Source organism: Opisthocomus hoazin, chromosome 8, assembly GCF_030867145.1.
Source record: "Opisthocomus hoazin isolate bOpiHoa1 chromosome 8, bOpiHoa1.hap1, whole genome shotgun sequence".
Classification (NCBI taxonomy): Eukaryota; Metazoa; Chordata; class Aves; order Opisthocomiformes; family Opisthocomidae; genus Opisthocomus; species Opisthocomus hoazin.
The window spans coordinates 26,188,383-26,260,471 of NC_134421.1; the positions used below are offsets into that span (position 1 = coordinate 26,188,383).

General features: G+C 37.7%; 1 protein-coding gene across 2 annotated transcripts; it reads left to right on the forward strand.

Annotated features, from left to right (window-relative positions):
* Nucleotides 1–544: 544 nt before the first annotated feature.
* On the forward strand, nucleotides 545–28,629 carry RASSF9 (Ras association domain family member 9). Of its 2 annotated transcripts, none has more exons than XM_075428348.1 (2): nucleotides 545–775; nucleotides 25,047–28,629. In XM_075428348.1, exons 1-2 carry the CDS (start codon nucleotides 729–731, stop codon nucleotides 26,320–26,322), a joined length of 1,323 nt encoding a protein of 440 aa, XP_075284463.1. In that variant the 5' UTR covers nucleotides 545–728; the 3' UTR covers nucleotides 26,323–28,629. The 2 variants fall into 2 exon arrangements, with proteins under 2 accessions (XP_075284463.1, XP_075284465.1); XM_075428350.1 differs by lacking the exon at nucleotides 545–775 and adding an exon at nucleotides 1,043–1,105.
* Nucleotides 28,630–72,089: the final 43,460 nt, after the last annotated feature.

Here is a 72,089-nt window from a genome sequence, read left to right on the forward strand (position 1 = left end):
GTACGAACCAAACCCTTCGTGTGGCCGCCTCGCTTGTTCTCCACTAGCCCACGCTCAAGAGGTTTGCGGAGGTGCTTTTGGTCTGCGGAGGCTTGCATCCAAACAGGTAGTTTACTCAAAAACCCGGGGAGGGCAGAGGGGCCGCAGGGCTCTTACTTTCCCCCTTCATCTTCCCATTACTTGTCCAACACCTCGTAAAGGGGTACTGAAAAAGCAGGTTGTTACGTACTGAGAAGTGGTGTGGCAACTGTTGCTTGCCCTTCTTTAACGCTGATGTTCAGCTGAACGGCTTGACCTGAAGTGGCTGCAGCCTCCCGGGGAAAGTTTTCAGTCCTTTTGTTGTGTGTTTTTACAGAGTTCCCCACCACCGGAGCAAAACCCCTTCGCTCCCATTTGCTGGCTGGTGCCCTGAGGGTGACGAGGCTGAAAGTTTAGCAAGTTCTGTGCATAGCTTCACATCACAAGAGCAAGTGCGTGTTTCCCCCCCCTTCTTTTTCCTGCTCCTAAACGCCTCCTTCAAGTTTGCAGCTGGGCAGGACTCCAAAGGTGCAGCAGCAGCAGCAGCAAGCCGGAGTTCAAAGTTAGCAGTAAATTACACAACTTCCAGCTCATCGCTATGCTCAGTGACTCTTAACAAGCTGGAAGGCGCTCAGGGGAAAAATCGGGGAGAAGGGAACACCCTCGAATCGCTTGAGGATCGCTGATGTTATGCTTCTGCCGCTGGGATCATGGCTCCCTTTGGAAGGAATTTATTAAAAGCCCGGCACAAAAACAGGTAAAGTGCGTGGTGGGTACGGGGAGGAAAAGGGAGGGCGATATGGGACGGGTTTCTTTTACACTTTTTTTTTGTTCTGGGGGCAGGATGCGTTGCTCCGGACCCGCGCGGCTCCCGGGAGCTGCAAGTGCGGGGCTCACCTGCGGGCGGGAGCGGGGGGAGGGGGCGCTCCCACCCCCCACCCCACCCCGGACCTGTCTCTCCCCTCTTCGCTCTGTCTCGTTTGGCTCCTGGACAGTATTTTCAGAGAGGGGAAGACAGCCCTTCCCGACTTGGAACCTCTCCCGCCTAAACCAAGGGGAACATTGGAAGTCCCCCCGTGTTAGCAAGGTGAGACTCGGCCGGGGCTGGGGGAACGGGCGGGGGGGACCCGGAGCCCCTCACCGCGCGGGGGAAAAAACTCCCCGGGCTCCTCAGGGGAGGCCTGCGGCGGGCCGGGCTCCGGGCCCCTCCGCCCTCCGCTTCCCCGGTGGGGAAAGCCGCAGCCGGCAACCCCTCGGAGGCGACCCCGTCCCGCAGCTCGGCCGCTGGCTGCAAGCCGGGGAGGTAGGAGAGCATCCAGCTTCCAGCGTGGGCGGGAGGGGGGGACACGCTTTCTTTTAGGTTTAGCTGTAGTTGACTGCCTGTGAGGTTTTTTTTGCCTAGAGACGTGTTCAGGGTGACAGCTGTGGTGCCTGGCTTGGCTTCCGCGAAGTTTCTTTGCGGGGACTTTGCCCCTCACGCTGCGCGTGCTTCCACATGCCCCCGCACACCGACTGCAGAAAGGTGGAAAAGGAGTTATGTAATAATTTTAAGCGCTAGGATGGTGCTAGATTTTTTTTTTTTAAGAGTAAATGTGCTTGGAGTGAGTGAATTTACTGGGACCCTATGGAAATTACAGCGGCCGAACCCGCCTAGCTAAGATTGAAGAGAAGCAGATCGCTGAAATTTTGGCTCAGCGAAAAACTCAAAAATCACTTGTAATCCCTTCTCTGCTTTGACTGGTGCTCTCCACTGAAATTTATCTCATATTTAAGGGTACGCAAGGGAAAATATTTTTCAGAGGGAATGTAACTGGACCCTAAAAAGTCGTGTAAAAACGTCCTGATTTTTTTCCAAATTTGGCTTTCGGTTTACCTATACGATACACTGAAAGTTATTCTGGAGGGATTGTATGTGTTGGGATTATGTGAAAATACTAATTTAGCATATTATATGGAATATAAATCAGAAAGACAGTAACAGTCAAGGCTTAAGAAATAACATACTATTTTAAAATTATTAATGCTGTTGGTTACTGATTAAACTGTATTTTGCTAATGTGTCTGGAAACAGAAAAACTTTGATGTACGTCTCGTGGCCATTTTATGTTCAGAAGATCTGGAAAGGTGAACATGAACTTTTAAATGAAACCGCTTTTAGATAGACCTGCGAATTTATTACTGTTAAAATAGAAGTTTTGCTTCTGCCATCAATTATGTGAAGAACTGTGTTAAGTCACAAAGCACAGTTCCATTCTATTCAATGGTGAAACTGTTTCTCTTTTGGACATTTAAAATATCTTCATATTAATTGCATCAATCTCACTGTGTTTGCTGATGTGACGTTTTACTCCTTAGGAAAACAAAGTCATAATCCAAAGCTTTGAATAGGCAATAAAAAATAAAATACCAAAGGAACCATTACTGTGAACATCTAACACTTTCTTTTCATTTCACCTTCCCTCACCCCTGCATCCCCCCCCTTGAAAAAAATGAATGCCTTTAATGGCAGAGAGGTGTTGTGGTAATAAGAAGGGGCTGGAAGTTGTTATGAGTACAGAAAGGGGCAGGAAGGGGTGTGATCAAGAACAAAGCAAGGACATAATTCTTAAGATGTGTTATTATCTATTCAAATATTTAAATTTCTGTGTGTTTAGCTTTTGCTACTGGATTTTGAGAATTAAACTTTGCTTATGCAATTAGTAAAAGGGTCTTGTAGTATGATTGAAGAGCTATGTAATAACACTTTTTTCATTGTAATTGTATCTTTGTGAACTCATTTGAAACCTTGAAAAAGAAGTCGAGTGAGCTTAAAATCCTTGGCTGTGTTTAGAGCTGAAGTTGAGGAGTTCGGACTTGTGGCTCATTACCTTAGTTTGCCTGCCTTTAAAGAAGGACCAAAAAGGGACATACATATATGTATATATTTAATCTGCTGCTCTTTTTATTAGGTCTAGTGCTCGTCCATCTCTTTGAGAAACTCAGTTTTTGTAATAGAAAAATTATAAAGTAAAAGTGGAGTGAAGGAGGAGCAAGTACTCTCTTCCTGTCTTTCAAAGCTCCACTTTGCTTTTTTCACTGAAAGTATTTAATGACCATTAGCTACATGCAAATATAACTGTTTAGAGTTACAAGATAAGCAAATGAGGAATAAAATGTGTGCACGCAGGAGAACGTAAAGCTAAGTCAAGGCAACAAAGGTAGTTGGAAGAAAAGCCAGAAGGAAAATAAAGGCGTTGCAGTCATTTGCTCGGATAACAAGATGACACCTCTGTAATTAGTGCTTATCTTGCAGCGTTGCCCAGAGGTCCCAGGTCAGGGCCCTGCTTCATAGTAGACTCTTCACATCCAGATCATAAAATGTCAGTCTCTACCCCTAAGACGTCAGAGTTTAGACAAAAAGGTTACTCTGTCTCTGTGTATGAGGCATTTGAGCAAGAGGCGAGGGATGTTGGCTGCGATGCCACAAGACTTCAGAGAATGAAACTGAGATTAAACCTTGGGAAGACAAAACCTGTGCTAAACTGCTTCTGGTATTTGAAAGATCTTAAGTCGATCTTACTCTCTTGCACCGCTGAAATCTCACTCTTGCAGAGAGACAGCACAAGGCCAGGGTAACCGTTGGTGCATTGTAAGCCCCAATTTGATTTCAGAGGAGCAGCCACTAGGAAAGTGGACTAAACATGTTTTTCTTGGCCAGAAAGAGAAGCAGTGGTATCTTGATATCTTTTTGAAAAAGAGTTATGAGGAGTTTTTCTACTGTTCTTTGACCTCCTATGTCATCCAGAAATAATTGTATTCCCCAGAGCGTGTATGTGCTTGTCAGTGTGTCCCCTGGAGAACAATACATCCCACAGGCAGCAAGGCCATGCCCCACCCACCTACAAATCCAAATACGCTCAACAGGGACAGGCTGTGCCCTCTGAGGCAATAAAGGAAAACAGTTTCCTCCAGGACTAAGCCTCCGTAACATGACTAAACTCAAGAGGATTTATTTTTATGCAAATTTCTTAAAGATGCTATTCTCTGGAAGTGTGAGGAATGCTCAGCTAGCATCGCACTTTGGAAGCACGGTGATGTGAGCAAATGCTCAGCCAAAGAGTTGTTTGCAGATAAGCTTTAATATTGGTCTAATACATTGCACCGCACAGAGACACAACAGCTCCCTATCCAAATACGAGCAACAAATACAAAGCGTATATACTTGCAGTGTTTATGCACTAGGGTTTCACATTGTATACGATTTCTTGATTGCTAGGTAGAACAGTAATCTATGTGCCATTGATTTTCTGTAAGATTAGGGCTTCTCTGCTCTTGGGTGCTAGATTTGGTCAATTCTGAGAATGGGTCTTTAGGTTCATTTAAATATTTCAGATGTTACCCATCATCGCAAGGATATCTGGATCTCTCATTGTCTCATCTGCTCAGTGATCTCACACCAAGAAAGCTGACTCCATTGCTACTTTTCTTTCATTGAGGCCAATTCCTTGGGTGTTTTTACATAAACCTTACCCAAACTTGTCAATGCTCTACTGTTCCATGCAAGCTGTAGCCAGCCAAGTAGCAGTCTGCAACGGAGAGGGTACAGAGAATCTGTCTTCTTCACGTGGTTGTCCTTGATGTTGTAGGGCTGTCTGTTAGGCACAAATAGCTTGAGAAATATTTTTTTGCTAGTGTAATTCATACTGGTCCTAAGTTTACCACAACCATTTTTATGTTCTGTTGACATACAACACATCCGAACCCACAGTACTGTTTGATGATGAAACAGTTGTCTTACAATTCTGTTATTATTTAAATGTATTTATTGATTTTGCTCTTCCTTCCTGTTTTTTGTCCATGTTTTACTGTCATTGTCTTGGTGCCACAGCAGTTAGCATAGTGTTTCTGTACAGGACGCAAAGACCTACTTTGCCTACTCTTTATGTCTGCCTCTCTCTAATCAGCTCATCTCTGGCTTGCAGGTAGAAAGGAAGACCATATGTATCTAATAATTCATATGGATATAGAGGGAGTTCTTCCTGTCCTGACAGTCAGAGGTCCCTCCCCAGTGAGAGAAACATTCAATTATTCTCTCAGGCTTTATATTACAAGCACAGGTTAATGAATTAGATTAGAGACTTCATCTGTCTGATACTGACCTAGCATTACCATGTTCCCGCCCTTCCTCCCTCCCTCCAGTAGTTTCTCATCGTACCTAGTTAGCACAGTGATTTGAGTATTACTCTGAACATCTCTACTGTTCTACGGTTGAGTACACTGCTGTACATTATAAGCCTCGGTGAAGCAAAACTGAAAATACTCAGTATTTAGGTTTGGACTGGAAAAGCTCTCAGAGATCAGCTGCTTATCTGAATGAACTGTGTATGACCTCCACTGTAAGTCTCATGGAATCATGAGAGATGTCTAATACTCCTCCTTTTGGATGAGCATATCTGGAGAAAAGTCTATGTGAAGCTATAAAGGTGCTTCTTGATTCAAGACTACCAGGCATTTGGTATGTATGTTGGAGGGAGTGGATAAAAGCTTGTTTAGGGTCAGTGGTGCTATCTGTGTTATATTTTTAGATTGAAAAGATGGTGCTTGTTTGGTAATGGTAGAACATATTCTCCGTATTTTTACTTTTACTTGAATGTGAGACATGTTAGTGAACTATCAAAGAAGTTGTTCCATTTTGAACCAGAGTTCATACATTATCATTTATTTTCTGGTCTGGCTTGTCAGCTTTGTCTCAGAGGTCGTAATGGTTGCATACATTTTCTAATAATCTTTGTACATATTTGTTCACTTCACTTTCAGGAAGAGCTTTTCGTCTAGCAAAACACTAACCTTATTTCTAAAGAGTTAATTATCGACTATTCCAGGAGGGCAGACAGCAGTTTCATTCCAGAGGAGTAAATAAAATGAGTAATAGATGTGTGTAATACTACACCATCTAAGGAAAGAGTATTACTTAGGTTAAGTTGAAGCTTATCTGAAACACTAGTATAATGTAGAGTCTGGCTGAGACAATACACTTCAGACAAAGAAACACAGTTTTAGTAATACGGAAGAAAAATCGTGCTGGTCAGTATTGATTTACTATTTTACTGATGAAAAACTAGAATTTTACATGCAGAGAAAAGACTCAGACACTTTGCTAAATGTGTAATGATTTCAGTAGAGAGACATAAGTTTTCAGAAATTGGGATTTTTTAAAAAATCTAGTAACTTTAATAAAAGTCTGCGGTAATCACAGAGGAGTGCCTCTTGATTGACCTGCAAAGGTATACACTTATGCTGAGAAAAATCTGTTTTTTTAATTTTGTTTGTTTTATATGATGAATAATAACAACTTAAAATTAAGATCTTAAACATTATTATTTGCAAGCATTAACATCACACATGGTCTAAAGCTTTAATTAGTCTGTCCAACTTCTATATTTAGTATGTAGATAAAACCTTATTATGGTGACAGAAGGGATGATGCAAGATAAAGATTTTGTTTAAGACCACACGCTAAGTGAAGCCTAGAACTGAATGCTGGACATGTTGCTACCCAGTCATGTCCATAAGTAACTGAGCAATTATTGTCACTTCTATTGTTTCTTTTATATGTCGTGATACTGTCAAGATGGTGACTTTCTGTCTTCTGCTGCGTTACTGTGCTAGCAATTCCCCAAGTATCGCACAAGACACAACAGGTAAGAGTCACATGGTTTCAGGATGAACAGAAAGAAGTGACCAACCAAATGGAATTAGAGGGGAAAACAGATGACTAAATTTATTTGTGTAACTAAGGCCAGAACCATCCTCTACAGAATACAGGTACTACAAAAATACAGATCAGTGTCATTTTCAGCTGGGTGAGATTCTTTGTGACAGACAAATGTCATGCAGAGCTCTCTGGAAATTTCTATCAGATCAGTTTGTGCCTGGTCTTCTTTTAAATCAACAATTCCATCCCTGTGTCTCCCATTACAAAAAAATTATTTAGAATTGCTGAATGCAGTATAGTTGTTAGGCAAATTTTGGCAATGGCATTTTACCTTCCAGGGTTGTAAATTTCCTATGGACCTGCCAAATTCTTGCAATAAAAATGAAAATTTTTCATAAATTATTTCTCATGCATGTGTGTTACACATAAATATAAAAGCCAAGAGCTAATTCGTGATTTTGGAAGTTGCATTTTTTGGGGAACCTTGCCCAAAAGAAAACTTTTTTGGGCACCTTTCTGGAACTTGCCTCGAATAGGCACCAGAATGACCCACCAGTCTCCTTTTCCTGTCTCGACCTATCCAGAAATGCACTTACAGCGCACGTGTTGTAGCAGTGATAACAATACCGACTTGTTTGTGACCTCGGACAGCTGATAAGCATACTTAATTTTCCTTAGCTATAATTTGAGTGATAATATTTACACGTCTCAGGAAAATAAGTAGGGCATGACTAGACAGTGTAAAATTTGTAAAAGTGCTGAAAGTGAAAGCCAGTTAGTGGGAGAGGTATGAATAAAATCTGGGAGTTCCTTGATTCTAATTCTTATACAGTCGCTAGAGCTGGCTGTCACACAGAGAAATGAGAATACAGTGTGGCTTATTTAGGTTTGATATCATATGATTCACTGATGAATTTTCAATGGTCTAAAATTTTTCATGTTAGAAATGGCTTGTGAGAAAGGTTGTAATGCCACAGAAATTGAAATAAATAAAGAAATGCCCTGTGTATCTTAGCAGATTCTGAGGTGATTTTGAGAGGTGAACATAAGGAAAGTTAACTTTTGAAACCAAGAATTAGAAAGGAAGGTTTTCACTGGTAATGATAATAAAGTTGTCATGTATTTGTATTTTCAATGCTATAAAACCTAAGTCCTGGTAACATGTGGAGGTGCGTAAAAGACACTAAACTTGAAAGAAAATTTTCCAGTGCAAGTTTGGCACATCTCTCAAATGCACTTTATTTAAAGATGTGTTTCTCTTTCACTGCCTTTTTCCTATTTCACACTTGTTTGCTTCTGTCAGTTTGAACCATTTCCTTTGTAGTTTAGATGGTTGCTAGACATACATATTTTGAGCATTAGCATTAGAAGAAGCCAGGCTACCAATTTATTTCATATGTTGTAATCTTGGAGGTGATGTCAACTTCTGTTTTCCTGGATTGGGGTTGGTTGTTCTTGGCTTTTTTTCACATTCATTAGTCAGATGCAGAGTAATGATAGGAGGAAGATATATTTACACAGAGGGTAGGTATTTGCTGTGAATGAAACACATGAATATAATTTGTCTATTTTGAGGCCCAAAACTGTCAATCTGGTTAATTTGTTTTCTTTATTATCCACTGCTATCTGTTCTCGTTCATTGATGTAAAGAATTCTGAGTTATGACTTACCCAGCATAATGGAGAATATAATAATATCTCTTGAAAAGCACAAGATATTTATTTTGTCCACCTTTAATAATACAAAACTAACAAAGCTTAAAATAAATATTCAAAAGCATAAGATTCTCTTGTTTGGGGACAAAATCAGGTTTATAAAAAAGGTAATAATCTATTAGACCAAGTTTTGTTTTGGTCAGGTATAAGTATGTTTACCTTACTTTAACGTGTAAGGCTGTATCATCTCAGTGGAATAATGCAGTTGAGTGAAGACTACTAATTTTTAAGAGAGTCTGCCCTTGGGTCTTGAACCTGCAATTTGCTTTGTGTTAATAGATTCCTTCATCCATGTGGAACACCGTACTTTGCTTTCCCCAACCTCCTCTAAATTCAAAAGGACCATTTCTACAGAGGGTGGTTTCCACTGCCAAAGCACTTTTAAACTACAGAATTTTTCAGAGCAACAGTTGGAGCACTGCTTTGACAACATGAAGTGTGCCTCATTTGTCATAGGAAGTTAACAGATTCTACTCACTAATCTTTGATGAGTGATATTTATAAATGAGGGATCATAATGCCGATTTTCAGCTGTTCTTGTTTCTGTTGCTTCATAATCGGTACATTGGTGTTTGGAACTGTTGTTTCACTTGGCTATTACCTGTTGACAGACTTTCTTTGTGCAGATTGCTAAGGCACAAAGTGTCTTTGTTTAACTTGATTATTGCCTGTATCTCTCGGACCCATTTTGTTGTCAGTTTTCTGATTTACTGAAGATGTCTGTACAAATCCAGTTTACTAACAAAAATTTAGGGTTAGTATTGACTTTGCTGCACTTTCCCAAACTTTTACTTCTGGTACTTGAAGATCTATGCAGATAACTAATCATGCTTACCCATGAAGGTCACCACAGGTGTCAGACAAAGATCTGAGTTATTTTTGGAACTGCAGTTATGGATGATCACAGTATTAACTTTCACTGGACTCATACTGTTCGTAAGATTCAAATACACAGCAAAGCACAAACATCGAGCTTCATCTCACTGAACTTGAGCCATTGAAAATTTAGGTATCTCGTCATCTAGTTACTCTTTGTAGTTAATGGATACATCTAAACACTTCCAGCGGGCAATTCATTCAGCCTTAGACAGGCTTTCAGTATGGGATTAGTCACCCTTTTCGAGGTGCCTATCTTATGCCACTGATTACAGAGGAAGGTCAGAAAATTGTCTTTGACTTCACATCTACATTTTGAATAGCTTAAGGTAGATGACATGAGCTCCACCCCAGTCGCTTTCAAAGGGAAGTTCTTCTTGGAGCATGCTCAGACTTTGTAGAGCACCTAATTAACCATCTTTGGTACCTTTCATTTTAGAAATTAAAAAGGGAATAGTGAATGGAGAGGTGAATTATAGGTGGATAGTGTATGATTAAGGGAGAACCATACTAATAGCATAGATGTCTTCCCTGCCCCTGTCACAAAATTCCTACGTGATGTTGGGCAAGTCACATAAACCAGTTTATAAAAGTTCTTACTGACTGCCTGTTCCTTGTTTTCTAATTCTGTGTCCTGTAATCTGTTTTGCACAAGAGCTGAGCAAAGGAAGTTTATGGATGTCCTGGTTTGGACATCTCTACAGATAACAGTTCAGTTAGCCAGAGTGGGAATTTAAATGAGTGGATTGCTTTAGCCTAACTCTTTTTGAGCTTTGGTTTGTGAAAGGGAGTCCTTTCCCTACAAGAGATAAATTCAGTAATGTGTCAGCTTGTGAAGCAGTTGAATATCTGGTGATAAAAGGTATACAACAAAAGAGTAAATTAAAAATTGTGTCTTCTATAAAGGGTAGTACTGTACATAGAACAGAAGATACAAAATGGACACATATTGAACAAATGTAAGTAATAAGGGCTAGATTTGTGAAGAAGACTTTGGTACCTAAATGTTGTTTTAGTCACCTAAGACAAGCTTCAATAACTTCTCACATTCACAAAATGAAGACTAAAATGTGAGGTAGTAACATTTTGATCACCTATACTCCCATCAAGTCTTACACCACTCCTGAAAACCCTGTAGTTATGGGCCTCTCTCACCTCACACCTTATTAAAATTAAGAAAAAGGCAGTCTTTTAAATTTTTCAACCATGAGGTCCCATCTAATAGCCCTGTTCAGAACATGGGCAACAGTACACAAAGTGCAGCCAGGTGTCCCAGTGGCCAGAATACCCGTGTGAGATGCCCTCACTAGCGTTCTCGGTATGTATTTGTCAGGAAAGTCCTGTCAAGTTATTCTAAACTGAAATTCTCTCAGTATTTCCTGTTTAAGCTGTACATTTTGTGCTGGCTTATATGGCGGACTCACAGTAACTCGGAGAAAGACAAGGATTCTTGCTGAAGGCTTCACTGGGAGAAAGAGCTCAGGCCTTTTTGTTGCTGTTCTAATTAATATCGTAATGTTTCATGCAGTGAACATCTGAATGTAGTCTAACAGTAGCTAAGACCTGCCCCTTTCATTTCTTGTTTCTGACTACTTTAGGTCAGTTCCTGCTGAACTTGCTGGTGTCAGCAAATCCCATTGTTAGGAGTTGAACTCTTCTGTGGCACTTTTTATGGAAGTTTAGGTGTCCAGGAGGGGATTATGGATTTCACCAGTTCAGAAGACACCTGAAAGATGTAACACTCACTGTCTGCAATGCCTCAGTACCTTCTGTGGCTCTGGCAAAACGGAGTATTGTCTCTTGTATTCATTCAGGTGAGGCAGGGGTCCAGTGTAACGGAGAGAGTGCACCTTGCTATGGATACACTGAATCAAATTCATTTTGGTTGAACTAAGTAGCATGGAAAACTTTAACACTGATTCTTAAAATTTTTGAGTGCTTGACTGCAACTTAGGCGTACTCCTTTCTGCTAAAGCATTTGTGCGTGATAGGCATATATTCAGGATATAAATGCATGTATGACAGTTTGTGTTGTATGTGATCATGTAATGCATAGGTATGGCACAAAAGATATGCTGTCGCATATCTTATTACAGATCTAACCTGTATCATCTACATCTAATGTACAATAAAATGATATAAACCCCAAATCATCATATATATAAACAATACGTGCAGAAACAGACACTTCTGTGGATTGCATACATATGCATCTACATATTGCAAAACTGAGTACATACAAGTGTTCTTTAAAAGTCAGAAGTGACAAACAGAGCATGAACATGTCATGGAAGAATGCTAAATATGTATATTTCTCCAAACATCACAGAGTTGTTAGCATAGCAGAAGGAAGAATGCCTTCACTCAGATGTCACTGTGGTATCCATTCAGCTTATGAAGTGCCTTGTTAGAAGTAAACTGCCTTTTTATCCTCCCTGAGCTATGAAGTCATCTGAATTGCTCATATGTTGAAAGGATCCCCACCTGCAAAGACATTTGGATGTATGAAATAAACAAACATTGGATTAATTTGAATGTTGACTCAGTCTGACTTTCTGTGAATGAAAGACAAGTAACTTGCAGTGTCTTCCTGGTGTCACAGCCTTCTTGGGACAATCACTATCCTGCCATAGAAGCTTCTCACAAAACTAGCCCCACTATTTCTTTGGCTTGCCTTGGTCTTTGGCCACAGACACCTGGCCTCATTTGGCTTCAGCTGGGCTTGCTGTGGGGTTTTGGCCCACACCTGCTCTCACTGTTCATAGGGATTACCATCTTTTCAGCTGCATCAAATTTGAAAATAATTTCTTCCTAAGCTGTTCAATCACATTCAGGTGGATTATCTTACATGGTTTAACAAAGCCTTTATCTTTATGGTCTAATTCATCATGACTCATGTGGTTTGGAGGTCAGACAAGAAGCTCAGCTCCAGTGGTAGGGTTGTGATGGACAACTGACATGGCTATGAACCTCTTCAGGTAGCCCCAGCTGGAAACTCTTTATCTGTACTCATTATCTCTGTCCTAGAACAGTTTTGGGGCTTAAGTCATGATCATTCAAATATTTTAGGATTCACTTGGCTTTTTGTCTGAATCATGGAATGTCTTTCCTCTGCAGTCAGCTTCCTTCATCTTCTCACAGCTAAAAATTGTATGTCCGCACTGCTGGACACCATTCTTTGTATCTCTCTGTTGCCTACACTTTCTTCTTTGTATTAACTCAGTGAATTTCCCATTACTGTTGATCTTTATGATCCAGCATTAACCCTGCTTCCAGACAGCAATTCCTCCCTTCTTGCCTTCCCTGTGTGCACTGCTTAGCTAGCTAGAACTAGTTTTGCGAGCTTCTGTGCCCTCTTTAACATAGCCATTGCTAGGGCAGAGCATAGTTGGTAAGGTTAACGATTTACTTCATTTGTTCAGTAGCTTTTTCAGAGAGGATGTGGTGATATTTCAGAGACCCTATCAGCCTGTGCCTCACTAACTACATATTGAAGCGTTTATTGATGGGCAATTTTAGAAAATTACTTGAAAGCATAAGCTGCACAAATCTCTCAATTTGTCAATGGACACTAAAATGCTTCACGTTTCTTTTTTTTAAAATATATGTCCACTCTTCTTGTTAGCATAATTATGCATCTGGTACTCAATTTAGCTCTTTAGGGTGAAGATTTATGTAAGAATCCACTTCATCATCTCATCTTTTTTTCCTTTCCGCTCTTCAAATATTGTAAGTAATGGAATACATTTCTCACTGAATTATCTGTCAGAATATTCGGGGGAGAAATTTGGAAAAAAAAAAAGAAGTGATTTTAAATGAGGTCTTGATAGAACCCCTCTTGAGGTGGCATCTTCAATATAATTTAATGAAAGCAAATGAAATGGGGAAGATCATACAGTATTATTTTGAAGTGGAGTGGTTCACTCTGCAAAATTTATTACATTAAATATAGAAGAAAATTAAAGCCCATCCTGCCTTTCTCACTCCTGGCAAACTGTAAAGAGATACTTAAGCTAGGTTTTATGGTATAAAAAAGAGCTATTTTGAAAGATCATTAGACGTCAAAAAGTTAAGAAAGGGTGATGCTTGTTCAGATGGCTGAACAGATCTAAAGGCTTGGTGTTGCACAAAGGGCAGTCCTAAGCCCCCTTTCCAGGCTCCTGGCCTCTCTCTGCCATTTCCTTTGCACTGCTACTGTTCTCACCCAACATCATAGAACAAAACTCAGGGACCACTACTCAAAAAAAGAAATTTTTTCCTTTTTTTTTTGTCTTTGCTTTTTCTTTTTTTTTTTTTCCTTTTTTCTGGATTAGCTTGCTATCAGTTTATCAGACTGGAAACCTGTTGGTTAAACTGGCAGAGCTGGCACAAGCAAGGAGATGGCAACATCACATTGACAACAGGTTACCTAAACTACTTCATGAATTTTTAAGCCATACAGTTGCTAACCTATAAGATGAGATTTAGTAGTAAAAATAGTATTTAGAATCATAGAATAGTTTGGGTTGGAAGGGACCTTTAAAGGTCATCTACCCCAACGGCCCTTCAATGAGCGGGGACATCTTCAACTAGATCAGGTTGCTCACAGCCCTGTCTAACCTGACCTGGAATGTTTCAAGGGATGGGGCATCTGCCACTTCTCTGGGCAACCTGTTCCAGTGTTGATTCATTTAGGATAATCACTTTCCTAAGGTAGCTATCTTGTAAAAATTTGGTGTATTTTGTAGATGAGCCTGGGCAGTGTTAGGATGTTTAAAAAATAGAAGATAAAAATACTGATTCCTACAATGTTCCTTTTCAGAATCATGAAGTACAGTGTCCAAACTCTGAATTTCACCTCAGGCTGCTGCTAGAGCAGCTACAGATGTAGTTAGAGTAGGTAGCCATCAGGAAAAGACTGTAAGAAAACGAAGATGTGGTTTGCTGAGCCTGAGTTCAATCTGGGGAACTGGTGAAAAGAAACCAAGTCTGTCTGGACTTTCCTTCCATTGTGAATGAAGTTAGCATCTGCCTCACACAGTGCCACCAGGAGTAAAGAGGTACACTGAACTGTTTGAGCCATGCACTGAGAGTAAGGGTTCATAAGAAGGCAACCATCCCAGTCTCCTTTAGACCAGGGACTATTGGAAAGGCATGAAATCTTAATATTTCCTTATCTGTACATTGTTCCTTTATTTCACTTACCTTATTATCACTGCTGTCCATATGGTGTGCTTTGTTCATGTTTTGGCAGTCCAGACCCAACCTCAGAATGCTTTTTGTTTATTTCTTCGCTGGGCAAGATATCAACAAACCCAGGAGAGGGAAATAGTATATGTTTGCCTTTCAACAAAAGCTGAACTGAATTTCATGAAACAACAACAACAAAAACAGTGCTTTCAACCCTTGGTATTCCCCTTACTTCTTTAATCTCAAAAGCTCGTAAACAACCTGGGTGCTTCTAAAAGGCAGTTATAAAAATTCTAAGGACAGAAGTTAGATAAACCAAATTTCTATTAGCAGTAGTAGCAGCTATAACTTTATCGTTTAGAAACCTGTGTTCTAAATGAGCTATAAATGATTCTGCTTCCTCTGTATTATCGAAAGTGATGAAATTTTAGACACATTGTCTACTATTAATACGAGCTCCATAAAGCTTGTATAGTTTAACCAATGCTTAAATATGCATAGACATTTAAACAGACTCAGGAACAGTACAGAGAATTGTATTTTTGCAAAATAGTAAAATTCTTGTGGTAGAGAAAAAGTACCAGTGGCATCTTCATGTCAACTCATGAGAACTACCCACTGCTCAAGACCAAGATGCAGTATTTGTTATATTGATATTCTTGTTGCTTACTAACACTGAGGAAATTGAAAATGCCCCTCTTCTCATTCCCCCCATCATGGTCTAAAGAATTACTACCACTGAATATGTCAGTGTTTGTTTTGACTCTGGCATTTTTCCTGGATCTTCCATTCCTCTATCACAGCTGCTTCCTCAGTAGCAGTTGCAATATACACATCAAAGCATGTTTTCCCACTAAAGCAAATTGTTATTATTATTATTGCTCATCTTGGAAAATATTTTGGTGGGCAGCTAGCTCTCCTCTGTTCTCAAACCTTCACTGTGTCAGGCAGCCACAAATATAGACCTGATATGGTGAACATGTCACCTGTCATGGCATTTTTTGTACACAGCACACTTGCTGATGTTACTCATTGCAATTCCAAACATTTTTTTGACTAATATCCACTTACCAACCATATGACTTGAATATGCAATGGAGAAATGATGATTTTTCTGAAAGGAAGGCAGATTTAAAGCGTAGATGTAATTTATAAAGAATGTGTATCCTTAGGGGGGGAGGAATAATTTCAGAGGTAAGGTATGAGAAAAGGGCAGGGGCAGATGCAGTCTTCATTTGCATGGAGACTGCAGCCTTTGCACTTGCCTGTAGGTTAAGCGATTGGGAGCATAAACATGGTATAGGGCAGAGCTAGTAAGTGAAGGGGAGGACTAAGTAGCCTTTTGATCACCTGTGCTGAAAAGCTGCACTTCAGCTTTGCAAATGAGATTTTGCAAAACAGTATCAGCCACTGGAGCAGTGACAGAGGGTTATGTCATTTTAAATTGCCTGGGGGGGTAGGGGGTTGTTCAGGATAATCCACCATACTGATCACTCTTATCTAGTGAGCAAGGTATATAATTCGTTTTACAATGTCTTTTATTTCTTCCTTTCTATTAGTGCAACATTCTGTGTTAGTGCCATTTCTTGGCTTATTTTCTATGTAGTATAAACTCTGCTGTCCATCTGCTTTTCAGATTACAGAATTATTACTATTAGTCCTTGTTAGTTCTTCTTGTTGGCTGCTTTTATTCTTTCATATTTTTTAAGTATTGTCAACGGGTTTTTTTTCCCTTTTTATGTTTCTTAAATAACGGTTCCTGTTCAGGCACCTGTGTCCAAGAAGTACAGTTATTAGAATGAAGCACATGATTTTGCATAGAATTTTTACTGCAGTCTGACATTCCAAGTCAGCAAGAACTCTGGTGTGAATGACTTACTTGCAATAAAATCATTACCTTACAGATCCTTTTTCATTTTAAAACCTTCATACCTGTCATGTTATTTATTCTATGACAGAATAGTACTATCTCATTCCAATTCAAAATTATTTAACTGAAGTTTGTCGTAGAGCACTAATCTGGTGTAAAACTATTGGATGAACAGAAATTTTCACCATAGATCATTGCTGAATTATAATGTATGCAGTTTTGTACATCAGCTAATTGAGGTGATAGCATTTTTTTGCAGAAGAGATTAAGGAACTAGTTATAGTTTTAAGTGCACAAAAGAAAATTGATATTGGACATAAGTTTCAACAGCTGTTGCTAATTAAAATGTTTTATAAAGGTTTCCTGACAATATGGGAATCTTACTGAGTTTAAAATTTATGCATTTAAATAAGAATTATAAAATGAACATAAACTTATATTAGGAGAAATGTGCTGTGCATAGCTAGCTAAAATAGCCTTTTTTAAATTGTTTGTTTTAAATATCTGAAATATTTCAGCTAGAATATCCAAACTATTGTCTGTATGCATGTGTTTGAAAAATGTCACAGGAATACCTAGATGCCTAATTTGCTCTTATTTTTAATAAAAGCCTACGTGCACTTCTGTAAAGGAGGAAGTTTTATCATAGAGCAACGTTAAATGGATACAGAAACAGATGGTAGAGAGAAATTTAAGTTATTTCTTTTGAAAGAGTGCATTTGTTTTCACAAGTTCTGTGGTATTCTTTCCAAGTCTTCATGCAGTATTGGGATTACTCTGATTATCTATATTGAATGTTTTCTTATTGTTATTATAGCTAAACTATCAGCCCAGCCTTGCCATGATACTTTTTAGCTAGACATTGCCCTGACTTGCATGTGGTGCCGAAGGGAAGAAGGACTAAGTTTCTGATGCATCGTGTATGGAATTTCTATCCCCTACATGATACGGACATTAACTGTTCCACCATTAATATGTTTTTTCAGGAGTAGGTGAAGGGGAATGGAAATGCAGTTAGTTGATAGGCTGTCTTGCATGCCTAAGGCTTTGGAGTAATTCCAGCTTCATTGGGTGGTGAGGGAGTAGGTACTTCCTCATTGCTGCCCCTTGGAAACTCAGAAGCACGTGGTCTACTTAGACAGGAGGCATACCAAGTGCAAGATTTGGCCTTTATTTCTTTCTGAATAACTTTACAGGAGGTGACAGAAAGTTAAGAAAAAAGTTGGATTAAATGTAGATGGTCTGAATAAATTTAGTGTGAACTTTTAGTATGATCCACTTGTGCCTGAAAGGTTGAAATACTTCTGACCTCAGCTGTCATAAAGGCTGTGTATTCTTTATAGCTTCAATGTTTAAACTCACTGTCAAAAATCCGTTTGCATCAAATTAAGTTAGAGTTTCTTCCAAGCAAGAGCTGCAACACATGGCACTAATAGCTTTACTTTTTGCAAATCTCACTGACAAAAATGCCAGAGCCAAAATACGTTTTGATCTTTTCTTTCAGAATGATTATCCACTGTCTCATATATGCTTTTGGTTTTCTATCTATATATGGAAACATGCTGAGATTTTGAAAAATAAATGTTAAAAGCAATATTATATTATAATTTCTAAATGGAATTTGTTGACTGATAAACTAATTAGCCCTTATATAACCTGACATGTAAACGCCACTGAGATCAGAAGCTCTCAAATGACGGGTAACGTGCTACAAATGCAGGTTGTTTGTATCAAGTAGGTATCCCTGTAATACTGGCCTCTCCTTATTTCCAGAAAGTAAACATAATCAAACACCATCAGATTTCTTTGATAGGTAGTTATGGCTGGGATCTGAGAGACGGAGGTGACAAGGTTATTACCAAGCGCTTAAACAAGGCATGGGTTCTCTGGGCCATTGCACGTAAAGGATATGTTTATGGGTACAGAACAAAGAGAAGACTGTAGCACAGATACACACGTGCCAAAATCCAAGTGACAGATTTACATGGCCCAGCAGTATGCTTGACGACCAATCCCTTGAAAGTACCAGATTATTAAGCGTTTTTGTGGCAGATGTTTGTTGTTTTACGCCATTGTGTCACACCGTTTTCAAAAGACAAGAAGTGGCTCAGCAACTGAGCATGCTTGGCTGGGGGACTGTTCCGCACTGTGCAGTGTGGCAGGCAGGAGACAAGGCACAGAACGTCATGGTGGGGAGCCGGGAGTGTACAGCTTGAGAAAGAAGGGAGACCGTGCCGAGAGGTGTGGGGAGCACAGCCCTGCCTGGATCTGCCTGAAAGTTTTCATGTGTGTTAGTGGACTCCAGGAATGCACTGAGATGACAGACACCGAAGGTCTAGGGAAGGACTTTGCTGCAAGGATGCAGTAGGCACCAAGAGGGTTGTCTCTTCAAGCCTTTTTTTTTTTCCTTGCTCTGTCGCTCATAAACTACAATTGTAATCTGATTTGCTGCAGGTTAGTCTGTAAATTGAAATGCGCTATTGAGAGGGTTTGTGCTGTCAATAGGAGATTGTTTAGAAATTATTGCTCTGTTGCTTTTTTTGCATTGCAAATGCCAGTTGTTTCATGTGGCTTTCTGGGTCATCTGTATGCTGAAATATATTTAGGCAAGCACAGCATAAAAAAAAAAAAATAGATGAACAGAACAGAAGATCTCAAAAGCACAAAGTCTGGCTCATTTTCTACACTAAAATGGACTAAATTAGATGTATCATCTGCTAGCACAATACTAGAAACAATCCTTCTGACCTAAAGAATAATTAATTACAGTTTATGTGCCACTTGCAAATACAATGATGAAAGGAGAAAAGGTGACATTATTACACTGAGAAGTACAGAAGATTCCAACCCACAAACATTTGTACTAACAGATAAAACTTTAACACATCTGATTAATAGTAATTTAATTCATTCATATTAAGTAAAAGCTCTTCCACTTCTGAAAATTAAGATTCTAAAGCATGATTTCCCCAATAAATTGGTGAAAACATGACTAAGATATTTCACACAAATGACTTTCCAGCATAAAACCTTTGATGTCATATTTATAAATTATGAAGTTGTATACATTTTCAAGCAAAAGAATAATGTATTTCTTTGTGTGACATTTATTGTCATCTGCAGATTTTTTATGCTGTATAAATTATTTCAATGACTGGGAGGAGAGAATTAATAAAATTTTTGATCATGAACATAATCTCAAATTTTTAATCCCTTTCCTAACACAAAAACTTTCATGGTCATGGTGACTTAAAAATGGTTCAGTTGGTCATGCTGACTTAAAATTAGTAAAGCAATAAACAATAGTGCCAGCAAGGGGTTCACAAAAATGTCTTAGCTGTGAAATTTCTAGCCATTATCCACATATTTTTGAGTTACTCAGTTTGATTAGTTCTTTGGGGACAGTACATCAGGAAATATGGGAGTGTTGAGAAAGGATTTCCATTTTATTTTTCTGTGAAGGTCTACAAAGAATTTATTACAGTGAAGGGAGAGAAGAGTTTTATCTGTGTTTTTTTCTCAACAGAGACAAAATATTCTTTTAATGACAGTGATATGTCAGAAACACTATATTAATCTGCTATAAATATGATATGTATGTGATCTAGTCCCAACAGAATTTTTGCTGAAATGAGTAAGGAAAAATGAGCATCTTGTAGACACGTAGATGAAATTCTAAAAAAAATAGGGGGATCCCTTTATTTGGTTGGCATGATTTGTTGTAAAACTGTATGTCGCATATTTAGGAAGAATGTTAAAATTTTCAGGAAGGAGAAGAATTATGCATATGATTTGTGTTTTTGTGCTGGATGTCTCTTAAATTCGGTGAATATAGAAAGTACTGCTTTAAGCATTTAAGCAATCTCATATTTTGACTTTGTGCTACACAAGTACATGTTTTTGTTTTGTCTGTGCATTACTGGAATGTATTACCTTTTTTCCTTTAGGCTTGAATAATAAATTGGTGGAGTGTATATCTGACACACAGCAGTCAGCTTGTGCTGACACAATCAAGACATTGTGTGAGGTCTATAACATGATTAGAATGTTTATTTGGGTCATCATATAAAGAAGCAAAGAGTAGAAGGTGAAAGCAAACAAGGAAAAAAGGTTGGAAATGTACTTTTGACTATTCTTAAGCTTAAATACTCATCTGTTCCTGGGCAACTCGTGACTTTGCAAAAAAAGACAGACCTGCATGTTCTCGTTATCATCAAGACTTTAAAATCGTAGATGGATAAATAGAATATTTCAGTGATCAATTCAAGGAAACAGAATTCAAGCCACAACTGAAGGCTTTAAAACCTGTTTACAGCAACAGCAGTAAATTTTTGAAAAAAGTGAAGAATTTGCCTAGCTAGTTTTGAAGAATTTGCAACTGAAATTGTTCTTCAAGAGAGCCAAACAATTGAACTGGAACAACACTTTAGCTATTACAGATTCATTAATTGATAGGTTATTAGAAAATTATGGTTCTTTTGGTTTGTTTACAAAACCGTAGGATGTGAAGGACAAGGAATCAGTAAATACAAGAAGCTTGCCTCTTCATTGAAATCACTATGTAAAAGAAGATCTTGTTGCTAAATACTGTTAATTTTAGTATGACGTCTCAAGAAAAAAAAAAGTTTCACTGTCAACGACTGATATGTATTCAAGATGAGGAGTTACAAACTGCATTGCATCTTCCTTAGTATTGAAATGACTTAATAGATTTCCTTATAAAATATAGTAATAAATTGAACAGCAAGTGAAGCAGTCAGCATCTGAACTAAGATATGAAATGGCTGTAGGTCCCATGTTCAGTTATCTGTATTAAATCTGCTGCTGACTGAACCATTCTTGCTACGTTTCTCTCTGACAATAAACCAGAGTCTGTTTGGATCACACTGACCTGTATTTAGCTACCTGAAAATGAGCTATTTAGTTGAAGGTGGCCACATATGTCTCTTGTAATTAATGAAAGAAATAAATAGCTTCATTTGAGGATGCATCCCAGTGATCATAAATGGTTTAGGCTGTGGTGACTTTCTCCTTGGAGGTCCACTCTCCTCCCACAACAAGCAGGAACTTTGATGGTGAATTTAAACTGAAATCTTAACTTCCAGATGCCTAAGTGAGATGGACTCCACTTTGCATATGCAGAATCTGCTCTCCACTTTCTATGAGGAAAGGAGAGTTTAACAGAAGATGTTTCCTTAGTTATAGCATCTTCTTGCATCCTGAAAGCAAGTCTTTAATAATTTTTATGCTGTGACTGACACTCTGAAGCTTCATTTTTCTTTGGCACTGCCTGACTTAACTATGATTAAAGAATTATACAATAAATTTTACTTAAAAGGTCCTTAGTAGGCCACACCAGTTTACCACTTATTAATGGAAGATAATAAAGAACACTTTTGATTTTTAGAAGATATTAGAATTCCATGGCACTGTAAGATTATAAATGACTTGCTAATTCTTTTTGATTAAAAAGAAAGTTCAAAAATTTTGTGAGGCTGCTGAACAGAAATGAGGGTAAAATCTGTTGTGACAAACACATGGAAAAAATAATGAAAGAATTTGCACTTTACAGTTCTGTTTTGATCCAAGAATTACGGCAATGTTCAGAATTTTTTTTTTCTTCTCTTGTTGTCTGTAAATTGTGAGCATATAATTACCAAGTGTATGTTACATACGCTCTACATACATATACATATATTTATAAGTAACTATTTTTGTGTGTAAGCTACTTGAGTTCTTTGTGTACCTGCATGTGCATATATTATCCATTTGTGTAGTGCCATTGCTAGTTACCGGCTTTGGTATGTTGAATAAGCTATAGACTGAGTAAAGAACAATCCTTCCCCAAAAAGGTCAATGTAGTGTCTGAGTAGACAGGTACATCGTAACTGAAAAAATAACAGGGTTTGATAAAAAGCTAAAAAATTATTGAAAACAGTAATTTACAAATGTTATTTTATACCCATATTGTTTGCAGAGATCCTGTAGAGATTGCTTTACAATAAACAATGTATTTCCATCAGAAGCTTGCTTAACTCCTGCTGAAGTCTGTGGGAAGTCCAAGGTTTTTCAAATTTATCTGAAGATCTACTAATATCACAGAGAGAAACCATCTTCATAGGAAAGCTTTAACAGAACCAGGAGGAAAAGAGACAGTAAGCTTCTGCTTAACTCACATAATCTGTTACGCACTGAAAATATTGACTAGGAGAAGATATGGCAATCAACCAAAAAGAAGTATGAGAAAAAAGCAGGAAGAGTTTTGATGTGCAAACAAATTGCGTAAGACTCTCGGAAGAATGCTAAAAGACTGAGATAACAAAAATTCCCTGAAATGTATTTACTGATAAAAAAAAAAAACCCACAGAAAAGGCACACTCTGAATTAACTGCCTCAAAGTCCCAATCTGGTATCTCATATTTTTATGCCTCCTACCACCCCCTCCCCCCCCCCCATTAGTACTTTTATAAATTGAGATTCAATGACTGGTAATACACTTCTATTTCTAGGTTAATTATTTGTGTATCAGTAGTAAACATGGTTTGACACAATGTATTTTTGATAATTCATTTTGCATAATTTTATGCTTAACAAATAATGTAACTCTGTAGTTTGTCTAGTTTTTTCTTTTTGTATCTGTGGTGTAAAACAAATACTGAGTTATTTGACAGTCGTAACTGACTTATGTTGCAATGGTCTATTTATGTAAGTTTAATTTAACTACCAATCTGCCAACAGACAAAAATATTTCTATAGCATTGTGTATTCTGTAAACCTAAAAACACTTACAGATACTGACTTTTTAGCAGGTGACATACTTAACAGTAATGCAGTTTAATTTTATATCATTTTTCATTTCCTCCCCTCCTTTAAACTTGAATATTTCTGTTTCTTTGTGCTGTTTTGCCATTTTCTATGTCTGTGACATAAGCTTTCCTATTCTGAGTAGTTTATAAAAAAATTATTAATCTTCTGAACATCAGTTTTAAAAAATAATTACTATAAAATGCTGGCATGTAAGAGGGAGCTACTGAAGTGGGAAAATGATGTCATTATTCAGGGTAATCTACCAAAACACAAATTTTAGAGAGGAATGTTCCAAGACCTGAAGCAATGTACTTGGACAGAGCTCTCCTGTGTGATGATACTAATAAACTCACTCTTGTAGGTTTTATTAGTATTAATTTGCAGTCTCCTGTCTTTTGAGGATTATTGCCTCCTGGTCAGAGTGGCTCCTAGAGCTGACTCAATCATGGTTCAATTTATTGGATTGCAGTTTGTCTTTTGTGTTGTGTAGTAATTAAGAAAAAGAAACAAGTTGGATTGCTTTAATAATCATAGGGTATAACCCTAATTAAGCCAAGTAAAACTCCATTCCTACTACATCTCAAAAGACTAGAAAAGTACGGTGAATAAGTAGTCCCAGATAGAAACAGATGTGGTATTGAGCCCTTAGAATGTTGCAAGAATCATGATTTTCATTTTCAAGCTTTCTCTGTCAGACTGGATTAAATCTCATTCATTCAAATGAACTAGAAATGATACCAGAAAATCCAAATAAATGCATTTTTCCTCAGGGAATTTATTGTTTTATCGTTTTAGGCAAGAGGCCAAATCACCAGGTTTGGGCAAGTAGTGAATTATGCATGTGGAGGCTGGAGGACAGGAAAATCCTGGACAGGTTCCGCAAGGCCACTGTACCAGTGTAGGCCCTTGGCAGTCCAGGACTACTCAGATGGGGACAAACTTAAGAGTTAAATGTAAAGTGAACTTCTGTATTTGGTCAGCTGAATCGCTCTCTAGGCTCCGCTGATTGTATTGATTAGACAGCTATGATAGCTGTAATGAGGTCTTAGACACTGGAAGTTAGGTATCAAAATGTATGAGGAGGTACCAGCTGCTAATGTCTGGTTAATACATTCATTGGAATTCATAAATAAATTAAAAAAAAATTAAAACTTTTTACATTTTCTACCATTTCTGTATCATTGCAAAAGTTGTAAAATACTGACCTATATATGTATTCTATCGCAGTTGGCATTCTCTCACAACTCACTGGAATTCAGGCTGTTTGGTTCTTCAGGAAAAGCAACAGATTTCTTGAGATTTGTCAGTGAAAAATTGCAATGGAAAACAATGGTGTTTATGCTTGTGTGGGTGCAGGTGTGGCAAAAGAGCTACAGATTTATCCTATCATCAAGTTCTTTTAACTTAGCTGGTATCCAATCATCTTTTCTTAGTCCGTACGTTCAGTGCATATTTGGAGGCATGATTCTTCCCTTCAGAAGCCTCAGTGATTTTAAGAGCTTACAAAAGTTTGCGCAATGTCTATGTGATGAGAACCGATAATGCAGATCTGAAAGTTGTGTTATCCTAGAATAGTCTGGAAATGTAATGCAGATTGCCAAACTTTATGACCTATTCTTAATACATGCTTATATATATGAAAACTAAATTTGGTAAAAGAGTTTGTGTGAGAGTCATATTCAGCTGGACTAGTAATAATATTAAAGCAGTAGCTGAAGTGAGTGTGTTTTTCTGTTACTTAATTCAAAGTTATTTCTTCATGTAATTGAAACAAGTATATTGTCTTGTACAATAATATGGGGATTTTTAAATGTGGTAATCATATTAGAATTACAGTTATTATTCATACAGTCCCTTCTTGTTTTCCAGTTATATTTGGTCTCTTCTTGTTTTCCAGGTCTCCCAACAAGGATATGGCTTCAAATGAAAGAGAGATTGTGGTTTGGGTTTGCCAGGAAGAGAAGATTGTATGTGGCCTGACAAAGCGCACAACTTGCGCAGAAGTGATTCAAGCACTGCTTGAGGAACATCAGGCAACATGTGGAGAGAAAAAGGTCCTTTTTGGAAAAGCTAGTGATTACTGCATTGTAGAAAAATGGAGAGGCTCGGAAAGAGTACTTCCTCCTTTGACAAAGATTCTGAGACTTTGGAAGGCCTGGGGAGAAGAGCAGTCTAATTTGCACTTTATGTTGGTAAAGTCAGATGCTTTCCTCTCATTTCCATTGTGGAAGACAGCTGAAGCTAAGGTAGTACAAAATGTAGAAAAACAGTGGGAGCTCAGTCCTGCAAATTACATGAAGATGTTGCCGATAGACAAACAAAAGAAAATTGTCAGGAAGACTTTCAGGAAACTGGCCAAGCTTAAACAGGACAGTGTTCAGCAGGAGAGAGATAATATGGAGACACTGATTCATCTGATCATTTCTCAAGATCATACCATTCATCAACAAGTCCTGAGAATGAAGGAACTAGATATGGAAATTGAAAAATGTGAAGCAAAGTTCCATCTAGATCGTGTTGCCAATGATGGAGAAAATTATGTGCAGGACTCCTATTTAATGATCAGTCCAAGGGAGGCTGAGCAACAAGGGAGTAGGCCAGATGATCAAAAAGAGGTGCATGACTATTTGAGCAAAAGTGACGGAATTTTACAGGTTGAAGAGAGACTGAAACATCACAAACAATTAATAGAGAAGCTATGTGCTGAAATTGAAAGAGAGGTACATGGCATATGCACAGAAAAAAATGTAGATGATATTCACACAGAAGGAGCTGCTAATGCTGAACTGGAAAACTCAAATTTGGAAAGTGTAAAATGTGAGCTGGAGAAAAGTATGAAAGATGGTCTGAGAATCAACTCATATCTGAGCTGCATTCAGAAAGAACTTACATACAGGGACTCACTGCTTCAAAAGAAGGAAAAAGAATATGAACTTCTTACAGAAGAATTTAATTTACTACATATTAAAGACAACATTGAAACTAGGCCTCCATCAAATGAAGAGCCATCCAAGGGTAGTGGCATGTCCACTAACACCACTGCTGTTCCTGACTTTGTTCATAGAGTGACTAATCTGGACATAAACGATACCGACTCTGACACTGGAATCAGCTCTACACACAGTCAGGACTCTGAAATAACTTCAGGGGACACAGTACTGTTGTCAACATAGTTGAAAACAGTCATTCATTTATGAAAAATCATATTTTGGAGGATATTTATAAGAATTAGTAAACCTTGTTGTCTTCAGAGTTCAGCCCATCAAGATGTTAAAACTATGTCACCGCTGTAGCAATCTAAACAGTGTCTATTTATGTGTTTAGTAGTATACTTGTGCTTAAATGCATGATTAGTCTCATGGGTTAACTGCTAATAGGTGCAAGGTTGTTGGCTTTGCTAAGTTAGGACAGACTTTAGACCTTGTAATATTGATACTCCATGAAACAGGACCATTCTGACTGGCTTGGACCAAAAGTCTGGAGATTTGATATCCCCTGATCTTTGGGTCAACTGCTGCATCTCTCTAACTTTTTAGGCATGTGAATTAGAGATTAGACCAAACTAGACAGAGAGCTGGATTTTCTGCTCTGTTACACTAGCTTTAGTCAGCTGGAGTTTCCCTGCCATCAAGCTGCTGTAAAGGAATGTATAATCGAGCATGTAATATGTTAAAAAATAGTTTTTATTATATTGTAGGGAAAAAAAATGCAATTGCATTTATGCTGTATGTTTAAATTTAGTTTTGAGTTATCAGGATGATATTTTCAAACACACCTAAGCTTCATTTTAAAAATTAACCTTACAGATAGAGATTTTTAATTTCCATTCTCTTTCAGCAGCGTTTAACTGCTTCTAAGATTTTTAAAACTCTTACTTATCTGCTCTTACCCTGCAGTTGCCCCAGTGATGCTGAAGTCCACATAGTTTCTGCCAGCAGGCATGTCAGAACTGCCTACGTCCTGCTTGTGCGAGACACTCAAATCCCAAGCTCACACCTAACCCCAGAGGCATTTTCAGCAAGGCTTTCTCCTGCCTACCTCACCAGTCAGATCCAGAGTCTTAGGCCTCCTCAGATCATGACTGCCAAATAAAGCATAAAAGAGGGCACAGGCAGGAATCAGACATTTTTGGCTTTGGCTAGACACTGTTTTCCAATAGCCAGGTAGTTACCATTTTCAAATAGCAGGTAGGTTATCAAGTCACATCTCATGCTGTTTTGGAGCAGGGTATGGACCTGTAAATCCTGCTTCCTCGGTGAGGACTATGGGATACAGCTAAGGATGATCCACTTTATATAGTTAATTAAATATTGGGCCCCAGGGAAAAAAAAAGGAATGCAAAACATGAGCATTTTACAACTATGTGGTTAAGTCAAATGATTTCACTTAGGATGCAGTAGTTGATCTCAAATCCTTCTCCATTGTGTTGCTGTGAATCCATAGTGAAAGTATGTAACCGAGGTGTTCTCCGCGGTTACCAAACAAGACTTCTGACTCTGAGGTAGAGACTCTGCGAACTGAGAGAACAGGAGTAATTTCTGGGTTGCCACGTTGATATTTTGGAGATCAACCTGTTTAACATTTTTGATTAATTGTATGGAGAAATAGTTACAGTGTTTCTAAACAAAGTTTAGTTCCAACAAAATTCAAACACATCCTGGAATTAAAAGCCTACAAAGTAAATGAACGGACAGTACCTAGAAGGTATAAATGTAAAATACTTTCAGATACACTACATTCTCTTTCTGTGTTTTTCTTCTCTTAAACGTCTGTCAACCGTCTGTTTTCTAAAATTACCAAAGTGCTAGAACTGCTGATTAGCACATATTTGATGCAGGGGGAAAAAAAGTGCCTTTTCTAAAAAGGCAGCTTTTGTGGGTTTTTTTTTTTAAAGTTTTTTTTTTAAATCCTGGATCTTATAAATAGTTTCTGTTCCAGAAAAGTGTGCTAGTTGCATTAATATATTTTTTGTTGTGTTTTTGTCATACAATGTTATTTTAATACTTTAGTAATAATATGTCATATTTAGACTCATCAGCTCCTGATGGAAACACAAGTATGTATCAAATATATTATCCTTGTAATAATTTATTAACGCAACTCAGCATCTTTTGAACTCTGTGGTATCACTCAGACATATAGTAAGCACAGAGCTCTGAATGTTGAGAGTAGGCTAATGTATTCTATGAGTTCTTGTGAATTTAGCTAACAGTTATTTCTAATGAGTCATTTTTTTATATAAATACTTAGGGGATAAAGAATTCAAACACAAGAATATTCACAGCTGTGCAGACTAGTACAAGACCTGTGGAGGAAGTAGTTTCCACTCGTACTCTGTCAGATTTATTTCACTCATAGGAACTTGTACTCATTCTCGGAACTAATCTTTATCCACACTGTGTGCTTGATTGTACATCCCCTGCAATGTGTAGATCTTAAGAGTATTACTGTGTTTTAAGAAAAAAAAAATAGGAAAAATAGGTTGGGATAGAGTATTTCTTAAAAAATAAAATAATATTAAAAAATCCAGTGTTTTGAAGCTTATATTTGAAGCTTATACTTTGCTATCTCAAACAAACCTTTTTCTTTCAGAATTTAGATGAATGTACAAGATGATGAAAGACTGTGTGCACTCTGCTGTTTATCTGCCTCTACATTTTTCATATACGTTTGACCTGGTTTTATGGTGCTAAAACTATACTTTATGAACATTTATGCTCCTTACTTAACCTTTCTTCCTTTCTCTCAACTATCTATGATATTTTTTTTTAATTCCCATAAAGAAATGTACAATCAAATGCATTGGCTCATTTCCTGCCGTACTCTAAAGCCAGTTCCCTTTCCATCTTCACATTTTTGTTTTATTTTATAAAATTTTCCACAGACTATGTTATACCTACTGACAAAGAGGAAGATCAAAAAAGTCTTGCATAAGTGAAGAGAAAAATTCTGCCCAGGGAGCAGAAATGTGAAATGTCAAAGTGAAATGAAAGGAAATTCCGACCATTACACTCATCTGTAGAAGGGGTTTTTGATAGAAAGAGTTGTTTCTTCAGAGTGAGAGGAATGTCGTGGTGAGTAGGTGCCAGTCTCAGCCCGTATCGTGACTGTTAGGAGGTGGGATAGGTTAGCCCCCTGATATGAATCTAGGCAGAGATCTTCAGGGACTGTCAACTGGGCTAACAGTATTAAAATGAATTGACTTGCCTAATACAAAGTTCTTTGGATCCTGCATAGTTAAATAGTTTCACATACATGTATTTATAACCAATATAACAATTTCCAGCGAACTCAGTGTATATTCCAATCTCATGTTTCTGTCTGACTTTATTATGTACTTCTACAAATTTGATGAAAGCAGATGAGTCAATTTAATTAACTGCTTCTGTTCCTTGATGACTCTTTCAAATATAAAACATAATTATCATTTGGTTATATATAAATTTACAGTATTTACCATCCATTTATGTTCTCAAAAATTACCATGTAATTACAGAATTATTGTGTTTTTTCTCCCCCCTGCAAAACTGAGCAATCTCTGAGAAATGATGTCACTTAAAACTTACAGATTATATATTTGTCTTCGGATTGTGTATTCAGAGATTGTTCTGCTGGCTGTCTTGTGCTTCATGCATGCATGTTGCTAACACAGTGTGTTTGATTATGTGATACTGACAGATTGAAATTCACAGAGATGAGAGCTTCAGCTTGCAACTTTAGGCTCTTAAGATTAATAGGCTTTACATTTCTCTTTATGCCCAGGATCATCTTTTGTTATTTTCTGCGTATTTCCAACCGTGTAAAGACATAAACAGATGTAATGTAACAAATCATTATTACAAAATCGTAAAATTTCTACTTCTGCTTGCCTAATTTTGTTCATTGCTTGGACAAAGATCTAGATCCATGAACCTAATTGCAGCAAAATACTGATGTATCTACATTTAAGCAAATAGTAATTTGAATGCTTTTGTGTGTGATGCATATTATATTTTCTTTAGTAATATGTAAGCATTCCCTGCTAAATTTTTAGTATATTTGTGAATGTTCATTCTGTTAAAAAAATCCAATTACTTACTATTATCCATTTTCATCTCATGAAACACTGGTTTTGTAATAAAATAGCTGTGGTAGTGATAAATGTTTTCATAACAGTGCAAGTGGAACATGCACTGATGAACCCAAGTGTCTAATCCAGAAGGTTTTTTCCTAAACCTACCTTAGACCATCTCTTTCTGTCTTGCCAGTTTAGTTAGCTTGAATGTGAATGACTGTTTTTGTCCAACAGTAGCATGCTCATAATGATTACACACGTAATATTTTTCTTTTCCTAGAGCTGTAGTGTTTATCCTTCTGGGTATTTTACTACAGCATTTAACAGACAACTAGGTTATTTGGCATTTTATAACTTCTGAAAATAAATTGCTGCTTGCTTTCTCAGGGATCCATCTGACAACATAAACATACTTCATAAAGAATACAACCACATTTCCAGTGTCCATAACACAATAATGTTTTCCGTGTATTAAAACCATTATTTTTTTCCTGAAATGTGTTCAAGTATAGGGTTTTTTAAAATTCTGTTGCCTTTGTGATGCAGTGTTTTGTAAAATGTAATAGTCTCATTCCAAAGTTTGTTGTTGTTTTTTTAATTTAACAAGAAACTCAGAATATATTATGCTATGTCAAAATTTCGTAGTCCTTTCTCAAACAAAACTTTCCATGACTGAATGATTATCCTCCAAAGAAAGGACTGCTGGTATATAAAATACAAACTTCAAGATTTTCTTTCTAGTACTTAACAGATTCTAATATTTAGTGAATGTGCCTTACATCAAACATAGCTTTTCAGGCAGATTATTACAGACTGATTTTCTGCAATCAGATTTGTGGCTTCCTTGCGTCTCTAACAGATCAGGTCCAACTGGAATGCAGTCACTAATTTCGATGGGAGCTGTTTGTAATGTTTTACAAGCCTTCAGGTTTAATTCAGAAAACATTCCCAAATAAGAGCCTATAGTTACATTTGGGCAGTATTTCACTTTTTTGAGTTAGTAATAAAGTGACTACATTTTGTGCTACGTTTGTTTTTCTGGTGTCCAAAAAAGAAAAAGAAAATCCAATACTTCAAGTCTGACTAGAATTCATAGAAATTTTCTATTTTATTCACCTGGAATTTGAGGGGGTTTGCATCAATGATTCGTTCAAAATCCAAATGATCATTCATTTTTCAAAAATATTTACAGTAAGAACTGTTGACTGTGCTGGCCTTGTCAGCTGAACCACACAGAAGGGTGGGAAAATGTAGTCTTTGTGCATGTAAATGCAGGTTTTTGCTTATGCAATGACTATATACATATTTTGCTTGACTGTTGGCTGAGATTTTAAATCAGCCAAATATTTGAAAACATAACTTATGATATTCAATCCATTCATTGACATCCATTTTTCAGGAAATAATGTTTCTTTCTGAAGAGGAAGGTATTATTTTGTTAAGAACAATACAGGGATTGCCCATACAAAACGTTCACTGTCAGCTAGAAGTTCAGTTTAATCCTATGAAGTATTGAGGTTGGATAGATCATATAATATTAGCTGTGGAGAAAGTCATGCAGCTACTTGCTGTAATATTTTTTTCCCCACAATGCAAAGCATCAGAGGAATATTCAAGATCCAAAGGTGTCTGAATACTTCACCAGTGTGTTCCTGAGAATGCTACGTCAGCAACTCTGTTACAGATTATAGGGGGAAAAAGTTACTTGCTTGAGAAAGTAGCTGTTAATTCATTTGTATCTGTGTTCAGATTTTTTGCTAGGCAAAGAGAGGGAACTTTTAATTCAGAGAGGCTTTGTAATTCGCAACCTGGATGTACTGTGGACTCCGTTTGTATTCGACTGTAGGGACAGAAAAATATACAGTGTTCACGGTAATTTTAATTCTTTTGCAGGTTGTCACAGGCTGTGTGAATGTAAAGTTTATTTGACCATTTTCCACAATTCTGATTTGACTCATCTCCATACTTTACCTAAATAATTAGCAGTCTTATGTATTTGCAGCTCCATGCAATTTCCATTATGTTCATATCTGAACTTCTTTGAGTTATTCAGTGGTTAGATCAGATTTCATTTAGAATTTCTTCCAATATCAAATATCATACTCCTTTATGTTCATTCCTATTTTGCTTCAGATCAGCTGTATTTCATGCTCTCATTTCTGAGTGCGTGTAATTGTTTTAAATTGCAGATTATGTAGATCTGCTTCATATTTTATTTTGCTTAAATATTCATAAAATAGATATACAGACTTTCTTGGGGAAGAAGGTTGCTGCTTAAATGTCATTTCACCAGTTTGATTAGCCTCTTAATGGTTTGCATACGGTAAACTGTCCTTACTTTTGCTGCTCTTTATGTATGAAAAAATGTAAGTGGATCAGAAGATGCTTTTATGTAACATAGGATTGTCTTGATTAAAATATTTCCTACATTGTTTATAGTTGCACTGAATTCTGACAGCAGAGGAGTATAAAAAAAAATTCTGAACTGGTATTTCTATTCTGGTATTTTCATGTCAAACAAGGCCAGGTGAATCATCAACTCAGGACTGTATTGCACAGTCACACATTTCTAGAATAATAGATTAGCAATACACGGATTAGCTAATGTTCACTAAACTGTTCTGGTATGCTTAAAGCTGAGAGCTTGAAATAGTTATTAACCGATGATGACCCCAAGAGGTATAGTCTTCCTCTTAATATTCACCTTTTTCAGGGTTGCTTCTTGTTGCCATCTGGATGATTATTTCACTATAGAAACAATTTTTTTTCTGTAAATTTGAACCCTCCCTTTCTTTGGGAAGGACTTTGGATTAACAAGTAGATCTTTAGTTGGTTTTCATTTCTCTTTTTTGCAAAAGCGGAATGATATAAACAAATTTTAGCTCAAGTGTTTTGAAAAAAAAATGTACTGTTCCTTTCTGTAGAGATTAGTCACTTGTGTACTATTGCTGCTTTCAGTGTTCGTTTCCAAGACATATTTCATATATTTGGTTTTGATGTCTAAAATTACAGGCTGAGAGTGTTTGTAGTTAAGTCAATATTTGAGCTATGCAACATAGGCATTTAGAGAACGGCCACGTCCTGTGCTTGTGTAAGTGTTTCATTGCTGTAAAATTCCACGAGATTCAGGAAAGAGAGGTTGTATATATATATATCACTATGGAGTGGAAGCAGAGCCGTCTCACAGCATCTGCTGTAACACAAGTGTTCTACAACGCCATCCTGGTGAATATAGCAAAAGAATGCTTTATGAACTGTGATTTCCTGATAAGCTAAGTTCTTGAATTTTGTGATTATGTGGGACACTGCTTTCACTAGGAGCGGGGAGGGGAATAAACTTGCTGTTCCAGCTTTGCAAAAGACTGCCTGAAAAGTGATCTATATTTAATTTTTGCTCAAACACAAGAAGTTAGTTCAAAACCAACAAATTTTTATGATCTTTCTTTAAGCTAAATTAATGACCAGGATGTCTTGATAATGTCTTTTAATTCTTGGGTTTGTAAAACTGTAGTTCTAAATCACAGATTTGCCTCAAAAAATTATTCACACCTGAATTTACTGAACCACAACAGAGCCTTAGAGCAGTATGTAATAAAAGCATCCATCAAAATAGCATCCTGACATCTGGCATCTGAGAAATTACTTTGATTCATCATTGGACTCTCCTCTAAATTGTACACAAAAACTGTGGGATTTTCCTCAGAAATAAGTTACACTGCTTCTTATATTGATTGAGTGATACACTACTTCAAATTTATGCTATAAGTAAATTCAGTGGACTAAAACAAGGAAAGAATACTCTCATCTGTTTTATAAAATTAGATTAATAGCCTTACATTTCTGAATAAAAGCACAACAATTTGTTGTGATTCCCAAGTCTGTCTGTAGGATTTCAGTGTGGGAGATGTTGGGGTTTTTGTTCCTGTTTTTTTAAAGTCAAAAGAGTATGGAAATATGGTGGGAATGGACTGGGTATGACTTATGTATTTGTATGTGTCTTCCTCCAATTTCAAGTTTCCCAGTTACAGCACTAGTATTTCTGGCATTCACTGTGCTGACACCCTCCTTCTTCATGATCCAATGTGCCTGATCCAGTCAGGCAGGCTGAGATATGAACAATTGCATCTGGTAGTTGAGGCCCCAGCATGATTTATGCAGAAGTTGGTAAGTTTATGCTTGGCAGATGCTTGGCTCACAAGGCAGATAATTCTGAGTCTCACAACTGAACTATGCTACCATAGTTGTTCTCCTAACACATAATCTTACATGAGTAAGAAGCACCATCATCACGCAATCCACTGTCTATTACGTCCCATAACATATCAGATATTTCCTGCCTTCTCTTTTCTGTGGACTGGGACAGCTTTTGAGAGGCCTAAGAGAGGAATGAATGTAAGTGTCGTTTAGCATGAAATGGGATAAAAGTGAAGTAAGGGTTGAACTGGAGCCAACCATAATGTAAAACCCTTAAAATATGATTATGAAAGGCCAGCACATCAAGGATATATGCACAGATATGAAGTAGAATATTTTGTCCCTTGTGGTGGGTGTTACAAAGTTTCAGGCCATACCCACCCATATCATATGCCAGCCCCGTATTTGTTTCTGGTTCAAAATGAAAATTGGAAACAACTGTTCTGCAGTGATAGTAGTAGTCCGTTGCCAAGGAAGAAGGAATTATTCATCTCGAGGATTCCTTAAATTGAGACAGGATGTTTTTATGCTCTAGTAAACCGCAGGTTATTGGGCTTGACAGTATTCACTTACATTTTAGAGGAAGATGATATGTTCCACTACAGGAATTACTGGTGAAATTTTATGGCCTGTGTTAGGCAAAGATCAAACCAGATGATCCTTATGTCTTAAAATCTACACTCAAAAATTACAGCTGCTCATAAACTAAACCTTGTCAAAAAATGATGAAGAGAAAGAGGAGGACTGAAACACTGTTTTATAATGTTTTCCTTATAATAAAGCACCTCTGTTTCCAGAATGGGCAAATCCAGTTGTCCTGGAGTTGTTAAGTCCTCAGATTTGGTTGTAGTCACAGCCTAACTGAAAATTTTGTGCACGAAAAAAGCAAGCTGCAAGTTGTCTACTACTTTCCCTTCTGGCAGCTGAAACAAGTATTGCCTACACCTCCACGGTGTACATCTCTCATGTCAGGCCATGTCGAGGTTTACCTGCCCATGCAATGACTGTCTAAGTAGACAAAGAAATAGTGTCTTCCTACATGTGAGAAACTAGACTCAGAATGTCTGAGTCACTCCAAGTTGTGAAGCTTCTGTCAGAGCCAGGGAATAAACAGAATTAGGCGTAGATCTATCATGCTGCTAACACTAAGGCTTTCCTATCTAGTTTCTGCCACACATCATGGAACACTTTGCTGGCGCAAGAGAACCAGAAAACTCCTGAGGAACAAAACTGACAAAGCCCTGGTGCATAGTAAATCTTTCCTACTTCCTTCTGCTGAAACTGTAATACTACACAGGGCTCAAAGAGCGTGAGTTTTCTGTGTGCAATGCCTGACAACAGATGAAAAGAGCATGAGGAGAATGGACGAATACAAAGGAAAAATAATTTACCATATAAAATCAAGAGGGAAAGCAATTTCTCACTCTTTTCTACACCAGTAAAGAAGACAAAGAAGGGAAATACCATAGCCCAAAGGTATTAATTCCATCTTTTCCTTTAGATTTTGGCTGTTTGCCACATCCTTTTTAGGATGAATTTTGAATTTCCAAACTAATTCAACTTTAATTCTTAATTTTCCATTCACTGTTTCAGTCTAGGCTGGGGACAGTTCTGTTGCATGTCTGTGTATGAAGTAAAATTCTAAAAATGAATCTTGGTCTAAATTTATTGGGGTTAAAATCTAAGCTGGTCTTGGCTATTTAAAGTTTCTGTCACGTAATCACAGTCAAGTCACTTTAACCTATTCTTATATAACTATAGCTGCAAAGAAGACTTCTGCATTTTTTTTCTTTATATATTCACTGCAAATCATGAAGCATGCAAACAGAAGTGCTGTAATTATTTTTGGCTTGCACTGCCAGTTACATAGCTTAGTAAATTCTCAGAAATTGTTTGTAAGATTAAGGAATAAGAGATACATTACTTGTACTTGGAATAAATGTCAAAACCAGGAGAACACAGTGTCATAGGGCATAGTATTGACATATACCCTTTTAAATCACAACCTATTGATCTGCTCTCTTGAGCTCACATGGAAAAAAGGAAACCTGGTACCAGCAAGGGAAAATTAGTTCAGCTTTTTTAGAATGTTTCCAGATGTTTATGTACAATGGACACTTCAGATGACCCCACTCCAGAACACTGGGAAAAACATTCCTCCATGCCTTCTGCCTTTCCTTCCAGCTATCACTATCGCAAGCTGGTCATGGCTGGAAAGGCATCTAAAGTGTATTTCAGAAGAATAGAATCTGAAAACTGATCCCTGATAAGAAAAGTGGCAGATCACAGCATTTAATAGATAAAATATCAGACCTAATATCTGGGTATGGTTGAAAACTTGAAAAATTGATAAAGGACAAGAGATCAGGAGTGTTTGATAACCTCCCTTCACAAAAGCATTAAATCTGAACACCCTCAAAATCATGCTTTAAGATACCTGTTGGGACTATGGGCAATGCAAGTTAGTCAACAAAAGGAACAGATCGAGAAGGATCAATCTCTCTTTCAATATTGTAAACAAAAATATTCTGCCCTACGTGGTATTCCTCACTCATGGCTTGCAATGCATTTTATGGAAATTATTTGACCAGAAGTGATTTAACTGAAACTCATTTAGTCTCAAGACGTGATCTCACTTTCTTGTTCTTTCCTACTGATACTTCTAATATCTGTATTGAATGCAAAAAGCCTTTAATTAAAAGAGGCAAAGTGAAGCAAAACAAACAAAAAGCTTTTCCATTAAAGTGTCACTTCCTTGAGCTCAAGAAACATGTGTTAGCAGAGTCTACTCATCTCTAAATTATCAGCAGAACTTCAAAGGAACAGCAGGTTTTAGTAAACACTTCTTGATGTACAACTTGTGTTTTTGCCTGTGCACTGAACCACAATTTATCTTGTATTGTTCAGGGTCCAACACATGAGGTATTCAACACAATGGCAGTTCATTATAAGAAATTTGCAGTATAATTTCATTTACTCTGATTGGCAAAAGTAAGATGAAGGAGCTCATATAAGATGTGAGATCACACTAAGTAGAAATGCTCCTGTGCATTCCTCAGCTTTAGTTTCAGCAAAAGCATCAGCTAACAAAATTCAGATGGTCCTATATGAGACATCATCTAATTGCTGCACTCCATCTGTTGTAAAGGGAATTGGACAATTTACTGTATAACAAAGTTGATAGACTATTGGTGCAAATGTGCTTTTATGGTAGCAGACTCTGGAAAGTAATTTTTCAAATAGCTTTTTATTAAATAAAGTTGAAAACAGCTTGCTTCCCTGCAGAACTGTGTGGATCTCTGAATATACACACCCATGCTGAGCAGCAAATTACATGTGAAATCATAAGAACATCCACAATTTAAGCTCAATTTATTCCTTAAAAGAATAGCTGTTTCACATACAGTTGCATGACTTTCCTCACTAGTAAGTTAAATACACCTTTCCTCACCTAACTTGTCAAATGATACAGTGTTCTTGGGAACAGACAAGTAGGGACCAAAAGAAGAACAGGAATTGCTGCTTTGATAGTCTCCCAGAGCCTAGATGGAAACTGTACCAAAAGCCCTGAGAAAGCCATGAGGCATTGAAAAAAAGGAAGAATTGCTCAAAAGTTGTCAAGGTGGAACGAGTGATCTGACTTCGCTTGACTGGCAGGGAACTTTGTACACTTAGTTCTCAGACAGGCATGGCTGAGTCTTCAGCAAAGATTATACTGCATCTTAAAGCAATTTCAGGACTGATACAGCAAATGCAGTCACGATGAATGCTATATGATGCTACAAGCACCAAGAAGAAATTTCCCTGTTGTTCTGTATGAAAGCATCATGTGTTTATGCAGGATGCAATGCAATGTTCTCCCAGTTTATGATGTTAGTAGTCCAGAAGAAGTAATTTATGAAATTGTGTCATTCACAGGCCTATGCTATGGACTTTTTGCTATACAAGGACAACTCTGGTAACTTTTTTTTTTTTTTTTTAATAGTGAGATCCCTCTGTTTGCATAGACTTGTTTTTTTTAATAAATGTCAGAAAATTTGCATGTGACTTAGAAGTGTAAAAACTTGCAGGAACATTGACAGTGAGGCAATTCATAGCAAATGATTGCTGCCAGGCAAAAGAATTAAGGAGCATAAGGTATTTTATAAATACATCAAAGGGAGGAAGTGCTAGAGAGAAAACTGATGCCGGAATAACTATTCAAAACTAGTTATGGCAATACAGATTTCTAAGAAAAAATATATCACAAGGGAGAGACGTAAAAATGGAAAGATACTGAAAAATACTCTTAAAGACTGCCTAAGCTCTTCAGTTGCTACTCACTTTAGAGATACTCATCTCACAGAAGGAAATTTTTTAATAATGAGGTACTGTGCAAAGGTTTATGTTATAAAATCTGGTTCAGTTGTAATCCAGACATCCAACAGAGCAGGCCTCTGTTGGACTTTTGGGTTGGGAGTCAATTTTGAACCACAAAGAAGAAATGGAGGGGGAGATGAGGGAAGATGCAGAAGGAGTGAAATTCCCTCCATACTCTCCTGCTAGCACTAGGATGTGGGAGAGGAAGGGAGAATAAATATGCTGCACATGGATTTATTTATTTAAAAATGGGCTCGGTCAGCTTACAAGAGGCTGGGAGACTGTGAGAGAGGCTTCTGTGTAATGCAACTGGCAGTGCCCCTGGTACAGAGGAAGAAGAGTCACTCTCTTGTCCAGTTTCCTTCTAGTTCTCACACTGGCATTTCTCCATGCATGGAGTTTAGTATCTGCACCATAACTGATCATGGGCTCCAGGAAAGCTGTGAAATGAGTATCAATTAAGTATGTAATAAAACAGCCATCAGCTTTACAGTAGATTTTTGCTTCCTCATTCCAGGTGCTATTGTACAAAATTTTTCAGTGTTTACCAATAGTCATTTTCCAAAAACAATAGCAGCTTTTTCTCCCAAGTGTTCAGAAGTTATGCAACAGCCTCTTTATTATATATGTGGAACTGCTTAGTTTTGTACTGCAAAGGACATGCTGTGTGTACGAGTTCAGAACAGCATGTAGGATTCACTTTGAATTATCTGCCTTATGATACATCATCTGGGGCATAGTTTGGAGTCTCCTGCTGTGGCAACAAATGACCTAGAGTCTGCCATCACTACCAAATATAATAGAATCTCATGGCTTTTGTTATCACCATAGGCTCACATCTTGAAACATTTTCAAAGCAAAAGCAGGAAACAAAGTGACTAGTGTTAGAGTCATTGCTACTTGTGACCATGACTTGCCTCTGCTAAGCAGTGACTCAGGCGATATGTTTTGAAAACTTTGCTTCTCATATACTATCTGAGCAGAAAAGCCACGTAGTTCAAGTGCCTGCTAAGAGAGCTGAGCTCTTTTGTGGATACGTATTGGGGAAATCATTTGACCCACAGGAGTGTGGGGATGGATTCATGAGCATGTTTTTGGATGTGCAAACATTCTGTGTAGGTGTATGTTGGGGAGGAGGAATGTGAAAAAAGAAAGGTAAAAAAAAGAATGCCTGAATTTTAATATAACATGCAACAGCAATTTCATTACATCTGACCATTTCAGCAACACCATTTAGGAAAGCATAGCTCTAAGGCTTCTAATGCTTTTCTTCTTAAGGTCTTGCAATGCCTCATGAAATATGTTAGTATTACTATTTCCAAGGGAAATCAAGGCAGAAGAAAATGGAGTTGGCTGAGATCACTTAAACAATCGGTAGCAGAGCTGGGATTTTTAATGAGATCACCGAGTCCTAGTATAGTCCTCTGTCCATTATTTTCTACCGGTTCCATTTAGGTAAATGAAAAAATCCCCAGTAATAGTTATTACTGGGACCAGAGGTTTTTAACTCTGCCTTCTTTCTGGAAGAATATTGCCTGCTAATCCAGAGACACTGTTGATGGCAAATAGAACAAAAATAGTTTTCTGGGGTTGCAGAATTATCTAAAATAAAAAAATGTCTGTAAAACCCCCCAGGATTTCAAAGGTAACAGTTTCTTTAAAAAAAAAAATTATTTTATTTTATGCATTTTTAGCAATAAAATTATGTTAAATGATAATTTATAGCATGTATATGAAACCCAAAATAAATAATGGCACCTTTTCCCTCTGTCTACGTGCAAGTAGTTTATACGGAAAAAGATTTGTAACTTTAAAAGTGACAATTCCTTTTGTATAATGGAAATAGTTCTTAAATCATAAACATTTAGGGTAATTTGGTTTTTTTGTATTTGTGTTATTTCTGCATGCAGAATACAAAGGCATATCTTTTATATTAAAATATACTATCCAAGAAAACTACTTTAAAAACATGCAACTGAACTGCAATATCAAGCACTCAAATGTGAGGGTTAGTTTGCTTTCACATAATTAATCCACTTCCTTTGACTTCGTGCATTATAATATGCAGGCACCAATCACATTAACGTATTATATTTTTCAGCACCCTCCTTTATGTAGTGCAGGAAAAGTTCTTGGCAAGTAATGGACCACTGTATTCTCTCCTAGTTCCCTGTGTGGCCTTCGGGTCTATGCATTGCACATTATTCAGGCATTAAGAAGACTTTTTTGTTCCCTCCTGGATTTCACTGTAGGAAGCATCCATGGAATCAAAGACACAAAAGATTCACAAAGACTCACGTGTTTCTTGTTATAAGCCACTCTTGGAAGAGGGGAAGCTGAAGCAGAAAGAGCTTAAGGTCAAACACTTCAATTAATGTTGAGTGTTTAACAGGAGTTCTTTAGCAACTGACTCTCAGCATTAGCGTACAGCCCTCAGTGACAGGTAAGAGTTCAAAGTCCTGGCTTCCACCGATTTCACTTACATTTCATTGACCGTTCAGGATGTCCTTCGATTAGACTTTGGGTTCTCAGTGGAAAAAGTGGTCCAGCTGGAGGGAGAGAAGAGCAAAGCAGCTACAGCACTGCAGACACAACATGCGATGCATAGCACAAGGACTAGGGGCTAGCTGAGATGGTACCGTTTGTCAGGGAAAGAGTAGACCTATCAGTCTTCTTCCTATGGAATCTGTCTGTTTAGAAGTCAAGCAATGCAAAATCAGTAGTTGTCCTTGAAACGTCTGTTTCTTCATCATGTCCGAACCCTAGATTTGCTGATCTTTCATCAAACTGCTTAGACCTTTTGCTTATGGTAAGATCCACAAGGTTTTTAATGTTTAAAAAAAAAAAAAAAATCTAACCAAATCAAAAACTCAAAGCAACCCCATCAAATCTCTAGGTATTTTAGGAGTAGATATTACGATGCATATTTAAAAAAAAATAGAAATAGAAACAGAATAGAAGTAAAAAAGCCACACTTGCTTTGTCCACTGTCTCCCTGAAGACAGGTCTTGGCTTGCTGTCAGTCAATGACACAGTCTGTGCTGGTCCTTAGCTATTTTCTTTTTCCATTGTCTTAGAGGCATGTCTGTCCATTCCCTGATCTTCATAGTGGTTTGTGCTCCCAGTTTCTTGCTGTTGTTCCCCTTGTTTCTTGTTCTGTTCTTCTCTGCGGTCACTGTGAAACTTTTCTCTGTGTCCAGGATCTAAGGAACAACCTCTTATCTTCCTGAGGAGCTGACCTGACCCTCTCACTCTATGAAAGGGAAGATAATATGCAAGTTGGAAGCAAATAAATCAGACGCACACTTTTCTTCACAGTCATCTAGGAACTTCTAGGAATAATCTGGGTTAAAATCCAAAATTTCAGTATTCTATTCTTTTCCTGAGGTTTTGTGTTTGGTTCACAAATGGTATTTTTTAGTTGTTGTTTTATTGTTGTTCTCTCTTTAGTATGTAATGCCTATCCCTCACCAGAAAAGTTTAGTTAGCAGCAGAAATCACATAGTCACAAGGGGACAATTTCGTAGTTCTGACCCTAAATCTGATATTTTACAGGTGGAATAATGCTCTTTTATCAGGGAAGTTAGGATGCAAGTGAAAGTTTTTTTTGAAGAAATGGGAAGAAATGAAGTTCTGTAAAGTAGCTGCATATTGACACCTGTACAGGTCATTGAAGTTGGAATATTTATACCCCTTATTTAAACGAATGGAATAAAAAACAGGATTTAAGCTTATCAAAGCTAATGAAATCAAAGAAATAATTAACAAATTTTTATCCACTCTATGGACAAGCCATAAAGGAGAATGAAATATTTTACTAGTATCATTTATGGCTATTTGCCCACAGGAGGAATGAATAATGATATTATGGACCTCAGGGCTCTGCTCCGAGCTCCAGAGAAGATGGTGCTGCAACATCATGGGCTGTTCCAGTGCTATAGCCCATCCTCAAGTTCCGGCTTTCCTAACCTAAGGTCTGTTTACCAGTTCTGCCTCTTTCCCGCTCATGGTTTCTTGTACCAGTCATATTGTCCTATCCACGATATTTTACTCCCAACTCCTCAGGCTTGTCCTTTTCTGACATATATTTCTTGACTTTCTCTCTTAGCTTTTTGTTGTAGTCCTACATTACTTCTGCCATTGCCAGTCCAAGTTTCCTTTTCCAGACATTCCCAGTCCCACTCACATTCCCTGGTTTCCCTGCCCTAGTCTTCTTGCCTAGTCAGTCCTAGCTCTTGAAAAGAGCTGAACTGTTTTGTTTGGAGATTTCCAGAAAAGTTCAGCCTGAGGCAGTGTCCTGGGTTTGGCCAGGGCAGGGTTAATTTTCACCAGAATCCAGGAAGGGGCACAGCCGGGGGGTGGGGGCTGACCCCACCTGGCCAAACAGAGCCCGGTATTCCATACCATGTGTCGTCACACTGGGTTCCGGTGGGGGGGGCGGCGCGGTGGGAACACTCTCGCGGCTTGGGGGGCGCGGCACCAGTGCTGTTCGGGAGAGCGGCTGTCTGGGTCGTGTGGTTCGTTGTTGTGTTTTCTCCTTATCTGTATCGTTGTTGTTCCTGTTTCCCTCTATTTGCTGTTCTGTTAAACTGCCCTTATCCCGACCCACCGGTTTCTGCCTCTTTCTTTTCATTCTCCTCCGCACGCCGGCGGGGGGAGGGGCTGCCGCGTGGTGCTTTTGTTGCCGGCGGCAGCCGAAACCAAAACAGGCAGCTATGAAGCATATGGAATTTCAGCCTAAACAGTTAAAGTCTGGCAAAGTTTTATGCAACATAAAAGAATGTCTTTAACAATAAGCAGTGCTACTAGCCAAATCTGTATAAATCCTAATCTGGTTCGCTTTGAAGTTAATGGTAAAAGTCCCAATGGGACCATTAATGTTAAAACTTTGTAATACAGTAGACAAGCAAGTACATGCTTAAAGTGCTTTTGTGGATTGGACAGTAATTAAAAATGAAAATGTACCTCTAGTTACTAATGAACATGAATATATTATTTGCGTTTACTACTTTCACTTCCATTTTATGAATGTATCCAATGAAATCTGTGAAATTTCTCTTTGAAATTTCTCATTGAATAATGTGGTCACATGTGCTGAACTTCCAAACCCATGGAAAAGGAAGCAAATTGATAAACTGATGTTTCTGCATGTAACACTAAATGGCTTTCCACTGCACTTTAAAAAGTACTGTTCTTTGTTGTGGCTGTATTGGGTAGCAGCATTTCAGTTCGTAAGCATTTTGAGCATGTGTTCAAAGTAGCATGGGAGAGAGGAACATGATCTTTTGCCTTTGTTTTCATTTGTTATTCCAAAGAACATGAAGGACTCTTTCAAGCTTTTTCTATGGAGTACAATGCTTTTGAAATTCTCATAGAGGGTAGGTTACAGTCTAGTAGCCTTTGGCAATATGGCCAGGAAACAAGACCTCACAGAAAAAACAGATGTGAAGAAAATAATTGATGAGGCTGGAAAAAAAAGTTAGTGCAAATATATTGTAAGGTTGTGACACACAGGCTGTTCAGAGTTCAAAAAAACGAAGGCATAGCTGTGTGGGTCTCATGGTTTATGTAGATGGAGAGTCTCATTTTGAGGAGAAACCCCTCAAACTCTGCAACCTTCTGTACACATCCAAACTGTAACTCAGAGTCCATGGAAAATAACAGTCAAGATTTCCCCCTTTTTAACACAGTGATGAGATCTCCAGCTGTGCTATCTGTGGAGTTTGTGCTGTATTAACTAGAAAATCATCCTGTGAGCCACATCACTTTAGACTGTTTTGGAAATTTCAAATTTAAAAAAACCCTCCAACCTCTTAATTTTGCCTCTATCACATTTATCTCGATTACCATTTTTTGATGTATGTAAGTTAGCATGCCATAATCAAGGTCATAATGAGAAATAAACTATGTGGGCATGGAAACAGTATAAATGGTATCTAACAACTTTTTTTTTTTTTTTCCTGATAGGAAAAACAGTTTTTTTGATGCCCTTTGGGAAAAACAAACTGCCTTTATTTCTTATTCCAAATTCCACAGTGACTTTTCTGAATATAATTTATAAGGATAAGTGATTTTCTTTACTAGTCATTGCTCACCTCTTCCAGGCAGGTTTTGAAGGCTGAATGACTTGGTTTTGAACTGACTTTTGCACTGGAAAACTCATTAGCAAGGTTAGTCTTATTCATATTGATGTAATTAACATCAGAACTGGGTCCAAATCCTTTGCTGCTTGCTGTAGTGTCTCAGTTTCTAATTAATCAGAACGCAATCCTCTCCAGCACTGTCCTCAATACAGTATTGGTTCGTTTCTTTCTGTCAAATGAAATTGCTTCCAGGTTAAGTTGACCTAATTATATTAGACAAATTGTTAATTAATTTTCTCGTTCCAGTTTCTCAGGTATCGGAGTACAAATTGAATTACTACTGACCTTCTATAAACTGACCAGCTTATTTCTGATGTTTGCACATATTTTTTTAATATATGTAAATTTCCTTATTGCCTTTTCAAAGGGCTGTTTTCTCTGTTCTGTTTTTCATTGCCAGTACTTTCATGTTCCCACAAACAGTTGCTGTGTTGTTCCGTAATAGGCTTCAGACTGGTTTCCTAGCTATGTACTAGCTCCCCTCATAAGGTGTCTGGTCCAAAGTTACACAACATACAGGGATGTTATTCTCCTCTTTGGAAAGGCCCTATTGAAATTCAAAAGTGCTCACTTTCAACATTGTTCCCAACAGTGCTACCACTGTTTAGACAGTAGTAGACAGCTTTTTTCGGAAGATTTTTCAGTCATCATTTGCTTCTGTGATAGAACTAAATGGAATGGTTCGAAAAAAAGCCCTAAAGCCACGCCAGTTCATTTCTATTAGCTGATCCTCCCTCCTCTATTCACCCATTTCTTTTGCCCTGACGCTTTTTCCCAGCCATCTTTATCTTATCATATTGCCATGATTCTGCCTGTATCTTTTCCTGCATAGGAAGAGGCCTGCCTTTCTTGTGCTTTTATGTCAGGGCTAACATTGCCTTCTGCCTAATGATGGAAACAGATACAGCTCTTCACTGCAGTATAACATATAGGGGAATCGTAAATGCTTCTTACACCTTCTACGAAAAGACTGCCCAATTATCAGATAAAGCTGAACAATTAATTCTCATGTCAATTGTAAATGAGATATCCTTAATTATATTATTATATGATATCATATTATAAGTTGTCATATTATATTGACATTATATAATACATTATTATGTAATATCTATTGATAGAATATATGTTATTTATTGGTATATTATTAAAGATATCAAAATTACACAATTATACAACACAGCAACGAAGAAACATCACTAATATCAAAACACAATAACATAAATACATGCAAACATATAGGAACGCATCTCAAATCCTAGTGTCCTGCTAATCTGCAGGACATTTATTGTAGTGCCATTAGGTAGAGAATACATGATCTGTCACAGACCCTGCAGAGGCATCTTCCCTTTGGCCTGCTATACATAAATATTACTTTAGGACTACTCCAGCTTCTAATGAAGCCAGCTACGGTTCTGAAATTCACTTCTCCAGAACCAAAAACAGGCCCAGCATGGCACATATAGGTAGCTCAAAAAGCATATTCAGTATTAGAATTTTTAAAAGGTAGAAAGTAATAGAAATCCTCTAGTAAATTAGTACACATGTTAAAGACTATTAAAAATACAGAATATTTATTGCTTGCAAGAACAGGAAACTTGATCTCAAATTAATGTCATACAACTGAGAGTTTTAAGCAGTAATGAAACAAAAAAAATCTCAAGTGTTTATAGCCCAGATCCTGAAAGATATTTAGAGACTTAAACTGACTGAAGTTAGATCCTGAAATACTCTTCAGGATCACTACTAGGTGTTTACACACCCAATTGCCTTAAGTCTCAATACATGTGCAAGTACCTCTAAGAGGCAATGCCTACAGGACTGCAAGACAGATCTCCTACATTTCCAAGCAGTTTCCTAATTGAGAGTCATCTGCATATAATAAGGTACGTGCTGACTCATCAGACAGGCAGATCTATGAAAAGCAGGCTGAGAGATAGCACATTCTTTGGAAGCTCCAAGTTTTAGTAAGATAGCACTGGTGTACGCAAAGATGAGTGCCAAAAACATTAAAGTAATTATCATTCTGGTAAAAAATATTTGCATAATTTTGCTTTTTTCTCTGTGGGATGTTGATATACATTTAGAATTCATATGTGTTTGAACATTTTCCTTATTAGGTATGCTTTCTCTAAGGGGAGAAAAAAAATGGGGGGGAGGGGGAATCACATGAAAAAGATAAAAAAAACCCAAGCCCCCAAATGTTTCTATCGGTTATCGGAGCTTTAAAAATAATTATTAACTTTAAATTTGTAGATTGGGAAGCCACTTTAGGGATATAACTCTGAAAATGTATGATACAGAGAGGGACATAAAGTTGGTTTTGGACCTTGTTTGATCATGGTTCTCTCTCAGGGATAAAACGGACTAGAAACTGAAAAATAAATATATAACAAAACCAGAAATATTGCAAGAATTGAAAAGGTACTATGGGCAGAAAACCAAGCCAAGAAAAACAGAGCAAGTTTAAAATTCTTCAGTCAGAAAAGGTGAAGGATATGCAGATGTACTCTATCCTCAGAGACTGAGTCCTTTTCTCTCTGTGGAGCCCTTATACTGCTGCCTATTGTAGCCTTTATTCAGCTCATTTACTCAGTAGGCCTCCTGGGTTTTTAAAATGTTCTATAAGCCAGCCAATAGGATGTCAGGTAAAAAAAAAAAACAAACTTCTTAGAATCTTGTTAATTAAAAAAAATCTTGGCAATAAAGCTCTGCTAGTTTGAATCAAGTTATTTGTTGCATGTCAATATACATTTCACTAGTCCTGGGTGTTATATTCTGCTGTTACAGTGCGATGTCTGAAGATGAAAGAGTTGTAAGGGAGAGGAATATATTAAATGAAAATGTCATGAGTGTAAATATACTAACAGAAAAGAGAGAACTGCAAAAAAGAAGAAAAAGCTGATGCAGATAAAAATCTATAACGATGAAAATGGACTTCCAGACAAAATTAATTCTGGCTGAGTTATTTAAAATAAAACTGAAAATGGCAGTATACATTTAAATGGTTCAATAGCTGTTTCAATCATTGGTCAGATGAATCCACAGTCTAACAGTTATTTTTCTTGATATATATCTTAAAATTCCCCTTGCAGTTCATTATTTAACAGTAGGATTAAAGTGATGCTAAACATAATTGTTTAATAGTAGGATTTGATATGAGTAATTATACTGTTTGCCTACAGTATTTCTTATTTGAGAGTCATTGATGTTTTGTGGTACCCTAAAGTATGTAATGTCAGCTTAAAACCAGTGCCATGTGATCTTTTCTTTTTTTTTTTTTTTTGTTATCATTATCACTAATTTAAGTTGTTATTACAGTTACTAAAACAGAAAGAAAAAAATCCTTTTTTAAATTGTGTTTTCAGCTGTAATAAAAGGAAGAATTCCTGGAAAGTCAGTAGATTATGTTCAGCTCACTCTGATGGTGTTTCGCCCTTCCTGTGACTTTCTTGTATAAAAGCATGAGAAGTAGCACATGCAGTTCCCTAATGCTGGGTTGCAAGCTGCTAATTGTACAAATACGGAGAAAACCAGCCAATACTTCATCATCTAGAAAAGGTAGTATTAATATAGCGTATAAATGTATATGTACATATATATAATTTTTGTTTGCTTGTTTGTTTGGATGAAGAGCTGGTGAATGTGGCCATTTTCACAGGACAGAGTGGCCGAGGTGCAGGCACCTTGGTGCTCTCTGGCTTTCGGCCCACATGATCTGAAAGCTGGTGGGGCTCAGAGAAGCAGTGCAGACCCAGGGAGCTGCAAGGTGCCGAGGGAGCCACGAGCTCTGCAGGCTTTGCAGATGCTACTTGTGGAAGACTAACATTCCCAGAAGCCACTGAGGAAACCTGCCAAAAATGACTGTCAGTAAAAAGCGTGTCCAGCCTTAGTGACTCTCTGAAATATTTTGATCAGATCTCAACTAAGAAAACAGAGAAAGAAGCTTCCTTTGATTAACAATGTCTGGATTTTACATAATCTACAACAGGAAACTCCATCCTTTATTTAAATGCACATGTAAATAGAGCAGCAGTTGCTGCTATCTGCAGATCATGGGGCTAACTTTTCAACAGTATTTTAATCCAGAATCTCCCAAACAAAATTTCAAACACACGGCAATAAGAATAATAGTACTGTTCGATAAGCATATTGTTAAAAAAAAAATCAACAACGTTGATGATTTCTGCCCTGTTGTACAATTATTTCAGTCTCTACTAGCACGAAAGGTTAGAAATTCTAATCAGTAGACTAGTTTGTGGTTTAATTAATTTCATTTTGAGAACTATTTGGGTTTTAAGATATTTTCCTATTATGAAATTTAGCTCTTCTATACACCCAAATTCTCGGGTAAGGTTCTCCAAACTGTAGAGCTCTAACACATTGCAATGTGGTTGCATTTTACCAACAAGTTTTATTGTTGTCCTTACAAGTTCTTTTTCAAGTTTCAATGGAACATGAAGTAGAAATCATCCTTTCTTAGTGCTACACTTTCAGTAAGTGTGTAAGTGAAATGATTTTACAGTCTCCTTTGTTATCAGTGTAACTTAAAATTATTTTTGAATTTGAAAATGTAATGAAAAACACTTTTAAGAGATGCTTTATTAGTAACGTGCTGTATCAATAACCAGGTGAAAGGGTAGAGAACGATTAGTGTACTTGTAGCATTATACTGTTGCAAATTCCACTTAGTTTTGGGTCTGATGTGTAGTATTTAATTTTAATAGTTACCTAAGGTGTATTATTGATTTTTAATAGTTACTACTGAAACACTCCTTTTGGAGTCCACAACACTAAGAAAAGGCACAGAGGAGCTGACAACACAGTCAAGGATGAAAATTGGTAGGAACTAAAAGTGTCAAAGCCTGATGAAATGGAATAACTGTCAGTATAGATGTTGGTGAGAAATCGTTTGGAGTCACCGAATAAGAAAACGTATGTAACACTGCAGCATAACTCTGAGGTTAACAACAATGGAAAGCACAAACTATCATCTTCTACTCTCAGTAAGCAAAATGAACAAGAGAAGGTTTTTTTCTGTGATCTTTTGATTGCCAAAAAAAAAAGAAAAAAAGAAATGCTTGGCTGTCCACCTCTTAATTCAAGTTATAATCTAAACTGGATTTAGAGTAAAAGATACAAATCACAGAGCATCTGGGGAACAACCTCAGAAAAAAGTGCCTAGCATTAGCAAATAGGTTTCAGTTTGGTTTCCAGTTGCAAACTGTTTTCATGGAAAAATGCCCACATACATTTCAGGAAGCAGCCATGTGGAAACTTAAAGTGCTTTGGGTAGGTCTTACTAATATTTTAAAGGGAAAGGCATCGCTAATTCGCTAACAGACACACAGAAAAGCTACCTTACTGTCTAAGAATAAAGGAATTCTTCAGTTAGTACTAAGGAGAATTGGATTAATGAGACTAATGGTCCATGGACACATGATAATTTCTTGCTGCCAGAAGCCAGACTGGCTTCAGCTATAACATTCCTGCACTGGGTGATTCTGGCCCAAAGCCCAGCAAGCAGCCGGGGACCAGCTCCACAGGCCTCTCACCACAGCAAGAGCCTTCAGATTAAATCCTCTCTGCTACGGCACAGGTATGCACTTGAGAAAGCTAGGAGTCGTGAATACCCTCCAGCTTGGCCTTCGTGAGCTCTGGAAGGTAAATGCGTTATGGACAGTCAGTCAGTTTGACTTCAGATGTGACAATGAAGACAGTGACTTTGTCCTACTCCCAGCCATTCCTGAACAGCTTTCATGTGTCCTTACTCGCAGTTCAGGTGCAGGAATGAATCATTACTGGAGCCCCAAGGCTGTTCTCTGAAACTTTGCCAGGAGTGAATTTGCTCTGGTATCTCAGAATTCGTTCCTGTCACAGAGGCTGATTTAGGATTTAAATGAAACCTGCAAGTTGACAGCAGCCCCTTTGCCCCTTGGCTTCTCTGTTCAGGACCAAATTCACAGGCTGTACAAAGTCTGGCACAACACTAAAATTCTTCTTGCTCTGGTTCCTTTATATTGCATTTCAATTTTCTAAAAATACCCTCTTCTATGGAAAAAAGTGCAAAAATTATATTTTAAAATGTCAGTCATAACAGTTACCACGTCAACAGGAATACAATAGCTGTTGCATTACATAAGTTATCAATCATTGCTGTTTTAAAAATGTTATCTGAACAAAATGAATCTGTATATTCTACGTTTTCACTCTTTTTTCTATTATTTACCATTGTTCAGAGATGGCAGGCATTATTTTATCAAGGCATGATATTCCAAATTACTTACAAACTAACAATTAGTTTTATTCTAGTAAATCTGCTGGGTTTATGGTTTAGATGCATTTTATGACCCTATCTGTCTATTCCCATTTGTATGATGAGTTGCCTGCCTGTCTGTTTTGCTGAAGACAAGACATATTCAGTCTGCTGTTGCATGGCATTAATGATCTGCCTGTCCATTCTTGGCAGAAGGGAGAGTACCGCTGCTCTTTTGCTAGATGGCATTCTGTCTTCTGTGTGACAGCAAAGTAGTAATGGAAAAGAACAGAACCAAGAAAATTCTAGGAAGCCCATGGGGATTAACTGGGAGAATGCATTTAAAAAAAAATCACCTATTTTATTGGATTTCCCAGGAGTTGTAACACTACTCAGCTCTGGGACTAATGAAGTTCCCGTGTGAATCATGCTGTTTCAACTACATGGGGCATATCTTGATTAGCATATGTTTCTTCTAAAAATACATTTCGAAATCCCCAGGACTTGCCATTTGTTTGCAAGCCATACTAGTCTTTCAACCTTACATCACTGATTTTAGGACAGAAGCTTTACTTTTAATCCCTGTGGAAGTAGGTCTAGCTTTGTCTGCAATTCCTATCTGCAGAGAAATCTTTGAAAGGCCATTAGTCCCTTCTTGAACAGAAAAAAACAAAGAGCTTTCTCAAAGTGAAAATGAAACAGAAGACTATGAGCTAGCCTTGACTTTAAAGACTGTCTGGATTGAGAACTCCTGGGGAGATGAGATTTTAACCAAAATTCTCAGCTATTTTATTTATTTATTAAACTCCAGTCCCTTTCTTTAGCGTCTAGGGTCCTGGCTGTAAGAACACAGGGTTTATAATGTCAACCCTGAGTCTAAAAAAGAGTATCAGGAGGGGACACTGCCAGGTCTTGTTCTTATAGGTTTGCTGTGTGCGTTGGCTGCACCCCATCCCTATCTATACACCAGCCTCAAATGGACAGCTAGGCATGTGTTGTACCTAACACAACATCCTCACTTTGGCATTTCAAGGCATAAAGAATAGTCCTGAACTGTGAGCTGCATCTGTAATCGTCCATGGAGTCTATAGAGGCAGTGAAATTGTGGCTACATATGCTTCTTTCCAGAAAGTACTTCAGCATGATTTCCACTGGTCCAGAACCACCTCCGGGCAGCAGGGGCCATTCACAGGACAGGGCAGTGTGATTGCTCAGGAGGTTCCTCAGCAAAGAAAGTTCCCCGGGGTTGCTGCCACTGAAAGACATTCATGCTGCAACCGAACACATTACATTTCCCTTTCTCAGCCTGACGTGCCCTTGTTCCTCAGCCAAGTCACTGTGAGGCAGGAATGTAAACACAGAAGACATCCTTTCTTGACATGACTCATCTTCCTTTAGTCCTAATATAAACAGCTTTTCACACTCTCTGGTGCATCTTCTTCATGGTCTGGAAAATTAAAAATTTCCTTTTCTTACACCACAGGTAGATTAATACTTCAGGACTTGCCTTGATTAAAATTATGTTGAAACAAAGTCTAACAACATTCGTAGGTGTTTATATTGTAACTATTCTGCCCAGTTTTTTGTTAAAAAAATATCTCTTTTGAAACACACTTCTCTTTGATCTGGATATACTTTACTAGCAAATTTGATCAGAAAATGATACACAGGAGAATATTATACAAAAGTGATCAATTATTAAACTGTGGCCTTAATCTTGTAGCAGAACATGAAGTGAGTTATAGTCTTTTTTTCTTTAATAATATATAAAGCATATACCATAATTGCACCATCTCTGTCTTTCAAGTGGATGAACCATAAAGGAAAAAGAAAGTCTTTAGTTTTCTTATATTGTTTCTAAACATTATATGATCAACCTTCAGTGATTTGGTTAATATTTTTATTCACTTGCTGGGTTTAGGTGGGCAAACAGAAGTCCACTGGTAGCTGTTGTCCTGTTGATGACCTTTCTTCAGACTAGAAAACCCATTCTCCAGGACCTGACTTCTGTTTCTGACTTACTCCTATCTCCTGTTGGTAAGCCCCATTTGACATTTAATAAATCTCTAGTTCAGTCATTTCTGTGATTCTTCTTCCCACCCATGTTCCTCTAGCCCTTTGTTTTTTAGGGCAATTAGGCTTGAATCAATTAACACACCTATTCCATACACAAATCAGACTCAAAGAGCAATTCTCCAGAGGATCCAAGCATTTTCTCTACATACACAGAGCTATGAGTGCCTGAGATATAAGCAGCAATTATTCAAAACCATTTATGAGTCTGGGAAGAACAAACCTGCTACATCTCAATGTCTTTGTAGACTAGCTCTCTGAATGTTATGGGTAGTGAGACATTAAGAATTTTGAGATATTCTCCCGGAAAACTGTCAAATCCGTAAGACCTTGCACACCACAGTGGACTTGCACGTCTGTGATAAGGGACAAATACACTCTGTAATAGTGCTAGTGGAAATAACTAGCTAACCTAAGACTCATGTACTGCACAGACAAATGCAATAGTAAATGTGCACCCTGAAAACCACTTTGGTTCCTTTCTCCAGTGAAGAGAATGGAAACTTTCAGCCAATTGGAATAATTTTCTACAATCATACAGAGGAAATTACATAGCCTTGTCTGAAAAAGGGTGGTGGTGTTTTTAAGTAACCATCCTTCTAACCCTCACTATAAATCCTTTCTTCTTCCACATCATAAGGCATGATTAAGTTGCTGTGTAAGTGAAAACAGATATGTTTTCAAAAATACATTAGGAAATTAAGAGTATCTTAATGCAAAGAACGTTAACTGATATGAGTATGACATTGAAAGTCACAAAAATAATGGTGGCATCAATAACATCATTCATGTTCACAGTTTTGGCTAGAAATTTGCACCATGTTTAGGCCTAGTACATGGGCACAGTAGATATAGAATTTTAATGTTTGTGAAAAATTCTAACTAGAAAAAACACTTCTCAGCTGTGTGCAAGGTAGTGGAAGTTCCACTTGCTGAGCTCATGCTTTCTTGATGAGCCTTTTGTCTTCTGGGTGCTGATGCAGTCTGGGTACAGTTAAAAGCAAACTACTCCTGAAACTTTATTCATCTATGTGTGTATTAATAATAATATTTTTTCAGAACATCAGTCCTCTGACCATTTCCTAGATAAGATTAGAGTTTCCCCTGAGAAACATTGCATTTTACTCTTGCAGTTAAAATAAAGCCTTGTCAAAGTAACCAAGTTCCAGCAAAGAAAATCCAGCAGAAAGCAGTACTTCTTTACAAACTTTTGAAATATTATACTAATTACTTTGTGATTCTAGACTCATTTATTTCCATTATACTTTATAATCTAATATGATGTGTTTTTCATTATTCCTAAAGCAAAGATGATATAAAAGTCTTAAATAGTTCTTAAATTCTTTTTTTCTTTGTCAGTTTCAGTGAGAATAAAGAAGACTTATGTCTAAAAGTCTGATTTTCAGTCAATTACTTTAATAGCAGTTCAATTGCTTCTCTAGGATGTGAAAAAAAGTAATTTCAAATTTTTATTTATTTAGAAAGAGCAGAAGATCATCTTAGATCAGAGGGGCATTTCAGATAGTACACTTTTCATAGAAGTGATAGAGCTGCATAGTGTTTTTTATATGCATCTTGAATTACAAGAAAGTAAAAAAAGAAATATCAAAAATAGGACTTCAACCTAAATGACAATTATTAGAAGAAATTAATCCATCTGAAATTACTACCCCAAATATGGTTTTACTAAAAAAATATGATGATATCTACCTAGATCATATTCTTGTTTTTAAAATCTCAAGAGGGCCTATTTGCAAACTGCAGTTATACAAATACAACCATTTAGCTAGGCAGGAGAGCATTCCTGTGGCATTGTACACAGGAGAAAAAATGATGGATGATTTTATTGCAGTTGATGAAGTGAAACATACCATATGATAAATGTTTTTCAAAAATGAATTACTTAAATTAATTCACTGCTATGTAGTCAGATTAGATAGACAAACCCACAAAGGAACATGAACTAGGTCCACAAGAGCATGGCACTGACCAGTATCTGGAACCTTGAGCTGAGTACTATTCAACCTTCGAGTGGGAAAATAAATGTTATTCCACGTATAACAACAATGTTAAAAATTTATTTTGTGAAGAGGTCCTGGATGCGAAGTGGATGACTACAGTGACAGGTGTTTCTCCTCCTCCCTGCTCAAGGAAGTTATCTTAACCCCTCCCTGTGCATCTCTGGTGATGCATCTTGCTGTGATTATTCCTTCTCCATCACCAGAGGATGGATTTTTGGAAAAGGACAAGGGCTATGTTTTAAGGATAAGTCTGTGTGAGTCAGCAGCCTTTTCCAGCCCCCTGCTCACAATTGTCCTGGCCTGCTTCTCCCTACCAGTGTTATCTGCAGTCAGCAGGAGGAAAAGGCTCTTCAGCTGGCAACTCTCCAATCTTTATTCCCTGATAGCTCAGCTCCAGCCAGGCAACGCTCCCGCACAGCAACAGCTATGTCACTGCTTGACTTCCCTCCAGCCAACACCAGTAAACACAGTTGTGGCACACCTTTTACTGCAGCCATGACTGCCAAGGAAAACTGGGCCTAGCAAACCCCTGCCATTATTCTCACAGGAAAGAGATTACATGATAAGATTGTACAATCAGTGCTGTAAATGCTTGAAACAAAAATTCTTCCTGTTGTCCAGGACAGCTACAGTGAGAAGGAATGCTATTTATCTGGTTAAAAAAAAACCCCCAAACTCCTCTTGCATGTTTCTCACAAATCAAAGCATTTCTAGTTACATACTAGACCAAGTCACATCTCAGTCAGGATGGTCAACAGAATACGGTGCAGCAGCTCTCACACATCTCATCTTCCTTATAAAGGCACTTTAAGCACTGTAACATTCTTAATCAGAACTCAGAGGTGGTGAAAGACCCGGAAAGGATCACTCTGTCTCTGTCCTTCACCTGTTTATCTTGCCGAACAGCTTTTGCTGAAGTCTCAAGTGCAGATTGTTGTGAAATTACACATCGCTGGAGCTAACCTCAAGAGCCCGTCTTTCCTTGAAAGTTTAGATAAACTTCCAGGTTACAGGTGGGACATTTTCTCCAAGGCTGTTTTACTAGAAGTCCTACCTTGACAGCATCTGCAAAGGAGTTATTCTAGCCTAGACATGATATTTTGCAGTGGAAAATGTGGGTCATTTATTTCAGAGTGAGAATGACTACAGACATGCTACTCTGTGGCCTTCCACAGCTCTTCAGGGAATACTGTGTTTTCTGTCTTTGACTCTAGAGACTGACTGGACGGAGAGCTTCTGGTGCTCTTTGGAACCTACCATCTTCCCTGCGTGCCAGATATGACCACAAAACAGTGCACAAATAGGAAATGTTGGCAAGCATCCTGTTCCAGATCCACATTACATGAAACAGCTGGAGAAGAGCTTCAACTGCAACAGAAGTGGTTATGAAGACAGCATAAGCAAGCCCACAAGTATGAGGAGCTGGTGCATCTCCACCAGAAATGTCCCTAGGAGCAGTATGAAATGGTGACAAGGCACAGTGACTCAAAATGGAGGTCCCTAGTGAGTCCAGAGGGCAAAGACTGCAGAGATGAGAGTAAGACTGACAAATATGGGAAGTAGGCTTCTGCCCATTTCAAAAGCCAATGTAGTTACTCTAATCAAACCAGAAGCACAGAAGGAGGCTTTCCTCTCCTCTGTTCGGTTGCAGATGCCCATGACAGCAGACTGCTGGGCATGGCCTTCCTGACTCTGTGTTAGCCTTCCTTCTGAAGAGGCCCACTCAGTCCCACCATGGCCTTCAGCCTCTAAATGAGACAGAAAGAGCAGGGAGGAAGGGTGGGGAGGAAAGAGAAAAAGGAGACACTCACAGGTTTCACTCCATATAGGAAATTTAGAAATCTATGAATACACAGGTGCTTCTACAGTCCGAAACTATGAATTCAAACAAAGCAGAACAATTTCAAGGGGTGGATTGTAAGAAAAGAGACATTATTATATTGAAGTTTTATCTTCAGTATGTTCTTGTCACGTAGGCTTAATAAGTTTGTGGCAATAGTATGTAATGTATGCTTTTTGCTGTCATGTTGAGGTTGTTCTGCAAAATTTATTGCTCCTCTATTCCTCTTCTCTCACTCTCATTTTCACTTATTCTTTCACTATGGATGCTACGTATAGCACAGTCTACTTTGCCCCCCCTCTTCCTTCTGCCTTTAGGTCTCTTTTTAGGCAACTGTTCTGAATCCTTTCCTAGCTTTATTTTCTTTCAAATAATTACACTATATCCCATATTTGCATAAATAACTGTCAAATGTTTGGGGTTTTTTCTCATAATCTCTCATTGTCTATACTTTTTTCAAGAAAGCTGCAGTCTTTCTGTTCTTTGCAAAGTGTTTTGGCCATTTTCTCGGCTAAATCAGTAATTTGTAATGAAGTGCTAAGGAGGAGATCCGCAACTCATTTTCCATTTGTCTGCCTGTCAGTGTTACATATTTTATCTAGCTGGTATGTTTGCCACTGACTCATTAATGTGTGCAGCTCATATCATATTAAACTAAATCCGTGCCAAGCATTTCCCACCCTGATGCTATCTTGTGGTATTTTAGATTAATTGGAATTTTGGATTAAGTGAAACCCTGAGGCATTTAACTAGCAAAATGAGATTAAAGTAGGCGGAGTCTGTTTTTGAGAACTACTACACTAAAACCTCAGGTGTGTAGATTACTCGTTTTTTCAGCATATAGATGTGCTGACTGTTTAAAAATAATTAATTTCACCTACTACCAAATCTGGCAAAACTTTGGAAATGATGACAAGTTAACAAGGAGCCAGCACTGTGCTCTTGTTGCCAAGAAGGCCAGTGGTCTCCTGGGGTCCATTAAAAGGACTATTGCCAGCAGGTTGAGGGAGGTTCTCCTCCCCCCCTACTCTGCCCTAGTGAGGACCCATCTGCAGTACTGCATCCAGTTCTGGGCTCCCCAGTTCAAGAAAGACAAGGAACTACTGGAGAGAGTCCTGTGGAGGGCTACGATGATGATTAGGGGACTGGAGCATCTCTCCTATGAGGAAAGGCTGAGGGAGCTGGGCTTGTTTAGCCTGAAGAAGAGAAGGCTGAGAGGGGATCTTCTAAAAGCGTATAAATATCTTAAGGGTGGGTGTCAAGAGGATGGGGCCAGACTCTTTTCAGTGGAGCCCAGGGACAGGAGCAGGGGTAACGGGTGCAAACCGAAGCATAAGAAGTTCCATCTGAACATAAGGAAGAATTTCTTTACTTTGAGGCTGACAGAGTACTGGAACAGGCTGCCCAGAGGGGTTGTGGAGTCTCTGGAGATATTCAAAACCCACCTGAACGTGGTCCTATGCAGCCTGCTGTAGGTGACCCTGCTTTGGCAGGGGGCTGGACTAGATGCCCTACAGAGGTCCCTTCCAACCCCTACCATTCTGTGATTCTGCGATTCTGTGATCCCATTTGCTGTTGGATGTATCATTTGTACATGCTGTTTCCTGATATGTTCTCTCTCTCTATTCGTAAATTATATGTTTGTTCCATTAATTATGAGTTCTCCTTTCCATCTCATCCAATCACAAAGCTGTTTCAAAACATTCCTGTTGGACTAAACCTTGCATCCAAAGCAGATGCAGACAAAACATATTTGCTCGTACATTTCCAAATACTCACAATACCCAGTCTAGGAGTGAAACTCCCATTCAGAAACCTGCATTGCTTAATTTATACAGCCTCTTCGGCATTCTGTGGTGGGCATAGCTCCATCTTTCACCTTTAATTATAACTCTGATACAAATATTTAATTATTCACTCTTCCAGATTGTCAGAAAAATAAAAAAAATCTGTTGCACAATGATCACGACAGTTGCACAATGATCATAGCTTGCTCTTTGGTTGCGGAAAGCAAACAGTGAACAATTATTTAACAACGATTGCTGGCTGATGCAAAGATATTTTCAGTCTTCACTGGTATTTTTCATAATCTTAGGGTAGTAAGTATAAGGAGTGTTGTGGAATTTTGAGTAAGAAGTTACAATTCTGTTCCAGCTCGGTCATCCATGTCTACTCTTTAATACCAGAGAAATCACTAAGGGACTGATTTTTTTTTTTGTTATTTTTATATTTATTTGCTAGACCAAAGCCAAGAAGGTGTGCAATGTGCTGTCAAATTATGTGGACAAGAAAAATCAATGTAAATCAGTGTCTTGAGAAGAATAAAGTGGAACACCCTGCTTACTATCAAAATCATACTTCACTCTGAAGTTGCAGTTGACATTTACAAGCTAACATCTAAATTAGCTCAAGAGACCACTGTGGACAGAGTGAGTATGGGATTCATTTACACTGTACACTGCAGTAGTATACTTGTTCAGGTATCTTTTGAATTTTCTTTTGGATTATTTAAAATATGGACTTTACAGTGAACAAAAGACAAGTTTCAATAATTAGATTATCAGATTACATTACTGAATTATGGTGAATAACCATATTAAGAGTTCTAACACCAATCTGCTTTATGCGTGATTTTCCCATTAAAATACAATACTAGAATAGCTGTACCTTGGGTTTTGTTCTCAAAACATTACTAATTACTAGGAAATGTATTACAGGTAAAATGAGAGCAAGGCACTAGCTTTTATAGTTAAGTAATTCAGCATTTTCTAAGGTGCCTATATGCAAAGGCTTTAATATTCATATCTCTTATATACACACTTAACTCCAGCTGCCTGCAGAGCCCTAGTAGTTGGGAGTGGCAAGGTCCACAAAAGGACCTGCAGCTTTTCAGTCCACAAAGGCCCTGTGTCATGCTTTTGGCACTGTAACAGCTTTAGATCCCCAAGTTTGCACTTAAAAAATCCTCACATCAGTGTGCTTTCCTGTGCATACAGCCTAACTCAGGATCTATTTGTGATATTTGTGATCTGACTCCTTTATATGTCTGTCAAATTATTAGATACCACGGCATCCAGTATCACAGTGTCCACACACCTATGCGCTCAGGGCACAAACACAGTTCTTTATCTGGGCACATGTCTGTTTCTGAAAACAGCAGAGATGAAACAACACTACTTGAAAATACTGCCTTTAATATTAATGCTTGTTCCTCAGTCTCACTAAAAAGTTTGTGATAAAGTCTGAACTCCAGAATCCTGTAAGCCTGTCCCAAGGCAAATTATATAAAGAAATATAAACTTGCTTTCATTATTTTCATTAGCAAGTATATTTTACACTGCGGTTGCTGATGATATGTATCAATGTTCTACAAGAACATTTTGTGGGCGTGCCATACTTCTGAGGAAATTTAAAAGATGGAGAAAACTAGTGTAGGCACCATACAAAAAGCTCAGGCCCCACTTAATACATCTTGTAAGCACATGCTTAAATCTCAGATCTGTCTATGCTGAAATGTGTTTGAAGCTGTTTTTATTTGAGTTAGACTGTGTGATCACCCCCAGCCTAAAACTTTCTGATCAAATATCTAAAATATGCACCTTTTACCAGCTATAGTAGTAAGACAGTACTGTAGTAATACAGTAACTGCACACATTCCTTCACCTTAGATATATTTGCACTACTACTGCTGGCTAAAATAATTTAAATCAATGTTTTAAAGCAAAATGTAGCACTTTGGAAAAACCTTTTTTTGTACTGCTTTGGCTTTTCATCAAACAAAAATTAAACATTTGCAAAGAAAATTGCAGTGAAGCGTGAACTATTAGTTTCCACCTTTTTTCCCAGGGATAAATAGTTTCCCAGTCCTATTGCAAATTTAAAGTTTTTAAATTCTTACAGAAACCCCATCAATCTCACAGCTATCTTTCCTCCCTTAGATGCAGTACTGAGTTAAAAGACAAGCTTAATTCAAAGTTCCCCCAGAAATGTTTTGGTTACTTTTGGCAAAAGCATGCAGATTCGTTCATAAGGAGTTTTAAGGAATACTTTTTTTGCATGTAGCTTTTGGTCCAATCACTCTTGACTAGTTATTGCTGTGCAAGTTTTAGTCAAGTCTAAAAGTTTAGGGAATTTAAATAGAAATGATTGTGCTAATTTTGTTATTAAGCAGTTTCTTATTCAAAACATAACAAACAACTTTAAGAATAGGAATTATAATTATTTATGTAAATGATCTATTATGCAAAATCATGTGCCAAATACTTGAGCTGATCAATTTCTGAACAGCCAAGGATTAAAAAATTATTTGAAAAATATTTTCTTACATTTTAGTGAATATATGAAATTAAAATTTATTACTAAATGACTATATGGACAAAGACAGTCATAATAACTATGATTTGTAGTTAATTACTTGCCTTTTTTTTTGATCAGGACTCAGATTCCTGTTTCTAGGAGCAAAACCAAATCCTTCTACGAATGTATTTTAAAAGGAAGAAGAAAAAGGCAACAGAATAAGCAGGAGTTTTTGTGAAGGAAAGTATGGTAATTTTACAGGGAAAAATTTACATGACAAAACCGCGTGGTATGCTACTAACTGGTCTAAATGCTAACAGCTCTTAACAGGGTCTGTTTCCAGAAACTTCACATAAAATACAAGAAATTGTAATCAAAGCAACATTTCTCCTGGGCTGAAAAAAGGATCATAGTTTATATTCTAAGAAAATAAGATCCAAAGTTTAAATACTCAGCAATCCTCAGCATCTACGTGGAAAATTTAATTTCTTCAGTTTTGTAAGAGACAGAAAGAAAACAAAATTATCTAAGGACAGCTATGCATTGTATTTTGAGACTGCTTTTTTGGTGGGTGAAGACAGCTGCCAATTCTTGACATGGTATTTTGCGATTTCTAATGCGTAAAGGAAGTTCTTACATGCCTTTTAATCCATAAACAAAGGTTCCAGAAGCTGTTATGGTGAAGGTTGGGACTAATTGTGTCATTCCATTGTGTAATTCCACTTTTTTTTTTTTCTCCATGGGGACGTATATTCCCATCAGATATCCAAACAACCTTCAGGTAATAACTGTTGCTTTCTTTAATTTGGGATCCTCACCCATGAACTGCTGAAGGTCATGTCACTTATTGCTGGATCTCCCAGGAAACCTCACATGCTGCACCTCAAGGAGTGTGCAATATGTGGAAGACATCATTCCTGGAGCTCGGAATCACAAAAACCAACCTGTTTTAAAGGAGTGATTTAAACTATCGATGACCTGCAAGGTAAGGAATGGGTAGAAGCATAGTCTCAACCTTTCCAATGACTTCTAGATGGTTTATAATAGCACATAAGCCCAAAATGAGGTGGGATTTAGATTTTAGGTTATGGTAAATGATATAGAAGGGTACTGCACTCCATCCTCTGACACTTTTCAGATACATAAAATATCTTCAGAAAATGTATTTTGTGATAGTACATATTTTCAGCCAAGTGTATGTCCATATGCTGACACAAATTCAACATCCTGTGCCCAAATTTTATGAGACCACAGACCCCTTATATCTCTGAGCCTCTTATTTACAGACTGTTTTATGGAGCTGATCATAATAAATGTTATCTCTATTAGAACGAGGAGCACTGACTATTAGCATTTCTGTATTCTCACCAAGTTACTCAATTTCAAACTTGGACCTCAATCCCAGACTGTTGTCTTTCAATTTATTTTTTCCTGTGTTGGTTCTAATCTTTCTGTCCTTCCCCTCATCGGAGACAAGAGATCTTAATGTCAGGATCTATCTAAACACACATTTACAAAGTTTGTTTCTTTGATTTTGAGGCATATTCAGTATATGTTTGAATCTCTTCTCTGTACTAAGAATCTCTTCTCCATACTAAGAATCTTTTCTCCATTTCCTCAACATGCCTTTCTAGGATTATGTGTGTTTATGGGTGGTGTTGCAATTCCTTTAATTGTGGATGAGGTGAGCAGCTGCGGCACTGGGATTCCTTGGATAAAGACTGAGCTTGTAAAGCTCCTGCAGCTGGGTACACGTTTCTAATTCTAGTTATTCCCTGCTTTAAGGAAGGTAGCATATTGTTGTAAGTGTCCTGAATTCCTGCATATGTAGGGAGATACACTAATTATTCTTTAGTTGTAGCTGAAGGTCTTGTCCTACGAAACTATGACATTCCATTCTTGGTGTAGTTTCTTCTGTAGGGTAAGTCAGTCTAAACTGTTTGGTTGTCTCTGTCTCACAAATGAAAGCAAAGCTTTTGACCTTACCTTTTTATGTTCTGTTTATGGTTCTCTCAGCTGCGTTCATCACAATCCCAGCCACGTGACAGTGGAGCAATGGTTGCATTTGCACTTCAGAGAGGAGGCATAGTGGGGAGACATGTATAAGGTCACAGTCTCAGAATAAAGCACTGCAGTTGCCCGTTGTGTACAGATTTAGACCTGACGAGGAAAGACAATCCAGTGCTACTATAAGAATATGTATATCCTGAATTGTAAAAAGTAGCATGCTTTCACCAGAGGCCCAGTTTAAGGGACTTGAAAGCATTTGTTTATCACAGGAGATAAGCAGATCATCTGATCTAAGCCCGTAAACATATGTACTTTGACAATATTTGTCAAAGATACAGAAGGTAGGGGCGATTTGCCATGTAACACAGTGAGCATGCGGGTAAGACTTGTTGTGGTGGCTGTATAAATAACCATACATAAAGATTCTTGTACTATATTTTGAAAACTGTAAATTTTCACCCTTTATATGGCAGATAGACCTTCTGTCGTTGTTCAGGGACCTTACGGTGTCAATGGGAAGCATCTGATGCTCTTATCATTTTGTGTGGTTAGCTCCTATTCTAATTTCAATTTTTATTTCAGGACCACTCTTTCACATTCATTTCATTTGTTCTCAGTTTCATAGCCTAACTCTCTACTTTATCTACTTTAAATGTTTTCCTTTAACACTGTTACTTTATGCTGAAGCTAGACAGATAGCTTCTGTGTCTGAGTACGGCCATCTTTTCAGAGCACCAAAACTTTCTGGTGATTGAAATGATATATGGAATTACAACATTAAACTTTTGCAAGAATATGTGGATTTTAAATGAGAATACTAGGAAAAAAATGTTAAAGCTTGCGCATAGTTTTCACCTGTTGCTGTAATGAGTGAAACACTTCAGTTTAAGTCTTCTTTTTACTGGCTGTGCATATGCAAGCAGCAATGCCACACTTTATTTTATTTCAGTTCATTTTTGGTACATTTTTTATTGACCTTAAATTCAGGGTAGGGGAGACATGGAGTCAAATCAAGTTCAAATGTTGTTGATCTCCAGCTAAAACCAGGCTGAGGATATGGAAGAGATGGAAACCACTATAATGTTCCAAACTACTTCTGCAATTCTGTATATAATAGCGTGGGCAGTTCCTTTTTCTGTGACGTTTTTGAAAGTAGAAAATTTCCTCAAGATGTCAATGATCTTCTTTGTCCATACTTTCAGCTATCCAAATCCCACCATTTATAGAGATGCTCCTGAAAACCAATTGTATTCCTGTCTATAAGTCTTATCTTTGTGTTAAACTGAACCGCATTGAGTTCTGTTCTTTTTGAACTTTCATTGCAACCCTTCAGTACTCTCCATTTTTTTTTGTAAGATCATATTTGTTGATAACTCTCAAGTGAAGAGGTCTATTCATAAAGGTAAAGCACATCCTGTCCTAGAGGAAATATTTTCTTGCAGTTAAAAAGTAATCCAGGAACAAAGCCAGTTTGATCCTCTCTGTTCAGAATAATCAGTATGATGTGGAAAAACGTTCACTTGGAACAAAAGGACTAAGAAAAGCAAATTTATTTCAGCCTTCAGGCTGTAATGACTTTTTTGGTTGTAGTTTGAAACAGAGATCTGGAGCTGAAAAGTCTGCTATAATTACCTAATCTATTCAGCTCTTTCACTTCAGATCTTTTCTTTGAACTCTTGTTTTGGGACAGAAATCTCAAAGTGCCCATAGATTTGCATTTCTAACACTGACCAAATTATTTGTTTAAATACTTGATTTCATCAGTGAGCGTCACATGGCTCTATTCATGCCATCATATAAAAAAAAAGAATTTTTTTTAATGTTCTAAATTATCTTGTCTTTTTCATGTTTGTATTATTTTTCCTTCTCATTAAATTTTACATTACTACTTCAATTTCCTAGAAACCAGTTGCATCATTTGCTAATGCCTTAACAAAGATTTTCACCCGCCATTTATTTTTTTCTTCATTGTTACCATGTCTATTTCTTCTCATCTTCAAATGTTTGGGAATTTAACACCCTCAAGAGCCATAAGTATTTCATGTGTTATAGAGTTATTTATGTATATATATATAAAACAAAATTAAATTAAGCTTAGAATATGACCTGACCTGTAGCTTAATGATGGTTGTGTATATTTATGGAGGCTCATTCGTGTTTTTCCGGGTAAGTTGACTGGTATTTCTCTCTTGTTTTGTCTAGTGGAAATAATTGGTTTATACCAAAACACTGATTTTTTTTTGGTGGCAGATATAAAGACATGTAAAATTAAAATGCAAATTTTCCAGACAGGCAGAATTAGGTTTGTGTCTGTATGTAAGTCAGTGAACGTATTGGCAGATGTCGCTACATGGTGTCACCCTTGAGCCTTGCTAGGTAATCAAGCATGTTTGAAGCTAAACAATATATTAGGGGATTAAGCTGTAAAAAATTAAATTTTATTAGAGATCATATTCAAGAATTATTTTCACAGTTGTCATATTTTCATCCTTTAATAATAAATGCATCAGTGATACATTTGTCTTGAACAAATTTGCATAACACCTACAATACAAGTTTGCCACTTTAATGGCATACAAAATTTTGGTACTTCGGTTAAACAAGAGTATACAAGTGTTGTAGATTTAGTGCAAATTAACGAGTGGAGATATGTACCAGCCAAAGCATGCAAAACATAAACAGTTCTTTTCTTAAGGTGGAGGGAAAACCATCTCTTTGCTTCCAGCAACAATAAAACCACCATCTATTTTATGGTTCTACGACATTCTCTATCGACTTGCAAGGAAAAGTTTTTGCACATGCCTCAAACCTAGCATGTCTTGAAGTAGGACAGGATTCAGACCCTCTAGAGTGCTGAGTGTCGCAATACCTGTTAGCTTAGACCCAGCTTCTGAGGAAAGGACCATGACCAAAACGAATCAACACCTTCGCAAAGGCTTACTTGCTGAGGCAGAAGAAGCCTGGCACTCTGCAGTGCTCAAAAGGGGAGGCCAGGTCCCTGCCTCACGACTGCAGGAACTGACCTATAAAACTCAGACATTCCAGAACACTTCCTGCAAGCTAGGCACGGAAACCACTGTCCTTTAGTGTCCAATCACATTATGTCATTATTAACTCTTTGATTTAATAGTCCTGTAAACAGAACATCCAGCTCTATAAGGAATTGGACTTCAGTTCTGTTCTCTGCTTGGGTCTAAACTAACAAATCCCGTTATTCTGGATATTATTCTAACCAAATCTGCTGGTTTGAAAGGAAATTAGTTTTCTGGAGGGGGGCTAGTTTCTAGTCTTTTTACTGAAGCTGCATCTCCATGCACAGTTATTCAATTCTTTCTTTATTTTTGTCAAGTATGAATGACGGGAAGTGACTTTGCTATAGAGACAGTCAGATTATGATTCCAGCTCCTTCTTGAATTTCAGCTTTTTATTGCTACAAAATTTATTTAAATTTCTTTTTAGAATGTTCATTAAATAAGCTCAATTATCCATTGAGGTTTATTCAGTTTCAGATTTGCTGTGCTGTGTACACTGCCCACTGGGATACAGGTGCTTATAGCCAGCATTGCACAGGTGTGAGTACAACATTTTGATGACTGCTTGGACCCTGAAGCAACGCAAATGCTCTCCTGCCATGTCTGATGGGAGCCAGCTTAGGTCTTTTCACATAGTATTTCAATTACTATTGCTGCTGGAAGAATAATATGGAGACAACTGAATCACTCTTCATATAACCATCTCTGGTCTTTCACGTCTGGATACGAGCCCCAGCTCACAATCCCACAAGACCCGAGCTGACTCTTTCCTGCCAGGAAGTGCTCCGATTGCAGTTCCAGTGGCACAGAAGTTCCCTTCATAGAAGATGTGGAACCTCCTCGTACTTCAGGTACTGAGAATATATCCCACCATTCTCCATTAAATCATCCACTGCTTTCGCACTGCTGTCTGCAAACCTAACAGGGATTTTTGACTGTCTGAAATGCAACACTTCATATCAAATTGATAAGTCATATCAAAATGGTATGCATACTTACTGTGTCTAGTGCAGGTGTGTGGCTATGTGCCAGTCTTGAGTGAGACTGATTTTTCATGACTTAATATCTCATGTGCTGCAACATTAAAATTTGTCAAGAATTTTCAGTAGCAGACAGGAAGATATTCTGGGCTAATATTTTACAGCTGGCACAAAAATATATTCTATCATCTTCCAGGAGATTTTACTTTCATCTCTGCCTCATCTGAAAACTATCATTTTAGATTCAGAGCATGTGGTTACACAGAAAAACAATCTTTAGAAAGCATTTTTTTTCTTTTAATTTATTTGAGACATGCAGGACGAAATTTATACTTTTTATTTGTGTATAAAAATCCAGAGTAAATAAAAAAAAAAATACCAAGCTCAAAAACCTAGCAGTTACAGCATTCTAAGGATGAATCTTACTTTAAATAATTTCTGATGGCAGAAGGAGTGACAACACCTGTACTCTGACTAAAATAAAACTGAGCAATTAGAAAGTGAATTCTGATGTGGTAAATGAGGTTTCAGCTATTGCGGGCAGACATTCCCTAATTTTCTTTATCAGCAGATGCTGATGTTACAAAACCATAACTAGCAATTGAGCACAGATGGTTATCTCTGTTCAGCACAAAAGCTCAGAGGGAATAGGCACTTAAATACAGAGACCTCAGTCACCCCTCTCAGTAAGTTTCCTGTTCTGACTTTTCAAACAATATGTCTCTTACTGTTTTCCAGTCACATGCAATCTGCACATCCAGAAAGGTAACCTCAGTTGTCATGAGCGCAGACCAGGCAGTAAATGAAAGCTGACCTCACCTGGCTGAAGCACAGATTTCTGTACTCCCACAAGTGGATCTGCCTTGGGCTTGAGTTATAACGACTCCCACCAGCGCCCTCAGCACAGCTTGCTCCCTCCTCTCTAAAGAATCAGACTACAGACAGACAACTACAGTGGATATTTGATGACTGCAGTATATATATATATATTTACTCTTTCATCACCAATTTCTTATGTACATACTGCAATACTAGCTGGCTGAAGTAAGGAAATGTTTCGAATGAAATTTCAAATTCCTCAGCTTGAGAGAAGTTAAAAATATTTTGTCGTTCTGTGATTGAATTTCCTGAACATGAAGCAAGGGGCAAAATGGAAGTGTGGTAAATAAGATGAGTGGGTAAGGTTATCTTCCTGCTATTCCAGGAAAAACAATGAGAAGGAGAGTAAATGCTGCCCAAATTAAACACAGATTAACTCCATATATATTTAATTTTACCACTGAACAGGTTCCCTCTGATCCTCTCCTTTAATGAGAAAATAAAAGTAGTTAGAGCTAAAGAGGAAAGTTCAAAGAAGTTCTGAGATTCTCAGAAACCATTTGTGACTCTGAATACTCTTTGCCTTTGCAGAGCCATATGCTGTAACTCAGCACAGAAGCATTGTCCTTTAGGGGTTATGAGTAGTTGAAATAAGTGCATGCTGGCCTCCCTCTTGGCACATTGTACAGAGCAACTCCTCTGTGATATGGATCTCCCCTGGTTTTAGCACAGCTCCTACTCCAGAGAAGAATGTGTATAACTAGTGAATGCGATTTCTATAGCTTGGTGCTGAATTACAGGCACAGGGTGGAGAATGCGTTCTGATGAGCTTCATGAAATCCAAGTGCTTATTCGGTCTACCAAAAAAAAAAAAAGATTATAGATACATATAGCTATATATAGTATAGAGTATATATTGTATATATTAAATTGTATAATGCATATCATTTACCATATATTATAAAAATTACCTATGAAAAGGTGTGAACATGAAAAGTGTCTACATCCTATCTGCATTTATGTTTCAGTGGCTCTGAACAGATGTAATTTGGACTCGCCACATTTGCTGAATGAAGTTTTGTCCAGCTTGGGTTTTTTACTGCCTTTTTCTCTACATCTTATGTCTTTAAAATCCTTAGTTACAGTGGCTGAAAAAAATTTCCCTGTATGTGAACAGATTGGTGAGTATAAAGTACACATTATGCAAAAAGATAGTGGGCGTGTTGTTGGTGTGGCTGTCTCTCTCTGCCCGCTTGGGGTAATGAGTCATGCGGAAAACTGGTACAGTTGTGTATGATTGCTATGCACACAATCAAACTAATGCCAGAAACTGGGAGAGATGAATATGCTGTGGAAAGTATTTGAGTTCAATAGGAGAACCACAGGGGAATTTTCTCCACAGTAATGGTTTCTACTGTCCACACTAATATTGACAGAACTGTCTAAGTATGAAAGAAGACTATAAGTTAACATTGCTTGATTGACATTTTAAACAGGAAGAGTTTCTTGTGTTTCTGGAACAAGAGGCTTGTAAACTAGTCATGAAGTGGGTAGTGCTGGGTGGTGACTATTAAGTATTAACGAAAGGCCTTTGTAATACCTTTTATTATTAACATATTAAATACTGTATCGCACTAATATTCTTTTCTCATTATTTAAATAGGTCAGTGTTTGATTGCAGCTAGAACAGAGAACTATGCAAAGCACAAGCAGCTTTGTGCTCCACCGAGTGTCCAATTACTGGCCTCAGGGTTCCTGTATCTTACCTACACACAGATTCTGTTCTGCCTTATTCAGTATGGTTTTAGACCGTACAAGGAAAAACGCTGGCCTAGTTAGATTATCCACATTAGCCAGAGGGTATTATGTTATGTGTAGTAACACTGTAGTATCTGTAGAGGTCTGGAGGGTAAGGATTGGTGCTGAAGGTATTCACCAGCTAAATTCAACATCTTCCTCGGCCTGAGGTACTTTAATTCTACACCTCTCCCTTTTTCAAGAGTAGTTAACCACCAGGCTGTATGTTTTTCTGCTGTGGACATTCACGTGGGAAGGCTGTGACCATTCTATGTAACATTCTTTTCCTTCTATCAGAAACATTCATAAGAAAAATACCTACTGAATCTTCATCCCCCACTACCTCAGCACACCACACCTTGAAACACTGTGCTGAGGTGCCTTCAAAAAATGAAGAACCACCAGCATTTTTTTGAAAGAGTAATAAAGGACTATGTTCTGAAAGACCAACTTCCAGTCTGAGGTTCAAAAACAAAGAGATATCTCAAACACCTTCACCACTCTAGTAAGCAGTTCTAGATTTAAGGCACACAAGGGTTTATAGTGATCCCAGTTGAAAGGTGCTAACTTGTATTCCCATGCTTTGTGTTCTGGGTATTTCATGTTTCATTCTAAACCACATGATTTTCCACTTACTTTGTGAAAATTTGAAAATTCACACTTTTCCTTCAGCTTTTGACTAATAAGAATGCCTGACGCAAATGGCTCAGCTGGTATTCTAAACAAATTGTTTAAAGGAAGTCTAAGTACCTAAAAGTACCTAAAGGAGTTTGCAGACCCATCAAGTAAAACTTTATTTTTGTGAAGTCAATGAGAATAATGCACAAGTTATCACACATCAACTAAGTCACAGTATCTGACTGAGGGTATCCTTTTAGCTTGTGGTAAATACAGGATAATACAACTTGAACTTTCTCTTATTTTATGTCTGAAGAGCATCTATGTAGACAGACAGAGCAAGTCAGCCACAATTTGATTGCAAATCTGAATCCGTGGAAGCTGAACTGCAGCTCTGACTCTAGAGAAAGGTTGCCATAATAGTTCTAGCAGATAAGAAAAGTGAGCACTTATTTTAGAAAAAACACATAATGCTGAGTTCAGTGTGAAAGAGATAAATGATGCAAAAAAAAAAAAAAGCTTTAATTTATGATCCAATAGCTGCAGCTGGTTTTTTATGGCTTAGGTTTGGTGTTTTGTGTTGTTTTTTTCAACATCCCCTCCTCATATGTAGGACTTCACATTGTTAGTAGAGAATTTCCCATTTTATTGACTCCAGCCCATATCACTCTGAACTTTTCAACAGCATTTGGAGCTGATTTTACCCCCCTGTGCAGCTGCTACCGATCTAGTTTTGATTTTTGTTTCAGACTTACTTTAAGCGAAATTATTGATAAAAATACCTGGTAGGAATACCTGAAGCACTTACTCCAGATAAAGAAAGCAATTTGAGGTGACTTAATTGGTCAAAATACAATATCTCTAGTACACTATAAAGTCCCTTGCTGGATGTGGCTGGAGGAGGTTTTCATTATTTGCAGTTAAACAGAAACAAATGTCTGCTATAAGCTATGGCTGTTTTTAAAAAGCTCTCAAATGTAAAAAGAAAAGACAGATATTAAATTAAGAGTTGACAAAATGGTGCAAAACATTTTTACTGCTGTTGACTTTATTGATCACCATTAACAGCAATGCTGCTGTGCAAATTAAAGGAATACTGTTGACCTCAAAACCTCAGACATGTAATGAAAGGTTGGAATGGTGGCTAGAGATGAAACGACTCCTCTAAATTACAAGGTGAGCTGAAATATGTTAGAAAAGACTGATATTGCTTCACTGTCTCAGGATATGCAACCTGTTTTGCTCTGGAAACGTTTACTTATGGGTTTTGAAAGAAGTCTCAAGAAAAGAATGCTTAGTTTTTTCCTGGAGAGAGTGGCTGAGACAGTATCTCAGTGTGGGCCCAGATGTACCAGGTATACTTCACATCTTTTACTTGAGTAGTACTGCTTTGATGGTCTAACATGAACACCAATACAGAGTAACATGTGTGTTTGTTATAACACTAT

Coding starts and splice junctions, on each gene's coding strand:
- RASSF9 (XM_075428348.1), top strand. CDS start 729: ATGGCTCCCTTTGGAAGGAATTTATTAAAAGCCCGGCACAAAAACAG. Junction 776..25,046: donor AAAGCCCGGCACAAAAACAG/GTAAAGTGCGTG, acceptor CTTGTTTTCCAG/GTCTCCCAACAAGGATATGG.